Source organism: Hyperolius riggenbachi, chromosome 3 (genome assembly GCF_040937935.1).
Source record: "Hyperolius riggenbachi isolate aHypRig1 chromosome 3, aHypRig1.pri, whole genome shotgun sequence".
NCBI classification, from domain to species: Eukaryota; Metazoa; Chordata; class Amphibia; order Anura; family Hyperoliidae; genus Hyperolius; species Hyperolius riggenbachi.
This window is the reverse complement of record NC_090648.1, coordinates 33562907-33625159: the sequence shown is the minus strand read 5'-3', so window position 1 is coordinate 33625159 and position 62253 is coordinate 33562907. Positions and strand designations below refer to the sequence as shown.

The 62253-nt window shown below is 47.6% G+C and overlaps 1 protein-coding gene across 2 annotated transcripts; it reads right to left on the bottom strand.

Annotated features, from left to right (window-relative positions):
* Window positions 1-18414: 18414 nt before the first annotated feature.
* On the bottom strand, window positions 18415-54318 carry LOC137560914 (zona pellucida sperm-binding protein 3-like). 2 transcript variants are annotated; one of them, XM_068272083.1, is made up of 8 exons: window positions 53750-54318; window positions 29544-29656; window positions 27601-27704; window positions 27351-27528; window positions 24290-24410; window positions 24118-24209; window positions 19931-20064; window positions 18415-18677 (listed from the first exon to the last, which is right to left on the bottom strand). In XM_068272083.1, the coding sequence occupies exons 2-8, from the start codon at window positions 29654-29656 to the stop codon at window positions 18442-18444; spliced, it is 978 nt and encodes a 325-aa protein (XP_068128184.1). In that variant the 5' UTR covers window positions 53750-54318; the 3' UTR covers window positions 18415-18441. The 2 variants fall into 2 exon arrangements, with proteins under 2 accessions (XP_068128184.1, XP_068128183.1); XM_068272082.1 differs by lacking the exon at window positions 53750-54318 and adding an exon at window positions 33665-33901.
* Between the last annotated feature and the right edge of the window lie 7935 nt (window positions 54319-62253).

Genomic DNA, 62253 nt, shown 5'->3' with positions numbered 1-62253 from the left:
ATGCTGTAACTGTACCTGAGTTTACTGTACAACCTGTCTGTAATGAAAAAATGTCTATACCTGTCAATGTCATTACTGCATGCAATGATGATTTGAGTAATGCCCGTCTGTGCCATTCTGACAGTGTACCTGTGCTAGCAGTACCGCGCAGCTGCACTGCTCAGAACCCGAGCTCAGAACAGGTGGAGGGGGTTCCGGCCTCCTCCCCCTCCTCTGACCGCAGGGATGAGACCTTTCAGCCGCTGGCCTCGTGTGACATGAGCCAGTTGGCTGAAACTGACAGCGCCGTATTCTCAGCCGCACTACAAAGTGACCCAAGCCTGGAGGTGCTCAGGCAGCAAGCCGCTGAGCCCCTCGCAAACGGGGCCGCTTTCAAGGTGTACTGGGAAGGTGGGAGACTGTACAGTGAGTCTGTACAGCCCCCTACAGGTAGATCCCACGCGAATACCAAATGGCTTGTGGTCCCGAGTGCGTTCAGGGGACATGTGCTGAAATCCGCACATGGTAATCCTCTGACAGGGCACTCAGGGGTCCGCAAGACACTTGCCGGTATTCGGAAACAGTTTTATTGGCCCCGGATGAACAGGGATGTAGCAAACTACTGCAGAGCATGTGCCGTCTGTCAGGAGCTGGGAAGGTCCAGGGATTCCAACGGGGTTCCCTTAGGTCCACAGCCACTTAGCAGGGGAACCCTGCGTGGGCTGGCTGTTGACCTAACCAACCCACTGCCCGTTGTCAGCAGTCCCGGAAGACACCACGTCCGACTGCAGTGGCGCAAACGCCCTGTCCAGAACGGTCCATGTCGGGTCAACCCTGAGGGTAGCAGACCGCGACCGGTCCAGGGGAACCGAGCCACAGGCTCCAATAGGTTTTCCTGCCGTGCCGGCAGCTAGAGACCCATCAGCCAGGTTAGCGGCGCCGCCACACATCTTGCGGATATGTGTCTAAGCCGCAGACAAGAGGGGGGGCTGTCACGGACTGTTGCGGGGCCGCAGACGCGTCCTGGAACCGCCCGTGAAGAAAAAGCGATCGCACTCGATTCTCTGCATCGATTGCGCTTCAGATCAATAGAACCAAGATTTGATGTGTAGTATCCCTCTACCTAGGAACAGCTGGGGGATCTGTCTTAGCTGAGTAAAAGCCTGGGGGGAGGCGCTAATTAGCTTGGACATATTCCCTGTAGAAGGCACAATTCCCCTGTTAGCAGCTGGCAGGAAGACTGGCCCTGTGACTGCTGATTAAGCCAGAGGTGTAAACTCAAAGTTTGTCTAAGCTGATCTCACATTCAGATGTTAATTGAAGGAGCCAACAGGGCCTTTCATAGAGGAAGATCCCAAGAAGCCGACACAGCTGGACTCCAGTCAGCCTGGCTCCAGCCTTAGCAGGAAGAAATGAATGTACTATATAATCTTTTGCCCATTTACAGAATACAATAAATAGGGTGGTTATGAGAGCGGTATCATTGGATCCGTAGGGTCATGCTGGATCTCTTGATACCAGTCGAGAGGGGCCCGGGGCCCCTACAACCCAGGTATGAATCTACCCAAGACCCTGATCTGCTGCACTAGCCATGTCGGATATCATATTAATCTGTATTTTCCACCAAGTATGAAGCTGTTACCCCCCTAAATATAACGTGTATGGTTCAGGAGTTACAGCATTTCATAAGTTTAGCCCTAAAATCTCTCAGAGGGAATGGACTGGCATTGGTTGGTGACTCAGAGGGGCAGGCATTGCCACACCCCCAAACCAGCTTCATCAAAAGCACCTGGCCAGCAGGCGGGCTGCGAGTCCTCCCATTCCATCCATCTGAGAACATCCTGCGGCCAGCCAGAGGACATAGGGCTGGTGGCCATTTTGCTGACCCATCTGAAACAAAGGACACATGTGCTAGCGGCCATCTTGATTGGCATCTGCTGTAACCTGGAACAAAGAATTCTGCTGAACTTTGATTGAAACCAAGAGCTTTAAGAACTTGAAACCGTTTTGCTTGAACTTTATGATTTTCCCACAAAAGGACATATTTCCACAAACCATAAGTATTTTCTCCCTTTTTATTTCATACTGGCTATTACTGTCTTAATAATTGTTGATTTTAATAATTGTCTGTATATATTAATTATTTATATTGCGTGAATAAACGACTTTCTCCAAGTCATTCACTGTCCGCTACCCTACTTATCAGCACACACACAGAACTGATCCCGGGTCTCTGAAGATAGGCTACTGTTTGTTTGTTGTTGGCTAGACAGAATATCGTGTGTTTAACCGTTTTATTCGCAGGATTAGTCAGTCAGTAAATCGGGTCCACTGGCCCATACCAGTGGTGGTGGCAGATACCGTGGAATCGTGTGTACGTTGTAATTACCCGTGTCTCACAGGCTCCCTTCTGGTTTCTCTGCGGCTAATTCTTAACGGTTCCTGCGCATTGACTGCGACCAGAGTTCGCACGATCTGTGCGCTGGCCCCGTTTAGAAGGCTAAGTGCGGTCAGCCACCAGGGCTCCTGTGACACTACCTACCTACCTACCCACCCACCCACCCACCAGGCTACCTATCCACCCAACCACCCATGGGAGCTGCGCGCCGGATGGAGGCTGGGACAGGAGGTCTGCTGCTGCAGGTGAGTAAATGTTTTTTTTTTATTTATATTAGCAGGTGTATGTTCTTGGCTGCCACATGATTGCATGTATTTTCTGGGCAAATATGCTACGATTGCACGTATTTTCTGGGCAAATCTGCCGACATGATTGCACGTATTTTCTGGGCATATCTGCCGACATGATTGCACATATTTTCTGGGCATATCTGCCGACATGATTGCACTTATTTTCTGGGCATATCTGCCGACATGATTGCACGTATTTTCTGAGCATATCTGCCGACATGATTGAATGTATTTTCTGAGCATATCTGCCGACATGATTGAATGTATTTTCTGGGCATATCTGCCGACATGATTGAATGTATTTTCTGAGCATATCTGCCGACATGATTGAATGTATTTTCTTGGCATATCTGCCGACATGATTGCACGTATTTTCTGGGTATATCTGCCGACATGATTGAATGTATTTTCTGGGCATATCTGCCGACATGATTGCATGTATTTTCTGGGCATATCTGCCGACATGATTGCACGTATTTTCTGGACATATCTGCCGACATGATTGCACGTATTTTCTGGGCATATCTGCCGACATGATTGCACGTATTTTCTGGGCATATCTGCCGACATGATTGCACGTATTTTCTGAGCATATCTGCCGACATGATTGAATGTATTTTCTGGGCATATCTGCCGACATGATTGAATGTATTTTCTTGGCATATCTGCCGACATGATTGCACGTATTTTCTGGGCATATCTGCCGAAATGATTGCACGTATTTTCTGGGCATATCTGCTCACATGATGTGTATTTTCTTGAGAAAACCTGCACAATTATGTGAATTTTCTGGGGAAAGGGTCACCAAAACTTGGGCCCACTGTCTTTGTGTTGCACTTTTCAAGGGAACCTGAGGTGAGAATAATATTGAGGCTGCCATATTTCTCTCCTTTTAAGCAATACCAGTTGCCTGGCTGCCGTGCTGGTCCTCTGCCTCTTATTCTTTCAACCACAGACCCTGAACAAGCATGCAGCAGGTCAGGGGTTTCTGACAATATTGTCAGAACTGAGAAGATTAGCTGCATGCTTGTTGCTGGTGTAATTTAGTTTATTACTGCAGCCAAGTAGATCAGCAGGACCGCCAGGCAACTAGTATTGCGTAAAAGGAAATAAACCCTCACCCCGGGTTCGCTTTAAATTACAGTTAGCTCCGCCCTCATCCGGCCATTGCCACGTCCATTATCCACACCCATTTTTTGTAATAGCCACACCCATTTTTTGCCGTAGGGGCCTGCAATTGCAATTTTGCTCAGGGGCCCACTGCTGGCTGTGTCCGCCACTGAACTCCCCATCATACAGAAATCTTTGCAAGATGCTGCACACACAGATGCTGTAGACATTCAAGAGATCAGTATCTGCAAAAGATCTGTTCCTGCAAAATGCATTCATAGTCTATGAGATCTGCAGATCATCATACACACCTTGTTTAACTGACATTCATTTGCAGATCAGATCCACCAGGATGGATTTTCAGATCTGCAGATGATTGTCTGATCTACAGATGAATGTCAGTTAAACAAGGTGTGTATGAGGATCTGCAGATCTCAGACTGTGAATGCATTTTGCAGGAACGGATCTTTGGCAGGAACAGATCTTTTGCAGGTTCTGATCTTTTGTGTCTGTACAGCATCTGTGTGTGCAGCATCTTGCAAAGATTTCTGTCTGATGGGGAGTTCAGCTCCATAGAATAGACTGTGTAGAGTGTGTCTCTCATACTACATGGAAGGGGGTAAGATTGGTCTGTGATCTTTCATTTTCCAAAGACTGTAGTCTGATGTGTGTATGAGCCTTAACCTCCTTAGCGGTAACCCCGTGCTGGACACGGGGTAACCCGCCGCGGAGGATTCTTTAGGACCTGCTGGGCCGATTTGCATAATTTTTTTTTCAAACACGCAGCTAGCACTTTGCTAGCTGCGTGTTTGGTCTGATCGCCGCCGATGCGCCGCTACCTGCCGCGATACAAGCGCCCCCCCCTGCATACCCCATGCGCAGCCTGGCCAATCGCCGCCAGGCTGCGCTATGGGGTGGATCGGGACTCCCTGTGACGTCACAACATTGATGACGTCACTCCGTTCGTCGCCATGGCGACGGGGGAAGCCCTCAAGAAAATCCCATTCAGAACGGGATCTCCTTATGGGCAAGCGGTGCTGGCGGTGATCGGAAGCTACGGGGGACGCCGCAGGTAGGGTGGGAGCATGTAGCTAGCGCTAGGCTAGCTACATGCTAAAAAAAAAGAAAAATAAAAAGGAAAAAAAAACCCCTCCCGCGACCGCACAGCCGCGGGAATTATACCGCCAAGGAGGTTAAGAGACACAGGATCAGCAGGAGAGTCAGGCAACTGGTATTATTTTAAAAGGAAAAATCCACATCCTTCTCAGTTTAGGTTCCCTTTAAAGGGACCATGAACACAACTAAAAACAGCAATACTGGACTTACCTGGGGCTTCCTCCGGCCCTCATAGTCTGTGAGGTCCCTCAGCGTCCTCTGGGCTCCCCCCATTCTCCTGCTGGTGGCTCTGTTAGCTGCGTAGCCTTGAAGATGTGTAATGCGCAACTGCATGCGCCCCAAAGCCCCAGGTAAGAATAAATACAGCACTATTTACCATCTCAGGTGTCCTTTAAAGGACAACTAAAGCTAATGTTATATGGAGGCTGCCATATTTATTTCTTTTAAGCAATACTAGTTTCCTGGCTGCCCTGTTGATCCTCTGCCTCAAATACTTTCAGGCATAGGCCCTGAACAAGCATGCAGCAGATCAGGTGTTTCGGACATTGTCAGATCTGACAAGATTAGCTGCAGGCTTGTTTCTGGTGTGATGCAGACACTACTGCAGCTGAATAGATCAGAAGTGCTGCAACTGGTACTGTTTAACAGGAAATCAATATGGCAGCCTCCATATACTTCTCACTTCAGTTGTCCTTTAAATACAAAATGTAGATGTCTCCCAGAATAAAATGCACTATGAATGACTTTTATCCTATACTGCTCATTAAGTATCAAAGATCTGACAAGTTTTGGACTAGTCCACCTGGTCATGGGGGTGGGGGGAGAGATTCTCAAGTGTTTATTTACAAAAGTTACTAAAAAGCAGTTGCTCAGTCCAATAGCAAGAATAGTGTGCAAACTATTAGGGAAGCTGGATAGCATCTTTTTCTAGACTCTTGACCGGGGCAAGACCCAATTGGGAGGGGCTGCCATCCATTTGTACAAAAACACCAACAAAAACTCACACCAGTTGGGTTACAAAAAAGCCACAGCTTTATTTAAATTAGTTAACAGTAGTATAAAAGCATGTGCACTGCAAGTCCCTTGACAAATGCCTCTCCTTTCCTTGATTTTAAAACACTGTACCAGCCACTAGCCTACCAAATTCCTTATTACCGTAATCCATCATTTATTCCATTGTGCCATTAGCCAACATCTGATGATGTTGGCTGCATCCAATTGGCTCAGTGGATACTTCCCTGAAGGTAAGAAAGCCGGGATAGTTAAAGACTAGAGATGGGCCGAACAGTTTGCCGGTGAACAGTTCCAGGCGAACTTTTGCGGAAGTTCGATTCACCCCATAATGCACTATGAGGGTCAACTTTGACCCTCTACATCACAGTCAGCAGGCACATTGTAGCCATTCAGGCTACACTAAGCCCTGGAGCCCCACCCCCCCTTATATAAGGCAGGCTGCGGCGGCCATTAGCCTCACTCGTGTGCCTGCTAGAGACAGACTAGGGATAGCTGCTGCAGACTTGTTCTTCTAGGGACAGATTAGTTAGGTTCTTGGCTGCTTAGCTTGCTCCTACTGATTATTATTGTTTTTATAGCACCCCTCAACAGCTCTTTTCAGAGCTCATCCTGTACTTTTTTTTCTGTGTGTCAAACTGACACTTTTGTTGCATGCACAGCCTTGCTAATTCATAGTGTGTGTGCCACTGCCAGCAGCCCAGCACATTCAGTGACTACCTGTGTGTGTGACAGGGAGCTGCACATTGTACTGCCCAGTACTGCATATACCCCAGTACCTGTTGTGTTTACTTAACCCATCTCATCACTGCATATACCCAGCTTTGTGTTGAGTGAACCCAGCTCACTGCATCTAACTACCTGTTGTGTTGAGTGAACCCACCTCACTGCATCTAAGTACCTTTACTGTTCAGTGAACCCAGCTCACTGCATCTAACTACCTGTTGTGTTGAGTAAACCCACCTCACTGCATCTAAGTACCTTTACTGTTCAGTGAACATCCCCCTCCTCACACGTTACGTCCTTACTATCACCACCTAACTAAGATGTATGAGGTGGTGTACCTGCGCCTTCTTCTTGTTGTTGCAGTAGTGGCTGGGAATCAGTGATTTCACCACCACCTACCTGTTGTGTTGAGTGAACCCACCTCACTGCATCTAAGTACCTTTACTGTTCAGTGAACCCACCTCACTGCATCTAACTACCTGTTATGTTGAGTGAACCCACCTCACTGAACCCACCTCACTGCATCTAAGTACCTTTACTGTTCAGTGAACCCACCTCACTGCATCTAAGTACCTTTACTGTTCAGTGAACCCACCTCACTGCATCTAAGTACCTTTACTGTCCAGTGAACCCACCTCACTGCATTGACCAACTTCAGGTTGTGTTCACTGGACAGTAAAGGTACTTAGATGCAACTTCAGGTTGTGTCCAGGTAGTTACCTGTTGTGTTGAGTGAACCCACCTCAATGCATCTATGTACCTTTACTGTTCAGTGAACCCAGCTCACTGCATCTAACTACCTGTTGTGTTGAGTGAACCCACCTCACTGCATCTAAGTACCTTTACTGTTCAGTGAACCCAGCTCACTGCATCTAAGTACCTTTACTGTCCAGTGAACCCACCTCACTGCATCTAACTACCTGTTGTGTTGAGGGAACCCACCTCACTGCATCTAAGTACCTTTACTGTTCAGTGAACCCAGCTCACTGCATCTAAGTACCTTTACTGTCCAGTGAACACACCTCACTGCATCTAACTACCTGTTGTGTTGAGTGAACCCACCTCACTGCATCTAAGTACCTTTACTGTTCAGTGAACCCACCTCACTGCATCTAAGTACCTTTACTGTTCAGTGAACACACCTCACTGCATCTAAGTACCTTTACTGTCCAGTGAACCCAGCTCATTGCATCTAACCACCTGTTGTGTTGAGTGAACCCACCTCACTGCATCTAAGTACCTTTACTGTTCAGTGAACCCAGCTCACTGCATCTAACTACCTGTTGTGTTGAGTGAACCCACCTCACTGCATCTAAGTACCTTTACTGTTCAGTGAACCCACCTTACTGCATCTAAGTACCTTTACTTTTCAATGAACCCACCTCACTGCATCTAAGTACCTTTACTGTCCAGTGGACCCACCTCACTGCATCTAACTACCTGTTGTGTTGAGTGAACCCACCTCAATGCATCTATGTACCTTTACTGTTCAGTGAACCCAGCTCACTGCATCTAACTACCTGTTGTGTTGAGTGAACCCACCTCACTGCATCTAAGTACCTTTACTGTTCAGTGAACCCAGCTCACTGCATCTAACTACCTGTTGTGTTGAGTGAACCCACCTCACTGCATCGAAGTACCTTTACTGTTCAGTGAACCCAGCTCACTGCATCTAACTACCTGTTGTGTTGAGTGAACCCACCTCACAGCATCTAAGTACTTTTACTGTTCAGTGAACCCACCTCACTGCATCTAAGTACCTTTACTGTTCAGTGAACACACCTCACTGCATCTAAGTACCTTTACTGTCCAGTGAACCAAGCTCATTGCATCTAACCACCTGTTGTGTTGAGTGAACCCACCTCACTGCATCTAAGTACCTTTACTGTTCAGTGAACCCAGCTCACTGCATCTAACTACCTGTTGTGTTGAGTGAACCCACCTCACTGCATCTAAGTACCTTTACTGTTCAGTGAGCCCAGCTCACTGCATCTAACTACCTGTTGTGTTGAGTGAACCCACCTCACTACATATAACTACCTGTTGTGTTGAGTGAACCCACCTCACTGCATCTAAGTACCTTTACTGTTCAGTGAACCCAGCTCACTGCATCTAAGTACCTTTACTGTTCAGTGAACCCACCTCACTGCATCTAAGTACCTTTACTGTTCAGTGAACCCACCTCACTGCATCTAAGTACCTTTACTGTTCAGTGAACCCACCTCACTGCATCTAACTACCTGTTGTGTTGAGTGAACCCACCCTACTGCATCTAAGTACCTTTACTGTTCAGTGAACCCAGCTCACTGCATCTAACTACCTGTTGTGTTGAGTGAACCCACCTCACTGCATCTAACTACCTGTTGTGTTGAGTGAACCCAGCTCACTGCATATACCTAGCATCCCCCCGAGATGGACAAAATGGACAAACCAGGTAGAGGAAGAGGTAGAGGCAGACCCAGAGAAAGGCCACCAGGCACCGGCAGGTCTGTGCGAGGTGGTGTTGCTGTGATTTCGTGCAGACCTGTCCCAAAATACAGTGCTCAGAAGGCACGTGTCATCACTTTCCAAAATTGTGAGAACGTGGTTGAGTATTTAACACAGAACACCTCATCTCCCGAAGTCACCAGCGCTACAACAAGCACCACATCTACTGCATTTGACACTTCGCAGGAGTTATTTGGTGGTGGTGGTGAAATCACTGATTCCCAGCCACTACTGCAACAACAAGAAGAAGGCGCAGGTACACCACCTCATACGTCTGAGTTAGGTGGCGATAGTATGGACGTAACGTGTGAGGAGGGGGATGATGAACCACCTGAAGTTGGTGCAGTTGAGGTGTCTGAGGAAAGCGAAGCTGGGCAGGAGGATTATGACGACGATTATACGGATGCCACGTATGTTCCCAGTAGAGAAGATGACCAGGGGGACAGTTCAGAGGGGGAGTCAGAGAGGAGTAGGTGGAGACGACTCCATGATAGAAGCAGAGGGAGCTCGTCCTCAGAGACAGCTGGGGGCAGTGTCCGGCGCCATGTATCGCCAGCTATGGACAGCCAGCCAACATGCCGTTCAATGTCAGCTGCTGATGCCACCATAGCGCCATCCCCCCAGGGGGGCTCAGCGGTTTGGAAATTTTTTAACATGTGTCTCTCAGATCGGAGCAAAGCCATATGTTCTCTCTGCCAGCAAAAATTGAGCCGTGGAAAGGCCAACTCTCACGTAGGGACAAGTGCCTTACGAAGGCACCTGGAGAGAAGGCACAAACAGCTATGGCAAGAAGGAGGAAAAGAAGCACCCAAAAGACAAGCCACCCTCCTTCTCCTCTTACTCCTTCAGGTGCATCGTCTTTCTCCCTTGCACCTTCACAGCCACCCTCCTCCACACCGCCTCTTCCCTTGAGCGGTTCCTTCTCCTCTGCCCACAGCAGTACCCAGCTGTCCGTAAAGGAAGTATTTGAGCATAAGAAGCAAATGTCTGCCAGTCACCCTCTTGCCCGGCGTCTGACAGCTGGCGTGGCGGAACTATTAGCTCTTCAGCTATTACCATACAAGCTGGTGGAGTCAGAGGCTTTCCGTAAATTTGTGGCCATTGGGACACCGCAGTGGAAGATACCAGGCCGCACTTATTTTTCACGAAAGGCCATACCCAAACTGCACCATGCAGTTGAGAGGCAAGTGGTGTCATCTATTGCGAAGAGCGTTGGGTCAAGGGTCCACCTGACCACGGATGCCTGGTCTGCCAAGCACGGGCAGGGCCGCTACATTACGTACACAGCCCATTGGGTCAACCTGGTGACCGATGGCAGCAAGCAGGGAGTACGTGGCTGCGCAGCGGACCGACTTGTCACACCTCCACGGCTTGCAGGCAGGCCTCCAGCCACCTCCTCTCCACCTGCTACCACCTCTTCACTGTCGTCATCCTCTTCCTCCTCCTTGGCTGGTGCCGTGATCTCCTCTCCAGCTACACAGCCCCCGCACCCCAGGGCCTATGCTGCATGCCAGGTACGACAGTGTCACGCAGTCTTAGACAAGTCTTGCCTAAAAGCGGAGAGTCGCACTGGAGCAGCTCTCCTGGCTGCTCTTAATAAACAGGTGGAGCAATGGCTGACCCCGCACAAGCTTGAGATCGGCAACGTGGTGTGTGACAACGGCAGCAATCTCATTTCCGCGTTGAATTTGGGAAAGCTAACACGTACCCTGCATGGCACATGTGCTGAATCTGGTCATGCAAAGATTTGTGTCCAAGTACCCAGGCTTAGGGGACGTCTTGAAGCAGGCCAGGAAGTTGTGTGGGCATTTCAGGCGCTCCTACAAGGCCATGGCACGCTTTGCGGACATTCAGCGTAGAAACAACTTGCCGGTGAGATGCCTGATTTGCGATAGCCCGACTCGCTGGAATTCCACCCTGCTGATGTTCTCTCACCTGCTAGACCAGGAGAAAGCCGTCACCCAGTACCTGTATCATTACAGTACAAGGACACAATCTGGGAGGATGGGGATGTTGTGGCCCAACAACTGGACACTGATGCGAAATGCATGCAGGGTCATGGAGCCCTTTAAAGAGGTGACCAAACTGGTAAGTCGCGTTGAGGGCACCATCAGCGACTTGATGCCCTACGCCTACTTCCTGGAGCTTGCCGTGCGTAGAGTGGTGGATACAGCTGTGGAGGAGCGTGAACGAGAACAGTTACGGCAGCAGGAGTCGTGGGAGCGATTTACATCTGAACCCGATGTTTCCACAACACCTGCGGCAGCACAGAGGGGGGAGGAGGAAGAAAAGTAGTCGTGTGGGGAAGCAGAGGAGTCAGACTCTGATGGTGATGAGGAAGGTGTTTCTGTGGGAGGAAGAGGCGGCGGAAGAAGAACAACCGCGGCAGCCGTCACAGGGGGCTTCTGCTGCTCCACATTCCCGTGGTATTGTTCGTGGCTGGGGGGAGGAAGAGGAGACGCGTCCCGTCACTGAGGAAGAGCAAGAGGAGATGGAGAGTACGTCTGCATCCAGCTTTGTCGTATGACCTCTTTCATGTTGTCCAGCCTGTTGAGGGACCCCCGTATCAAAAAACTCAAGGCGAATGACCTGTACTGGGTGGCAACGGTACTAGACCCTCGGTACAGGCACAAAGTGGCGGACCTGTTACCAACTCAACAGAAGGCGGAAAGGATGCAGCACTTGCAGAACAAGCTGTCGATGATGCTTTACAATGCATTTAAGGGTGATGTGGCTGCACAACGCAATCAAGGTACCACTGGCAGTAACCCTCCTCCTCTCAAATCCACGCAGGCAAGGACAGGACGCTCCAGCGATCTCAGAGTGATGTCAGACATGCGGACATTCTTTAGTCCAACTCCTCGCTATAGTCCTTCCGGATCCACCCTCCACCAACGCCTGGACCAGCAGGTAGCCAACTACCTGGCCTTGAGTGTGGATGTAGACACTGCGAAAAGCGACGATAAACCCTTGGACTACGGGTTGCGCAGGCTTGACCTGTGGCCAGAGCGGTCCCAATTTGCCATACAACTTCTCTCTTGCCCTGCCGCAAGCGTCCTGTCAGAAAGGACCTTCAGTGCAGCTGGAGGCATTGTCACTGAGAAGAGAAGTCGCCTAAGTCACGACAGTGTTCAGTACCTGACCTTTATCAAAAAGGAATGGATCACGGAGGGCTACTGCACAACCGAAGGCTAAGTCAGTCCCCACACACAGCATCTCTGCCTGCAGGCCACTTGCCTTCTCCGCCACCACCAACAGGGTCCAGGACTCTAGGCGGATTCCTGAATTTTTAAGGCCGCTGCTAGCAGCTTACTAATTTTTCTGGTGCGTGTACATGCCTGCCTAATTTTTCTGGCTGCACTGCGGGTGGCTGCAACAAAAAAAACAAAAGGCATGTACATGTGCCCATCCCCCTTCGTGATCATTACCTTGCCGCGGTGAAGGGGCTTGCGTATCACAATGAAGCAATGACCGCCAGGTATTTGAGTGTCTCGGGTGGGGTTGGGACACAAGATAATAAGGTCGTTGCTTCATTGTGGTCAGACCAAATTTGACCAGCTGGACAGTCACTGTTGTTCTATCATTGAGCTACCACAGCCCGGCGACCATATGGGCTTGAAAACCGCCACGGCTTACACTCTCGCCATGGTGCGCACCAGTCCAGCACGGCCGTCACTACGCAAACAGCTGTTTGCGGTGCGTTACACAGTGAGTGGTGTGTCAGTGTGATGCAGTACTCTAATTACACTCCCTGATTGATGTATACACATGCAAGATGTTTTAAAGCACTTTAGGCCTGCAATTTAGCATTCAATGTGATTTCTGCCCTTAAAACGCTGCTTTGCGTCACATCCAGATTTTTCCCCGGGACTTTGGGCATGTATCCCACTTCGTCATGCCCCCCTCCAGGTGTTAGACCCCTTGAAACATCTTTTCCATCACTTGTGGCCAGCATAATTTTTTCTATTTTTCAAAGTTCGCATCCCCATTGAAGTCTATTGCGGTTCGCGAACTTTTCGGCAAACCGAATCTTCCACGAAGGTTCGCGAACCTAAAATCGAAGGTTCGGCCCATCTCTATCAAAGACCCACCACAGCACTCCAGGTCTGACCCTCGGGGCAAATGCTCACCCACCTACCAAGCATGGCTTCCAACACTTCCCTCAGACCAAATAAAAATAATGTCGTTCCCTACACCATTGGTGCACACCGTCACCTCTGGATTTTCCAGAGGGCCTTTCCAGCAGCCTATGGTGTAGTCTTCCCCCTAGCTTGCAGATCGTGTGACATTCTTGTCTTTATTCTGGTGCGGTTCATTACTCCTGGGGGGACTGGACCTGAGTCTTGGGATTACTTCCCACCAGATGAGGTGTCACCCCCGATCCCCAGTGCACAAATTGGAGTTCTCATTCAAAAAAGGCTGTCTGCACAGTTTCCCCCCCCCCCCCCCCCTTACCTGGGTCACCCTTTTTCAACACCTAGCTAGACCTGCAATCCTTCCCACAAGCAGTGGCAGCCTATTAGCACCCGCCAGCAGGGCCGGATTTGTACTTTCCAGCGCCCTAGGCCGGCTGTCACCAACCACCCCCTCCCCCATTCTGTCCTACTCTGACTAGTGTTCACTGGGTTACATGGGCTCCTTTCTGTTTCGCTGCTTTGCCCCCCCTGTTCAAGGAAGCAGTGCATGCTCTGTCCACTCCATGAAATTTTGCACTCCAGCCTGGATGCACAGCAGCCGATAGTGTTCAGGGCTTGCATACTTCAGAAATGATGCTCATTCATGAGCAGCACTTGCCAAGCAGACATACCCATAACACTCCCAGCCTCGGCTGCTGTGCACATCAGTACAGGAGTGCATAATAACAAGAAGCCCAAGAGGACAGAGCATGCACTGCTTTGTCCTTTGTGAGACTTGCTTCAGTCAGAGTCAAACAGGTGATGGTGCAGCGCAAAGGAGAGAAACCCATCCAAAACAGAAGTAGAAGGATCCAACACTACACACGCTGGCATAGATGTAGTGTAATGCTAGGTACATACGATGCAATTCTGACAGATTTACTGTCAGATCGATTTCCAATGTCTGATTTCCGATCAATTTTTCAATCGATTTTCCATTTCTATGAAAAAAAATAATTCAGAAAATCTATCGGATAGCAGATCGGACATGTTGGAATGGAAATAGTTGATCTGACAGTAAATCTGTCAGAAAATTGCATCATGTGTACCTAGCATAAGCTCAGGTGTACTTTACAGTGACAATTTAGCACTTGGGGCAAGTTAAGACAGATCTTAATCAGTCAGCAGGAAGTTTTTACGTTTTGTAATAGAATGATAATATTTATTGGCTAACCAAAGGAACAACAGTGAGCCTTTGGCTAATGAGCCATCTTCAGACTTTGATCCTGTATACAAGATGTTAGGACAGTTATATATACAGTCAGCAGGAGATGTATACATCATTTTGTAAATATAAATAAAATGTAATACAGTTGTCATTCTGTTTCAAAACATCCTGCTTTCACTGATGGCTAACAGTACAACGCTTTGCTGCTTCTAAAACCTCAGGAAAGAGTTAAACTGTAGCACAAAGAGAATGTTGCTGTCATTCCTTAGGAAATAAAAACAAACCATTAATCTAACAGGTCTCAGGTCTTTAACAGCTCTGACCAAGTAATACACATCAGTCAGGGGGAGAGGAGAGCTGATAATTCCTGTCCGTGAATGTGTGCTGCATAAAGAAACTCATCGGAACTCAAAAGTTCTACTACTTGAGCCCATATATTTTTCTTCTCACAGCAGCTTGTATGTCCTGACTCATTATACTAAGGACAAGATCCTCAGATGACAACAGATGCTGGCTGTCATCACACTCTGCAGTGAGAGAGATGCAGGGATCTCTGGAATTCAGACAGACTAGAGCAAAGCAGAAGTGATTTACTTTGACATGTGACCTCTTATCTCTCCAAGTCCTGCTGAATTTTATCGTCCTAGGCCTTGACCTTTGTGGCTTTTCCAGAAATCTGGCCCTGGCTGTATAAAGTGTCTAATGAAGCCTTTTTACTTTCCCAGCTGCTCTGGCCTGCTCTCCTGGTATGGTTATTGGGAGTACCTATCATAGCACTGCATTAGTTGGGTTGTGTTGTAGGTAGTCTGAAGAAAGATACTGTATATACTCGAGCATAAGCCTAGTTTTTTGGGGCCCAAAAGTGTGTGTCTCAGAGTAGTGACTGGAGTATAACCAGAGTAATCCCATTATATGCACACGGCTGTGCTATCAGTTAGCACTCTTTTGTGAATCAAGCCCTATGTGGCTCTGCACTCCTTGCTTTATCTTTGCATGTCCATCTCCATTTTAGGCCTATAGTCTGGCTTATTGCAATCTGAATTTATGCTGCTTTTCTAATACATAGTTGTGGCTGACCATGGCTGGGAGTGTTGTGGCTTTTACCAACCCCCAGCTTATACTCAGATATACATTTTTCCTTTTTAAAGGTAAAAGTTGGGGGTTGGCTTATACAGGACTTCCCTAAGGGAAGGCTCTGCAGCTAAGCAAGTCTATGCCTCACAGTTCCAGCACTGAATCCACTGGTAGTCTGATGGACTGCTCTCTGCCCAAGGCTTTGGAACTCGTCATGAGCCTGAGTGCTCCCAAAGACTGGCTGCTCTGTACTGTGCATGCATGAGCACACCGTCTTGTGCAGTATGGACCTGCCTGTCTTTGGGAGCACTCTGGCTTCTGAAGCCTCCTGCAGCAGGAGCTGTGAATTGGCGATCCAGTGCTGGACTGTGAGGAGCAGGAAGGCTCATTTTAGGACCTAGAGTTTTTGTAAAGGCCTTCAGCAGGGGCAGAACTAGAACACAATGGGCTCTATTCTCAATGAGTTTCCGCATGCGGTAAAGTACATGCGGGAAGTTTGCACCCAAAATACCGGCAAGTTGGGATTCTCAAAATGTTCCGCATGTTTTTTCCGCATGCGGAAAAAGTGTGATAAAAGTGCGGGATTCATGCGGTAAAATTTCCGCAAAAGTCGGTATTTTCCGCAATAAAAGATCAATTCTCAAAGATGTTCAGGCGCATCATTTCTTCGTTAATTACCGAATTTTTATCACCTACAAGAAGTAGGTGATATATTCCGCATCCCATTGACTGTAATGAAGTGTGGAGGCTTAAGGGCTGTGCTTGGTGGACTTTAACTTTTTTTTTTTTAAACACTTTTTCATGCGACCTTTTTACCGCATGATTCCCGCATGAATAATGGCTGTTTCCGCATCTTTTTTCCCGCATGCGGCAAACATGCGGAAAATGTTAGTGAATGCTAAAAAAATGCGGAGTTTACCGCTGGCGGGAATTTACCGGTAAAATTTTGCGGTACTTTTGGCTCTTTGAGAATAGAGCCCAATAGGTCCCCTATGAAACTGGATAGGGCCTCTGCTTTCTGCCCAGTTAAACTGAGGACCAATGTTAATTGGCTAGTGCACACTTGAATGGGTCCATCTGAAAATGGCACACCGTTCAGCTGATAAATCATAAAACGCTATTTACTGTTTTAATGTAAAATAAAACAGTAAATTTCATTTTATGCTACATTGATTGCAGAGCGGTGCGCCATGATACACATGCAGGGCTAGTATAGGCAGCGGGACACTAGAGGGCATAGGCAGCGGATGTATGCAGGGGCATACGTTACCTTGTCCTGGGCTGGCGATCGCTCCTTCCATTCGTTTGCTGTAGTCCTGCAGCTGGCCAATCACCATGCGGAGACTGAAGCCACATGGTGATTGGCCGGCTGCAGGACTACAGTAAACAAATGAAAGTGAAGGAGCGATCGGCAGCCGGGACAAGGTAACGTATGCTTCTGCACACATCCTCCCCCGATGCCTATTTCCTCCAGTGTCCCGCTGCCTCTCCTCCCGACCCACGCTGTATTTTTTAACACTTATAACGCTATTTAGCATTTAAGTGTAAGGCACACTGGCCGTGCTATTTAATACTTATAACGCTAAATAGCGTTATATAATGCATCTCTATGGGGTGCCCTTTTTATTCCCCTGGTGCTTTGCCCCGTTTTTAACTGTCAAGTGAATGAATATTTTCCCCATTAAAAACACTGCAGGCATTTTCTCTATTACATTAGCTTCTGGATAAAACATGCATAGTGTCAGGCACACAGTGTGCAGAAAATGTATACTGTAAACTGACAGTGTGCTCCCAGCCTCAGCTTATTACATTCACTCTGTCCACCTCTGATAGAGCAGGACTGGCTCTGCAGACTCCAGCATCACTACTTGGGGAGGGGTGGAGAGGCTGGGGCTGTACACAAGAGCCCACTGAACAGGCAGAGATTACTAACCCCCAAAATAAGTTCCCCTGGGAGTACTCACCTTGTGAGGTGGGAAGCCTCAGGCTCCCCTGTAGCTGCAGGCAATCCACCGCTGGCTCCCCTGATGTCTCTAGCAATCAGTGCTGGACAAGCCTTGATACATTTACCTCCCCTGGCTCCAGCGGGGGCACTTTTGCAGCTCAACACGGAGATAGGCAGAAACAGATCTGTCAGGTCCGCTCTACTATGCAGACACAGGAGACCATCTGAGCGGAGAGCAGATACTGCGCTGGAGCCGGGAAGGTAAATATTTTCATCCCTGCTGTTCGAGTTTTGCCACTGCAATAGGATCCAGAGACTTCCCCCACCCGAGGCGAGTACCCACAAGGGGAGCTTCTTTGTTACAGGTTCCCTTTTATCCCTGTTACAAAAGCCTAACACCCCCATTTCTCTGGGTCTAGCCATCCCTGTAAGTGGTAAGCCTTGCTCCTCCACCACTATTGGTAAGTGACCAAAACAAGCCTAGAAATTGGGCTGCCAAACCAACTATCCTTAGCTGATCAGCTACTAGCCAATATCAGACTCTAATGACCACCTAGTCACCCAATTACTGAAAATGAACACAGGTGTCTAATAGAAGCTTGCTGATCATTGTGCCCAATTGTCCTAACAGATTTGCAGCCTTGTGTTTCCATCTGCATCAAATCCTCCCATCTCCAGCCACCCAAGGCCTGGGCTTCTGCTCAAATGTAGCCAGTAGCCCACCTATAACAAGCCTACAGGGTGGTGGAATTGGCACAAACTCCCCAAGACTGACAGGTAGTATTGTGCTGGTCAGTCTCCCCATTCTCACTGGCATGCCTCAAGTTTTCACCCTTGTGTCAGTCGGGGTTATTACCAACATTTCCAATCTGACACTAGTGACAGCAGCGTCAGATACTTCAAGTTCTGAATTAGAAAATCAGCATAAGACAACCCAGTTTACAAAATGTTAATTTATTCTTTTACTTGTTACAGAACTTGTTCATAATACTTTTTGCAGTCATGGCAACACCAGCAATGACAACCACCAAACTGACTGAGGCCACGGCCACCAACACCCACAGCTCCAAAGGCTGGGCTTCAGGAGGAGACATTCTGGAAGACAGATTGCGACGATACAGGTGAGACTCTTCTCCAGCTATAAGGAGGGGGCCAAGAACAGCCTGGCGGACCACTTCAGACTGAAGACCTGCAGGAACTGAAATATAAAGGGTTAGTGTATGGGCCAGCCATTGAGAAATTGTAACAAGGTCACAATTAGCCATTAGAGAATTCAGTGTCCATTTAATTTCTGCAAACTTATGCAACAGCTTGGAAATTCCCTCCCTTTAGAGTGAGCCTCTGGCAGGGTCCTCCCCCACTGCATCTGACTTTGATCATGATCCCCAGGCAGAGGCTAGAGAGGCTCCAGCCTCAGGGTGCAGTGTAGGAGGGGCACACAACTCCCTCAGCTATCATTCCCCTATTGTTTTTGAAGCAGAGATAAAGAAAAGAAAAAATATAGCAGTGACTGCAATGCAGATAGCTAGAGATTAACCCTCCTGGCAGTCTATTAGACACCACCAGGGGCAGCGCGATTTATATATATTTTTTAAATGTAGCGAGCCTAGGGCTCGCTACATGATGGCTGCTGCGATCGCCTCTGGCGATCTTTGATCAGGAAATCCCATTCAAAGAACAGGATCTCCTGAAGGGCTTCCCCGTCACCATGGCGATGGGCTGGGACAACGTCACAGGGAGTCCCAATCTACACCTCAGCGCTGCCTGGCACTGATTGGCTAGGCAGCGCACAGGGTCTGGGGGCGGCGCAGCGGTGATCGGAAGGTACATGCAGCTAGCAAAGTGCTAGTTGCCAAAAAAAATAAAGCAAATCGGCCCAGCAGGGCCTGAGAAATCCTCCTGCATGGCATAGCCCGAGCTCAGCTCAGGCTAACCGCCAGGAAGGTTAAGGCATTGGCACCCCTTAGTCTAATAGCAATCAGTATGTGACAGCTGGTGTGAGAGATGGAGGGGCACACTTTAGGTGTCTCAGCCTTGGGTGCTGGAGGACCTTGTCCCGGCTCTGATAAACCCATCAGGTATCCTTCCTGAAGACTGACTTGAACTAGGTGGTGTAAGACTTTAGCTCCATTGCATGATATTATACAGAGTCTCCCCATTCATCTATTCTGCATAATGAAGGGTTTTTATATAAGACTGTAGTGACTATGAAGCACCAACACAGCATGGGCTGTCAGACTCCAATTCTAACTCATGACACGTCCTTGCCCATCCCTCCACTGGTGGCCAATTGCCCATCCATGCTGCAGGAATTTTGCCATATAATGTCCCAATCTGGAATTATCCCGCTCGCCAGCAGCCATCTCTGGTTGCTGGGAAAGAATTTAGATTTAGGCCCTCAGTTGTATTCAGGTTCTAGTTGGAGACCATTACTGGATGGAGTAGACTCACCAGCTTCTCGCTTGCCAAATCCTCGTGGTCTCCCTTGTACAGAGCCCCATCCTCTGGCCTGACCGGAAGGCATGCTACAGAGCCCGGCAGTGCAGCATTGGCAGATGTTATTAGATCCTTCCACTGGAGACCAGCTGTAGGAAGAAGATTAAAGTAAACCTCCAGACTAAAGGCTTTTTTATTCAGTTTCACAACATCAGAACTTTGTTTCTTACCCAAGTCTCATTTTTAGCTGCAAAAGCTAAGCTCTTCCTATCAAAGTAATCTGCCTGGGCATGTTTCCCCCTGATTCTGTGCAAAGCATGATGGGATTTCTGATGTTCTTGTTGCCTAGTGTATGCAGCTGGGAGGGGCGATCAGGACACTGGACAGGTGGAACTGTGTCTCATGCTCCCGTCACCTCCTTTCAACTAAAAAGATGGCTGCCCCATGAAATCACAAACATTTGCCAGTTTTTTTAAACTGGGTGGGTAAGAGATTATATGACCCATTTTAATTAACAACTAATGTCAGTATATTTAGGCTAAAGTTCCTCTTTTACAGCTCAAAACTGCATACCCAAGTCTACATAATGGGTCACCAGGTGGTCATCACTAGAGTTTGACCTCGAGATGGGAACTGATGTTTTGACGCAAGTTGTTTGCAGCTTGGACAAAAAAGACATGAAGGGCATTAGTCCAGTTGTGAGCTGCATGCAACTTGTATACAAAACTTGCATCTCACTGACCCCCTCTGCATTTACTACTGATTAGTAACCTGCAGAACCACTTAGACAAAACATCTTCAGCTGCCAAAGTGGCACACAAGTCTCCAGTAATGGACTTAGGATGAGTGAAATCACAGCTGGCAAGTGCAAGGTTTTCTCTGCACTTTTGATTGGTCCATGATAGAGATTCAGCTTTATTGCCACACTAGATAAGTGTGGGTGAGAAAACAAAACCCCTACCTGATCCACAGGGCTAAGCAGATCAGGCAGCTGCAAAAACAGCTGGGCTGCAATGGCTCACTTTTGTGACCTCTGGGTCATGATGCTGCACTGAGAGACTGGAGGTGTGGCTAGGTAGAGAGCTGCCCAATGGCAGCTCAGGAAACCCTGCAGAAATGCCCCTGGTGGTATTTTGAACAGGGAATTCCTCTCCTGTGTTTACTTCTGAGTTAACAGCAAATCTTGTCACTAAACTTGGGGGCTATAGTGCAGCGGTGGGGCAGAGTGTGGTGGTGTGGGGGACACAGGCATGTCATAAGGCAGACAACATGCTTCTGTGTCCCATCTGCCCCCTGAAGATCCATTGCAGGTTCTCTTTAAAAAGGAAACCTAAAATTGAAAAAAAATCCACTTACCTGGGGCTTCTGCCAGCCCCCCACATCCACAATGTCATGGAATGATCCCCCACTGTGGCCAAGTTTCATTATCGCCAATTTGCCAGTCGATGGCCCTGGCTGCATGTGTCATTGTTTGCACTCCCATCAATGGTAGTGTGCTGCGCAGGCCCAGTATGAGGTTCTCTTACTGAGCAGGATGCTCCTGGCAACAGAGGCGTTAACTGCACGTGGCCGGGGGAAACCGTAAATTCGGGCGCCTGAGGCAAGTGGACAAAAAGGGCGCTGCCATTCACTCCCATAATGAATATTGTTTAATGGGCGCCCAACAGGAAAAAAGGGTGCCGGAGGAAAACAACATTTAACAAGCGGCGCCCGGAGACTTTTAATGTTTTTTAACTGCTTCTCACACATTTAAATGATTTATAATTTAAACATTTTTAAACGAAAAACAGTACAATTTTTTTAAAACAAGGGTGGGGGGGGTCCTTAGGGTTATGCTTCATACACACTTGAGATAAAAGTCAAGATCAGACCACTTTTACCCCCTTCCATGTAGTATGAGAGCCATACTCTACACAGTCTATTCTATGGAGCTGAACTCCCCATCAGACAGAAATCTTTGCAAGATGCTGCACACAAAGATGCTGTACACACAAAAGATTCTGCAAAAGATCTGTTCCTGCCTAGTGTTGGGCGAACACCTGGATGTTCGGGTTCGGGAAAGTTCGCCGAACATGGCTGCAATGTTCGGCATGTTCGGGCCGAACATCCCGATTTTGGGGGCCCTATGGGGGTCGCAGGCAAAAGGGGGGGGGGAGCATGCCCTGATCGTGGGGGGTGGAAATTCCCCCCACCCCCTCCGCTAGCGCTCCCCCCTCTGCCTGCTTCCCCATACAAAAGTTTCAGGAAGTACTGGTCTGGTGGTAGTGGGTGGCTGGCAGTGGGTGGCACTGTGGAGTGACTGAGGAGGAGGAGTCCGGAGAGTGACGCGTTGAGGGAGGCCGGGCAGCGGGCGGTTCAGCAGTAGTACGGTACTACTGCTGAACCGCCCGCTGCCCGGCCTCCCTCAACGCGTCACTCTCCGGACTCCTCCTCCTCCGTCACTCACTTCAGTGCCGCCCACTGCCAGCCACCCACTACCACCGGACCAGTACTTCCTGAAACTTTTGTATGGGGAAGTGGGCAGAGGGGGGGGGGGGTAGGGGAGAATTTCCGACTCCCCCACGATCGGGGCATGCTCCCCCTTATGCCTGCGACCCCATAGGGGGGCAGTATTCGGCCGAACAGGGGCCCTGTTCGGCGGCCAATTAGTAGTTCGGGGCGAACCCGAACATCACCCAAACAGGGTGATGTTCTGCAGTACCCGAACAGTGGCGAACACTGTTCGCCCAACACTATTCCTGCCAAAGATCCATCCTTGCAAAATGCATTCATAGTCCATGATATCTGCAGATCATACACACCTAGTTTGACAATCTGCAGATCAGATCCACCAGGATAGATTTTCAGATCTGCAGATGACGTCTGTTAAACAAGGTGTGTATGAGAATCTGCAGATCGACTATGAATGCATTTTGCAGGAACAGATCTTTTGCAGATAATGATCTTTTGAGTGTGTACGGGCATTTTTGTGTGCAGCATCTTGCAAAGATTTCTATCTGATGGGGAGTGCAGCTCCATAGAATAGACTGTGTAGGTATGGCTCTCATACTACATGGAAGAGGGTAACACTGGTCTGTGATCTTGCCTTTTATCTCAAGTGTGTATGCAGCATTAGGTACAGGGAGGGTTAGGTATGAGAGTAGGGTTAGGTATGAGAGTAGGGTTAGGTATGAGAGTAGGGTTAGGTATGAGAGTAGGGTTAGGTATGAGAGTAGGGTTAGGTATAGCTTTAGTAAAATTCTTATTTCACTTTTTAAACAGGGAAGATTAATGTTTTTACAATTGCCGATCTCATATACATTTGATTTATAACTTTATAAAAATTTTAAAGAGTAACTGTTAGCCCCCAAATTGAAATTTAAAACACTATTGCAATGTTTTATTTATTACATAAGTGAGCCAAAAAGCCAATGCACAAGTTAAAAATCAAAAGTTAAAAATCAATCTAATTTTGTTACTATCTAACCTTTTCCCCCAGCTCCGGACGCAAGCCGCATATCAGATACTATAGCATGCAGAGCATGCCTATGTCTGGCCGACCCCCCTCTCCCCCCCAGGACCAGGTGCCAATATATTCTCCCCACCGCAGCTGACCGCTCTGACACGGAGAGAGAGCGGCAGCACTTCCAGAGCAGCACCGCAGAGCAGCCGGCGCCGTGCATCTCTCTCACATGTGATTCCGCTGCTCTGCGGTGCTGCTCTGGAAGTGCTGCCGCTCTCTCTCCGTGTCAGAGCTGTCAGCTGCGGTGGGGAGAATATATTGGCACCTGGTCCTGGGGGGGAGAGGGGGGGTCGGCCAGACATAGGCATGCTCTGCATGCTACAGTATCTGATATGCGGCTTGCGTCCGGAGCTGGGGGAAAAGGTTACATAGTAACAAAATTAGATTGATTTTTAACTTGTACATTGGCTTTTTGGCTCACTTATATCATAAATAAGACATTGCAATAGTGTTTTAAATTTCAATTTGGGGGCTGACAGTTAATCTTTAAACAAAATATAGCACTTTTTTTAATTTATGCTTATCGTTTAAAACCCTTGTCTAGCTGGAGTAAGAACAGCACTGCCCTTATACACAAGACCTTACTACCAACTCTTTACAAAGAATTTAGTGTGACATACCAGTGTGTGCCAGAGATATGTTTGTGCCATCCCTGTTCTGACAAGGTTTTCTATTAGACTTGCTTCCACCCACATCTTACCTGTTGGTGGCTTTGTTGAAGGAGCAGGCCTTGTTCATGGAGTCAGGGACCTGAGTTGCTGGTGCAGCTCTCAGATTACAGGTGATGTAGACCTGAAAGGGATTGTAACATTAGAAAAGTCTGATCTTAGACTTTGAGCCAAAACCCAGTACAGGAAACTTCCAGTCCTCACCTCAGACTGAGCAGCAGCTACAAAGAGGAAGGCATCCACAGCAAACTGCAGCTTGTCTGGTTGGATTCTTGGAGACACAAATGATGAAGAGGAGTCATCCAGCATCCCATCCATGAGGCACCTGCAGAAAAGCGCAACATTGTAACCAAATGCAGAACTAGGGGCTCAATTCACTAAAGGCTCTTTTCCTGCATTGTAACGCAAAGTCCAAACTTTGCGTTAACCAAGGTACAACGGAAGTCCAGAGACTTTCATTTTACCTTTCACAACCAACGCTGTGTTTTGGTTCAATGCACCTGGGAGCATTGAGCCACTGGATGCAGCGGTTTCCCATCAGGTGATTAGCTACCAGCGCTGATTGTGTTGCACAGCATGTCTCCTGCACATGTGGTCTAATGTGAAAGAGACCCAATACCAGTTTGGTAAAAAATATAAGTCTAAACAGCTGTGGAGTAGGTCTTAACATCAAGCTGTTCTGGTGGTGATGTTCTCCCTGGCCACAGTTGTGCCGATTCCTCAGGTGAGCTACACACACACGAGCTGTTCCTGCCCAAGAGCTGCTTGTGGTAGCTTATAATAAAAAGCCATACCCAGACTCCCTTTAGATCTGCATGCAACTAGAGGGCTCTCAGCATCAAACAAGAAAACATTTATATTGCAGTTTTCTCATGGTGGACTCAGGTGTCAGAGCTACAGCCACTAGTGTGCGCTATTGGAAGTAGTAGAGTCTTGCCCAAGGTCTCCTCCCTGACTAGAAGAGCCAAGACCTGGTCTCCTGTGCCAGAGCCCTTGAACTGAAATATCTCACTGCATGTTCAGATCTTTGAATGTGACATTTTAAGCATTTACCACACAAGTCAGTATTTTATTTTCCATGGGAACGGCAGATACTGTAGGTTCTCTAATCACCAATGTGAGGCTTTACAAATTGAGCCCCTAAAAAGTAAGACAAACCAAACCCTGACCTTTTTAGCAATGACTAACAGATCGGCTGCAAGATTTTCTGTAACTGCACAAGTCTCACTCCTAGAATGTACAACCAAGTTAAAAAGTTTTCCCACTGATCAGGTTTAAAGAGCAACTCAGACCAAGAAGCCATAGCAGATACCCCTTTTACATGAGAAATCTATTCCTTTTCACAGATCAGGGGGCTCTGTATGACAGATATTGTGGTGAAACTCCTCCCACAAGAAACTGAGGACCCTGATACTCCTGGCAGTTTGTCTGAACCTTGTTACATTGTGGGAAATAACTTTTAACAGCCGTTTCCAACTGCCAAAAAAGCATGCAGCAGCTACATCACCTGCCAACAGTAAAAATGTCACCATGTGATAAATGTCAGAAAGTAAGTCAGGCAGAGGAAAGATTTTACAATGGGCAAACCCTGACTAAATCATTTATACACAATTGTAAAAATGAAGCATTTTATTACATCAATTTTCACTGGAGTTCCTCTTTAAGCATACATCCCAACTTTTTCAAAGAAAGGGACACTTAAGCGGAATATAACCCTGCATTTCAACTTTGCTCTAACAAACATTTACAGCATATTATATGCAACCAGCATGGGAAGGGTTATACAGCTTTAAAGTTCCTGTAGAGAACTGCTGCCGCATCCAAAGCTTACATAGATACATTTAAAGAGAACCCGAGGTGGGATTTAATTATGTTACTGGGGCACAGAGGCTGGTTGCGCACACTAAGACCAGCCTCTGTTGCCCCATGGTGTGCCTCCAGGACCCCCCTGCGTGCTGCTATACCCCACGCAGTGCATCGCCAGCACAATGTTTACCTACGCGCTGTCAGCGCTGCTCCCCCTCATCAGCGCTACCCGCCCGCGTCACTTCCCTCCTATCAGCGGGAGGGGACACGGGTGTGTAGCGCCGATGCGAAGTAGGCGGGGGAGCGGCGCTGACAGCCAGCACTTGGGTAAACATTGTGCTGGCGACATGCTGCATGTTGCCAGCACTGCGGGGGTATAGCGGCGCGCAGGGGGACATTGAGGCACACCATAGGGCAACGGAGGCTGGTCTTAGTGTGCGCAACCAGCCTCTGTAACAATTTTAAATCCCACCTTGGGTTCTCTTTTAACCTAGGCGTGGCCGCGGCGGCAGCCCCAGGAACGCCTAACGCCAATTGGCGTAAAGTCCAGGGGCTCTGTTTTGCATGAGATCTCATGCTCGGAGGGTGGAGCTCCGCCCCGCCTTCAGTCTCCGAGCGGCTATTGCCGCTCGGGAGACTGTTAGACGGCGATCACGCCGTCTATTTACTAGGTGCTGCGCTGCGATGAGCAGCAGCGCTGCACTGGGGACAGCCGTGTGACGTGGTGACAAGAGAGCGATCGGCTCTCATAGGCAGAAGCCTATGACAGCCGATTGCCGTAATTGGCCGGCTGTGGGGTGGGAGGGAGGGAAGGGGTTTAAAGCAACAGTTTGTTTAAAAAAAAAAAAAAGCAGCAACAGAAATATTGATTAAAAAATAAATAAACATGGGGGGAGCGATCAGACCCCACCAACAGAGAGCTCTTCAGCAGCTCTCTCCATGAACTTTACAGCTCTGTGTGTAACCCTTCCAATGCTGGTCTAAAAAACTGGTTGCATACAATATACTGTAAATAATGTTTTAGAGCAGAGTTGAAATGCAGGGTTATATTCCGCTTTAAGCCATGCCCCACCACCCATACCATAAAGCTTTCATATGAAAAATAGGTTTTATAATTCAAATCACACTGGTCCTTTCTATCCTGGTTTTCCTTCATGCTAACATTTTTAAAATTAGTAATCTATCGATTTAAAGGATTGGAATAAAGTTTAGTCAAACTTCTCAGTAGAGAAATATATATTTACATAGAAAGAGGGACAAATTGAGGTAAGGGGCAGAGGGACAGGGCTCTCAAAGAGGGACTGTCCCACCAAAAGAGGGACAGTTGGGAGCTATGGTTTAAGTAGTTACCACCTTTACTCATCTAAGACTTGATGACCCTGTTCAGGTTTGCTGGGACACTTGTCCAATCTTAAACCAGTTTGGGACCAACATAGGCTTTGCCTAGTCTAGAACATACCCATTTGCTGAGATAATGTCATAGCTTGGCTTGGAGGTGGGATCAGGAGACTGGGTGGCCACACAGCTGTCAACAAACAGGATCAGACCAATATGGTTCTGAGTTTGCACAGAGGCTTCTATGTTGAAAGCATCTCCCAGCTGGTAGACAATGGAATTTCTGGGGCCTGACCAGTCATCTGTGGAGGAAACACAAAAATATTAGGAGAGCCCAAGCTTGTCAGAGTTCCCCTTTAGCTAGTTCCACTTACCAGTCATTAGCTGCAAGTTAAAGGACAACTTCTCTTCTGTGGAGATGGTGGTGCTGAATGGAGACCATGTTGGCCTGATTGCTTTGCTGCTCACATTGTCATGTCTTAAAAAAAAATATAAAGTGTTCAGGGTTGGGATTAAACTTTGTGCATTTGTAACATTCAGTGTCACAGTACCCAACCTGAAGCTATGGAAGTTCCCTCTGGCACAGTTTTCAGACCTGGCCATCTGCAGTTAGTAGCTACAGAGTGTTGGCAGCACTTCATGCCCTTGTGCTCCTCCATCTTAAGAGTTGGTAGGATTCAATGTATGCTAAACACTGACATCAAGTCTACCTTCATTTTCCACCAAATTAGTCTTAAGAGTTTAGGGGGGGAAAAAAAAAAAAAAAAAAAAAAAAAAAAAAAAAAAAAAAAGGGGGGGTAATAGTGGACCTGACTGAGATTGGCCATTTCCAAGCGGCGAGCTGCAACAGCGACCCCCCCTGCTGGAATGGGGAAATTTACATATTGCAAAGCCTGACAAGTTGTCGGCTGTGCATTCAGTGGGCTGCAGCGAGACCACTGTGGGATGGAGGACAGGTGAAGCCTTGATGGGATCCAGAGGCTTCCCCCTCCTGAAGAGATTACCCCTAAGGGAACTCTCATTACAGAGTCTCTTTAGAGGAGATCTGAATATGGAGGCTACCATATTTTCTTTTAAACCAGACCAGTTTTCTGGCAGACCTGCTGATCTTTTGCTGCAGTAGTGTATGAATCACACCAGAAACAGGCATGCAGCCAATACGGTCAGATTTCATTATGTCAGAAAACACCCGATCTGCTGCATGCTTGTTCAGGCTCTAAGCCTAAGTATTAAAGGCAGAGGACTTGCTTAAATATGGCAGCCTCCATGCTCCTTGTATCAGTAGTCCTTTAAGTACTCTGAAAACCTGATGTCACCACTGGGCTCCAACCCTGGAAACCTTTGCAAGTTAGGCCCAGTGTGTTATGGTTGTAACGTTAAGACTTTAGACAGGTTAGCAGCTCGTTTACTTAAAATACCTGCAGGTTGCCATCTGAAGCACAAGAGCCACTGGCATTTAGTGCAACAGGAACTAACACAGATTTTAACTTCCCAATCAGTCAATACACCTTCCCATGAGAAATATATACCCTCTCAGATCATTGAGGGTGGGAAACCCTTCACCATGGTCATTACAGTTGCCTCTCTGAACCTCATTGCATTATGGGAAATGATAGTTGTTTCAAAGTGCCAAGCAACCAGTATCTCTCTCTGCATATGTATATCTATAAACTTTAGCCTATTGCATTGTTAGGGGGTGTGGTTATATATGGCAGTTTGTACTGTCTAGCTTCTCTGGTTTGCCAGTAGTTTGGCTAGGGTAGTGAAGATGACCTGTAGGCTCAAACAAAGAAATATTCCCCATGTAATTCATTTAACATCTTTGGCTGTCCTGGTGATTCTGCCTATAATACATTTAGCTATAGACCCTGAACAAGCATGCAGCAGATCAGGCGTTTGACATTGTCAGATCTGAGATTAGCTGCATGCTAGTCTCTGGAATTAGGGCCCGTTTCCACTAGATGCATTGCGGAAACTGCAACCCAATTCATGTCAATGGAGTAGTTTCCATTAACGTGAATTTACCTATGTAATCTAAGGAAATTATGGATAGCATGCTGCAGTTTTCCGCATCATAGCCACTCATGGGAAGCCACATCTGGTGGTCCAGAAGACAACCAATGTCCCTGTGCAGGGATGTGGCAATCGCCTCGCATCCTAATTGCTAGTGGAACTGGAGCCTTATTCTGACATTACTGCAGCCAAATAGACCAGCAGGGCTGCCAGGCAACTGGTATTGTTTAAAATGAAAAATTCTGGCAGCCTCCATATTCTTCTCACCTTATAAAGGACCTTCAACAACTGAGCACAGGCTTACCGGAAGTAGTAGCAGGTAATGGGCACAACAGCTGAGTTGGTCCTAATAATTGGGACATCAGAAGTAGGGTTGTATAGCAGGCTGGTGGAGTAGATCAGGAAATCTGAAGTCATCTGTGGAGCCAAACCAGAATAAGTTTAGATTATGAAAGCCACTGTTCAACCAAAAGCAGAATTCTGTCACCCTCTCAAGAGTCACATGAGGAGGTACAACTACTACAGATGCATTGTGGAGGCTCAGGCCTTTCACTGCTTCAGTATCAGCCCTGGAAGAGTGGTCATGTGTAATGACAGAAGACAAGGTCAACAAGATGACATCTCATGCTGAGAAAGAAGAGTTTGAAATGTGCCTGAGGGACACGCCCAACCTATGGTGCTTATAGATGTAGCGATGTATGGGCAGAGTCAACCAAGAGAGATCGGATAATCAGAGATCTATCAGCTGCTCATAAACTGCGAGCCAATTTACAGATTACATTATGAAATCAGCCTTGTGGCACCACCTCCATCATTGCCCACCTAGTGTAACTTGTGCCCCCCCCCCCATTTGTTTATTTTTACCTTTTTGCTAATGCTCATGCATCAGCATCCTCCCATTCTCCCATTTGTGCCACATGCTACCAGTGTATAGCACATGGCATATGTGAGGTCACATGCTATACATTGGCAGTGTGAGTGCAAATAGAGGAAGCGGAAGACGGATGAGCACTGCAGAGAGGGGACACCAAACGGATGAAGTATAAATTCATATACAGGGCAGGCATATTTACACTAAGGGACCACCAGGGATTCCGCCACATTCGGCCTGAAGTCACACACTGTTACCGCTATGCACATCAGCCCAGCATGTCCAGTCGCTATGTGATCAATTTCAGCTCAGAATTGGTCATGGTCAATAAGCTCTTGGTGGCACCGATTCTCATCTGATACAAAAGAAATTGAATGGGATGTTCGACTGGCCAAGTCAAGTTGACATATGGTCACCTTTACTGTCTACAGTAACACAAAAAAAAAAAAAAAAAAAAACGCTCTAGTGTTAACATAACTCTAAGTTCACAAGGCCAGTTAAAAGCTCATCAGCTCCACACAAGATTACCCAATCTGCAGTTTGCATCAGCAGAAATGGAAACGCAGAGGCGCATCTAGGGTTTTCAGCGACGGGACAAAGACAGGTTTTTGCACCCCCCTCTCCCCAACCCTTTCCTCCCCCCCGATGAAATAGGTGTGGTCATACTCATTGGGGGGGGGGGGGGGGGGGGGAGTCAAATGTGGAAATGCAGTTTAGACACACAAGAGTGCCCCTTTTCCTGTTCAGATAGCCAGATGTGCCACCCTTCAAATAACCAAATTAGATAACAAGGTGTGCCCCCCCCCCCTATAGGTAGCCAGATCTTCCCCCATTTAGATAGTGAGAGGTTACCCAATAGCCAGATGTGCCCCATTTTCTATTGCTGTTAACACTCCTGCACTACTCTGCAGTGGGAGGGAGAGAAGCAGGAGCAGCCAGCGAGCCGCCTCTCTCACTTAGGGTGTGGTGGCCATGCTCTGTGCCCCCTTACAGTTCTGCACCCAGGGACATGCGTTTCCCTTGCCCACCCATAGCTACTCCTCTGCTCAGATGTGTAAAAGATCTCATGAACCCCATCCTCACTATAATTAGGAAAACCTGCATAGATACTTAGGAGTTAATTTCCTGTTTCAATGCAGATTGTGTGTGGTTCAGAATTGGGGGGGGGGACACAATCCACTTCCACTTTTGACTGGCCACATTTCAAACTACATACAAGCATTTAATACGCCATTTATAAATAGTCGTTTGCCTATTGTAGCTCTGCTGCCACTTTTGTTCCCGCCCCCAGAGAGTGACCACACCCAGGTTTCTCTGGACACTGAGTGGAGTCAATTTTCTGCATAAAGTAGTTAGTTGCCTCATGCATCTTTGGCATATTGCACTATTTGGGTTTCAAGGTGTCACATCACACCCTCTTGCCCATTTAGTCTTTCCCTCATGACTCCATGGCAGGATACATAAGGGTATAGAACTGCCCATCTGTAGGCTGCCATAGAGCATCACCAGGAAAGGAGTTACAGTTATAAGTTTCCTGGTCTCACTCCAGTTTACATTCTGAGTAGGGATGGTCAATGAGATGTAAATTGCAAGTTGACACAGCTTGCTTAGGTCTCTTTTCCATGGACTGTTGAGCTGTGTGTTTAGCAAGCAGTTACCAGGCAGCATTCCAGCAGTTGTGAGAGGCATTCCACTGCCTAATAGTCTGGAAAAGAGGCCTTATAGGAAAGCTGCCATATTTCTAGTAGATGCAGATAACTGAGTTTATGCAGCTTGAAAATGAACCAATTGAGTTACCACAGCAGGATTTGATTGGTTCATTTTGAAGCTGCATAAAACAAAAAAAACTACATTTGCATCAACTTGAAGTTATTTGCATCTACTTGGCATCACCATTTCCTTTTAATACCGGTTGCCTGGCTGAACTGCCTCTAATACTTTTAGCCATAGACCCTGAACATGCATTCAGCATATCAGGCATTTGAGCCAGCACACACCAAAAAGTGCTAGCGTAATCGCAAACAGTCCATGAAAAAAATGGCCTAAAGCAACTAATCAAACCCTTGAGGTAAAATTCAATTAGTACTTTTCAAGTTGAATTCATAAATGTGCATACAAAATTCACATAATGCTGCATCAACTAAAAATTTGCAACTAATTGATCACTGAGTGCCGGTGCACATCAAAAGAACTTTTCTGCACACTTTGATTTGTAAAAGCTCTTGCTAATATTATCCTATATGCATGCTCAGGCTGGAGCAATGTGATTTTGTAAAAATACTCCATAGCACTGCATCAGCAAGAGCTTTAAAAATCTCTACCTTTTAAAAAGCTCTTGGTGTAAAAAAAAGCCCTTACTGCCATTTAAGACAGGTGTGGTGACATTTGAGAGGTAAGCCAGATCTACATTGGTAGAGATGTACATAGTTTCCTTTTATCTGTTTTAACAGAATTTTATATATTCTGGGTGCCTCTTCACACTTGTTGTCCCAGTATTGGGTACACCCCCCCCCCCCTCTCACAAGTGGATTTTACAGTCTTCCTGGTCAGAAGAGAATGCCACATAGCTAGTCAGCCTAAGCTAAGTATCACTGGGAGTGCAGGGTTACATTCAATATATAGCTACAGGAAGCATTTCTGATGGGGAAAGCACGAAATTTACCATAAAAAGTGGTCATCCAGAATAGTTTACTATAGGTCACGACTCACTACAGGGCCTTTTTAGACACTACCTCCCATTAGTGTTGGGCGAACAGTGTTCGCCACTGTTCGGGTTCTGCAGAACATCACCCTGTTCGGGTGATGTTCGCGTTCGGCCGAACACCTGGTGGTGTTCGGCCAAACTGTTCGGGTTCGCCCGAACGGCTCATTGCCTGGCCGAACAGGGCCCCTGTTCGGCACGAACAGGGCCCTGTTCGCCCGAATACTGCCCCCCTATGGGGTCGCAGGCATAAGGGGGGGAGCATGCCCCGATCGCGGGGGGGGTCAGAAATTCCCCCCACCCCCTCCGCTAGCGCTCCCCCCTCTGCCCGCTTCCCCATTCAAAAGTTAGGAAGTGAAACTGTACCTGTGCGGTAGTGGGTGGCTGGCAGTGGGCGGCACTATGGAGTGACGGAGGAGGAGGAGTCCGGAGTGTGACGCGTTGAGGGAGGCCGGGCAGCGGGCGGTTCAGCACTGCTGAACCGCCCGCTGCCCGGCCTCCCTCAACGCGTCACTCTCCGGACTCCTCCTCCTCCGTCACTCCATAGTGCCGCCCACTGCCAGCCACCCACTACCGCACAGGTACAGTTTCACTTCCTAACTTTTGAATGGGGAAGCGGGTAGAGGGCAGAATTTCCGACCCCCCCCCGCGATCAGGGCATGCTCCCTTTTATGCCTGCGACCCCATAGGGCCCCCAAAAGCGGGATGTTCGGGGTTCGGCCCGAACATGCCGAACATTGCGGCCATGTTCGGCGAACTTTCCCGAACATCCAGGTGTTTGCCCAACACTACCTCCCATCAGCATTCAGTCTCTTCCCTGACAGGAATAGTAGATAAGTCAGCTGACCATTACCTGGACAGGGTTGCTGCAGGCCTGCAGGGCGCTCTGGAAGACGACAGCATCAGCAGTCTGGGAGGTGGGCTGGCAGGATTGGGGACCCAGAGTCAGATCAGAGGGCTTCACCAGCTTCCCATTGCTATAGAAATTCCTGCTCACACTGACCACCATGACATCCTCTCCACACTGGAGGCTGATGGGAGAAGACTGGGACACTTGCTGCACTGCTTGCCTGGGGAGACCACCAAAGCTAGCCCCCCACCCAGAGGGAGAACCACCTCTTCTGGAGCCAAACCCAACCACTGGGCGAGCAAAGTCCCTAGCAGAAGCTCTAGAAGAGCCCTGAGCAGGTGAGAACCTCTGGTACTCCCTCCACCAATCCTGCTGCCTTCTGTCTCTGGCCAAGCCCCCAACCCTAGCACTGCCATACCCCGGCCCATAGACCAGAGTCAGGACCAGCAGCCAACTGCACCATCTACTTCCACCCAGACCCATCCTGACTGCAGGAAAAACAGCACAATGAGGGAGGAGCAGAGACCTTCTCTTTATACCTCTCCCAGCAGCTGATAGCCCCTCCCCCAGCTCATCACATCCAGCTGAAGGCCTTTCTTGGCATTGCTCTCCTGATTGGGGATGGTAATTGGCATGCAAACAATTCAGTTTAAGGCCTCCTTTCCAAGAACTGTTGATAGGCAGTGAAATGCCTCTCAAACTCTCTCCACTGCTCACTGCTGCCTGGTAACTGCTTGTCGCTGCCTGGTAACTGCTCACTGCTGCCTGCTTGTTGCTGCATGATAAATGCTTACTTCTGCCTGCTAACTGCTTGCTGAGCGCACAGCTCAACAGTTCTTGGAAAGGAGGCCTAAAGTTGGATACATTTGCATACAGTATTTGCATAATCCTGTAGCAATCCTGAATTTATTTGTGTCTCACTGACCATTTGTATTGTTAGGCCTCTTTTCCACGGACTATTGATCAGACTCTCACAACTGCTCACTGCTGCCTGGTAACTGCACTGCTGCCTGGTAACTGTTTACAGCTCCTACCTTCAAGTGAGTTAGGCCTCTTTTCCATGGACTGTTGAGCTGTGTGCTCAGCAAGCAGTTACCAGGCAGCTGTGAGCAGTTACCAGGTAGCAGTGAGCAGTTGTGTGAGTTTGAGCGGCATTTCCCTGCCTATCAACAGTCCGTGGAAAAGAGGCCTTATATGAAGGCTGCCATATTTATTTCTAGTAGATGCAAATAACTTTGAGTTTATGCAAATTTTTATGCAACTTGATGCAGCTTGAAAATGAACCAATCGAGTTTTACCTCAGCAGGATTTGAATGGTTCATTTTACACCTGCATAAATCTGCATTAAAAATGCATACATTTGCATCAACTCGAAGTTATTTGCATCTACTTGACATCACTATTTCCTTTTAAGTAATACCAGTTGCCTGGCTGAACTGCCTCTAAAGGTGCGTACACACATGCGACTATAGTCGTTTGTAACGATCGTTCCCCGATCTTTACCAACGACGATCGTTACAAAAAACGAACCACCGACTATTAAGGCAAACGACGAACGAGCCAAATCGCTACAAAAGAAAGTTCTGTCTCGGCGGATTTTAACCAACGACGATCGTTTGCAAAAGTAGTACATCATTGAAAACGGTCGTTCGTACTAGGCTTGACATGCGCATTTCACTATTTCTCTGTGAAACTTCTCATTTTTATGCGCAGGCGCAATAGTTGCTTTACGTGATGTAACGTTCGTTCTAACGATCAGATCCTTACACACCTTTTAAAACTATCTTTACTTCGGTCGTTCTTTCATCAATTAAAAGTTCGTTCGTCGTTCTCCACGAACGATCGTTGTTGCATGTGTGTACGTAGCATAATACTTTTAGCCATAGACCCTGAACATGCATGCAGCATATCAGGTATTTGAGCCAGCACACACCAAAAAGGGCTAGCGTAATCGCAAATGCTTAGCACTTTTTGAAGTGATTTTTCTAGGCGATTCTAGGCATGTGCCTAGGGATTTTCTAAGCATGCCTAGCGATTTTCTAAGCATGCCTAGTGATTTTTGGAGTGTTTTGGTGTAGTGTTTGTTATTTTTTGTTACAGTAGATCTGTAAAAAAACGCTTGTAAAATCGCTCTGTTCTACCGCTTTTCAGAGCTATTTTCCACTTTCCTATACTTTACATTGAGGCTGAATCACCTCAGAAATCAGCAAAAATGCTGCAGGACTCGTGGTTGCCTTTGGGAAAAAAACTAATTGCTCTGGGGTGCTCCATCCCATTCAAATACATTAGCCAAGCGCTTTTTAAAGGATAATTGAACTGAGAGGGGTATGGAGGCTGCCATATTTATTCCCTTTTAAATAATACCAGTTTCCTGGCAGCCCTGCTGATCCTCTGCCTCTAATACTTTCAGCCATAGCCCCTGAACAAGCATGCAGCAAATCAGGTGTTTCTGACATTATTGTCAGATCTGACAGATTAGCTGCATGCTTGTTTCTGGTGTGATTTCGACACTTCTGCAGCCAAATAGATCAGCAGGGTTGCCAAGCAACTGGCATTGTTTAAAAGGAAATAAACATGGCAGCCTCTGTATTCTTCTCACTTCAGTTGTCCTTTAAGTACTAGACTATTGACGGAAAACTGTAAAATTCACTCAGGAGAGTGCATGGGGGGGGGGGGGGGTACCTATTACTGTAGGCGCATTGGGTGGGGTACCCAATACTGGGACAACAAGGGTGAAGAGGCACCCAGAATAGATACAATTCTCGGTGCTGCTAGGTGCCAGGCTAGGTGAGGTGACAGGTGAGGAGGCAGGGAGGACAGCGGGAGCCGGCAGCTATTTGGGGGGCGGCGGAGATCTTCAATCAACTTAATTGAAGGTCGCAAGATTGGAGGATACTGTAAACGTTGGATCGTTTACCGAGGATAATGTTGTGGGAATTTTTTTTTTACAGGTAAGTATTTCTGGTTAATTAAGAATATTAAAATACTTTTCTCGTGGTTGCGTTTTTATTTCATTTAACCCTTTGTGGAAATGGGTAAGGGGTACTTTGTACCCCTATACCCATTTATCCTGGGAGGGGGTGGGCATCTGGGGTCCCTTCCTTAAAGGGGACTCCCAGATGCCGCCATGAACCCCCCCCCCCCCCGGGAGTCGTTGCCCCCACCTCCTCCTGGAGCACCGGAGGTGGGGAAGAGCCCCTTGCCCATGGATTGGACAAGGGCTCTGGGGGGAGGGTTAGAATTGGCTGCCCCTCCCCCCAGAGCCCTCCCCCCCATACCATGGACCATGCAGGCTGGTTTAGCTCAGGGTGCGAAGCCCCAGTCGGCCAGGGCTCTGCATTCTGGCTATCCCAGCCTGCATGGGGGGCAAGGGGTTACAGAGGCTTGGCAGGGGTGACCCCACGCCAATTTTTTTTCAGATTTCCCACACTCTGAACATAACCCAAAAATAAATTACATTGTTTTTTAAAAAAAATATTGTTTTCCACTATCTTTTTAACATATCCTGCAAATTTGGTGTTGCTAGGATGTAAGGGGCCTTTGCTATTAACTGCTGGGAAATATTTCCCACACGCTGACCAGCGGCATTTAAATGTATCTTTTTTTTTCTTTGAACTTTAAAATCTGTTTTCTCAAAAAGTATAAGGTCTTTTTGAAAAATGTTTTTTTCCTCTTGTTCCCACTGTTCTTTCTAACGTTCCCTGCAAATTTTGTGTTTCTGGCATTTAAGGGGGCTTTGCTATTAACCTCCCTGGCGGTTAATTTTTTTTGCCAAATTGGCAAAAAAACTTTTTTTTTTGATTTTTTTTTTTGTTTCATGTAAAGCTACCAGAGTGGTAGCTACATGAACCACCACTAGAGGGCGCATGTGTCCCTCTAGTGCGATCGTCGCCGGCATCTATAGCAAACAGGGGAACGCGTATATAACGCGTTCCCCTGTTTGGCTTCTCCTGTCGCCATGGCGACGATCGGGATGACGTCAGCCGACGTCCTGACGTCAGACACCTCCGATCCAGCCCATAGCGCTGCCCGGAACTCATTGGTCCGGGCAGCGCAGGGCTCTGGCGGGGGGGCCCTCTTTCGCCGCTGCGTGCGGCGATCAAGCTGTGCGCGCGGCTAGCAAAGTGCTGGCTGCGCGCACAGCAATTTACAGCTTGAAAATCGCCCCAGCAGGGGCTGAGATCTCCCCCTGCGCGGCATAGCTCGAGCTCAGCTCGGGCTTACCGCCAGGGAGGTTAACCGCTAAAGTCGGCTGGAGTTTAATTTTCCCACGGTCAGAAGGAGAATTTTAAAATCAATTTTCTCAAAAACTATAAGGTCTTTTTGAAAAAAAAGTTTCCTCTTGTTCCCACTGTTCTTCTTAACATAACCTGCAAATCTGGTGTTTCTATCTTTTAAGGGGGCTTTGCTATTAAACCTTAAAGTCGGTGGGTAGACATTTTCTAAATGCCAGCAAAGCAGGGCTTAAAACGATAAATATCGTTCAGGCAGGACAAAAAAAGCAGGTTTTAAAACGATAAATTACATTCACAAAGTCCGCGACATTAAAACGATAAATATCGTTTTAAACAAATATCGGGCAGAAGGGGGCGCCATTATTTAACCAGCGTCATTTTTCACTGGACGCCCCCACACTGCTAAAAATATCCAATTAATAGTTACTACACTTGCGACTCTCAATATGTAGTTTATGCCCTCAAATGTCCATGTGGACTTATTTATGTGGGACAGACCACAACTAAACTAAAAGTACGGCTCTCTTCACATAAGACTGTGATCCGTAATAAATATTTGGAACAATCTGTTCGATATCATTTCAATCAATGTGACCACAATGTAAGCCAGCTGAAATGTCAAATTCTGGAGGGTGTATCCACACCTAGAAGGGGTGGGGATAGATATTGAGAGAAGCTTATTGGATTAAAACATTAGACTGTATGGAACCTCGTGGTTTAAACAGAGAATATGACCTTTTACCTTTTCTGTGATTCTAGATAGTCAGTAATATATTTTTATTAATGATATCTTATGTGATGGTTTTATAACTATAACATTGGTATTTTCCAGGTTTCAGAAATAGGTCCTTTGACCTTGCTGCCACCGTGGACATCTAGACGGCTGGACTACTCCTCCGCCTGTTAAGTATGCCATCCTTTAAGCTGCCGCTGCTGGCGCCTTTGGTGGCGGATCGCCGTGACTGCTCTGGGGCACAGAGTCTGCGATGGGACCCTTTGGTCCTAAAGTATGGCTGGATGCCTCCGGGTGGTGCCTCCCCTGCGCCGGCTGTGGGCGATCCCTTTAGTTCCGCTGCTAGAGGTTGCATTGTGATGTTTACATCGAATATTGCTGTCCTCTGGTTGCTGTGGGAACGGGGGTGACGTCACGGCAGGGCGGTTTGGGGTGGCCTATGGCGGCTTTGCTTCGCCTGACGTCAGCGTTGGCTGCTATCCAGCTGGCTCTCTGAGAGCTGTGACGTATGCCGGTGCAGTTCCCCATCAGGTCCGGAGACCTGGGGAAGGCAACTGTTCCGATGACGGGCGGAGGTAGGGTGTACCCTCCTTAGGGAGGCTGTGCCTATGTTCGCCAGCCTGCTGATGTCACACGGTCACGGGGTTAGTATTCAGTAGGGATGGGACGACGAATCCGGCGAATCCACGAATCCCTCGATTATTGGGAAATATTCGAGATTCGTGGATTCGAATCCCGACGCCATTTTCCACTATACGAATCCGCCGAATCCCGACGCTGCATCGCCGCGCATCCGCTGCTCGCACTCCTCCTCCTCCGACCCCCCCCCCCCCCCCGCGCCTCCTCCGCCCGCATACTGTATCAACTCACCTATCCATAGCGGAGCGCAGAGCAGCAGACCTCTCGCTGACTTCCTGGTTCCCTCTAGTGACGGCTTTTACAATGACGTCATCAGTAAAAGCCGGTCCAGCCACTAGAGGGAACAGGGAAGTAACGAAGAGGTCTGCCGCTCTGCGCTCCACGGGAAAGGTGAGTAGATTCTTATGCAGGGGTGAGCGGAGGAGGCACGGGGGACGGAGGAGGCCGTGGGGGGTTGGGGGTGAGCAGAGGAGGCTGTGGGGGGTTGGGGGTGAGCAGAGGAGACACGGGGGGGAGGGGGGGGGGGTTCTACCTACCTATCGGACACTATACCTACCTACCTACATGCCACTATACCTACCTACCGGCCACTATACCTACCTACCTACCGGCCACTATCCTTACCTACCTACCTACAGGCCGCTATACCTACCTACCTACCTACAGGCCGCTATACCTACCTACCTACCTACCTACAGGCCCCTATACCTACCTACAGGCCCCCTATACCTACCTACCTACCTAAAGGCCCCTATACCTACCTACTTACCTACATACCTACCTATAATTAAGGCCCTATACCCTGCTACCTATACTGAAGGTCTCTTTACCTACCTACCTACCTAAAGGCCCCTATACCTACCTACCTACCTACCACCTGCCTATACTTAAGGCCCTATACCCTGCTACCTATACTGAAGGTCCCTTTACCTACCTACCTACCTATACTGAAGGCACATGTACCTTACTACCTATACTGAAGGCCCCTATACCTAGCTACCTACCTATACTGAAGGCACATATACCCTGCTACCTATACTGAAGGCCCCTATACCTAGTTACCTACCAATACTGAAAGCACATGTACTGTGCTACCTATACTGAAGGCCCCTATACCTTGCTACCGATACTGGAGGCACATGTACCTTGCTACCGATACTGAAGGCCTCTATACCCTGCTATCTACCTATACTGAAGGCACATATACCCTGCTACCTATACTGAAGGCCCATATACCCTGCTACCTATACTAAAGGCCCATATACCCTGCTACCTATACTGAAGGCCCATATACCCTGCTACCTATACTGAAGGCCCATATACCCCGCTACCTATACTGAAGGCCCATATACCCCGCTACCTATACTGAAGGCCCATATACCCCGCTACCTATACTGAAGGCCCATATACCCCGCTACCTATACTGAAGGCACATATACCCCGCTACCTATACTGAAGGCCCATATACCCCGCTACCTATACTGAAGGCCCATATACCCCGCTACCTATACTGAAGGCCCATATACCCCGCTACCTATACTGAAGGCCCATATACCCCGCTACCTATACTGAAGGCCCATATACCCTGCTACCTATACTGAAGGCCCATATACCCTGCTACCTATACTGAAGGCCCATATACCCCGCTACCTATACTGAAGGCCCATATACCCTGCTACCTATACTTAAGGCCCTATACCTTGCTACCTATACTGAAGGCCCCTGTACCTTGCTACCTATACTGAAAGCTACCAATATTGAAGGCACCCATACCTAGCTAGCTATACTGAAGGCACCTTTACCTCGCTACCTATGCCTGGGTACCTATACTGCGGGCAACTATACCACGGATCGCACAATTCTTATGTGCAGGATTCGTTAGATTCGGGATTCAAAAGGTTCGAGATATTCGAGAACCTTTTTAGATTCGGATCCGGATTCGGATTCGAAGAAATTGTGGATTAGTCCCATCCCTAGTATTCAGTATGCTGATAGGCTCCTATGTTCCTCAGTAAGTTCCCAATAAGGTCCGCTCTCTGAGAAGAGCGTGTGATTGGGTGATATTGTTTGCAGCATGTGATTAGCTGCATTTAGGAGATGCTATATAAATAGAAGTGTTTCTTGTTTATATCAGTATGTCATTGAACTTGATAAAGGAGCTGCACTCCGAAACGTCGACAATACTACAATAAATATAAAGAGCAAAGATTGATGGTGCCGACTACGTGTCTTCATGTAATCCAGACCACATTAGAAAAGGTATAGAAACTTACAGGATAGAAGAAATAAGGCTGAAAATGTTGTTACAGAGTCTCTTTAATCTCTACTGGGGGTTGCAATTGTGGTTCTCCCATTTGCAGTGCATCAGTCCCATTGCTCTACTGACTACTCCCAGACACTTTGGGCAGTTGGTGAAGATTGGGGAACCAAACTGTGTAATTCAACTAATCCCTGCTGCACCTCAACTTCTTCTAGCTACACAGAGCACCACTCAATAGGAGGGGAAAAAAACACAGCTGTGGGGGACATTAAAGAGAAACTCCAACCAAGAATTGAACTTTATTCCAATCAGTAGCTGATACCCCCTTTTACATGAGAAATATATTGCTTTTCACAAACAGACCATCAGGGGGTGCTGTATGACTGATTTTGTGCTGAAACCCCTCCCACAAGAAACTCTGGGACCGCGGTACTTTTGGCAGTTTGTTACAATGTAACAAGGTTCACAGACAGGAAATAGCTGTTTACAGCTGTCTCTAACAGCCAAAACAGCTAGGAGCAGCTACATAACCTGCCCACAGTAAAAATGTCACCATGTAATAAATGTCAGAATGTAAATCAGGGAGAGGAAAGATTTTACAATGAGCAAACACTGACTAAATCATTTATACATAATTATTGTAAAAATGAAGCACTTTTTTTATTACATTATTTTCATTGGAGTTCCTCTTTAAGCTGGAAAATTTTGATAGTCAATGCAATCTCATACTAATGCTACGTACACACAGGCGACAACGATCGTTCGTTGAGAATGACGAACGAACTTTTAATTGATGAAAGAACGACCTAAGTAAAGTTAGTTTTAAAATGTGTGTAACGATCTGATCGTTAGAACGATTGTTACATCACCTAAAAGCAACGATTGCGCTTGCGCATAAAAATGAGAAGTTCCCTAGAGAAATAGCGAAATGCGCATGCCAAGCCTAGTACGAACGACCGTTTCCAACGATGTACTACTTTTGCAAACGATCGTGGTTGGTAAAAATCTGCCAAGCTAGATCGTTCGTTTTTAACGATCTAGCTCGTCCGTCGTTAGACTTAATGATCGTTGGTTGCTTTTTTTAAACGATCGTCGTTTCCACGATCGTTTCAAACGACTATAGTCGCATGTGTGTACGCACCTTTATGCAGGATTTTGAAAGTGGACCATTTTTAAGCTGCATAACCCTACATCAATTAAGGGCTCTTATCCACTATGGAATGCAATCGCGATTGCGATCGAGATTCCGATCGCGTTTCAATTTCCACCATGCGATTGCGATTGATATACTCATTATAGTCCAGCTCAATCGCATACAAAACGCGGCAGGACGACAATTGCGCTTTGACCAAAATCGCATCGCAATCGGATCGCACGAATGGAAATTGCTGCTGCAGTTTCCATTAGTTTAATGTACCTTGCGATTTGCGATCAGAAGCAAATCGCAAATCGCATGCTAGTGGAAAAAGGCCCTTAGGGTTGCCTGCATCCAGTGGTGCTCAAATACCCCTTTTCAAAATTCGAGTTAGGTCGAATTCGAATAGTAAATTATTAGAGGTCAGTCGAATATTCGAGTCGAATAATTTTTACTATTCGATTCGACCTCGGAATTCGAGCTCACTATTCGAGTCGGTATTCGAGCTCATTATTCGAGCTGACTATTCGAAATGGCCTTAAATAGCTTCCAACACTTGTTTTGAGGGTGAATGATGCAAGAAACCTCTTTTTTTCCAAGTAACAACAGCAAGTGATTATGTGGGGATGTTCCTTTAAAAAAAAAAGTTGAAAAGAGAAGTTGTGTCCAGAAATTTGTTCAGTACTGTATATACTTCTTCTTCTTCTTCTTTATCTTCTATATCTTCTTCTTCTTCTTCTATATCTTCTTCTTCTATATCTTCTTCTATATCTTCTTCTTCTTTTATATTGTCTTCTTCTTCTTCTTCATCTTCTTCATCTTCTTCATCATCATCGTCTTCTTCTTCATCTTCTTTTTCTTCATCTTCTTCATCTTCTTCATCTTCTTCTTCATCTTCTTCATCTTCTTCATCTTCTTCTTCTTCATCTTCTTCATCTTCATCTTCTTCATCTTCTTCATCTTCTTCTTCTTCATCTTCGTCATCTTCTTCTTCATCTTCTTCATCTTCTTCATCTTCTTCTTCATCTTCTTCATCTTCTTCATCTTCTTCTTCTTCTTCATCTTCATCTTCTTCTTCTTCATCTTCTTCTTCATCATCTTCTTCTTCTTCTTCATCATCTTCTTCTTCTTCATCTTCTTCATCTTCTTCATCTTCATCTTCTTCATCTTCTTCTTCTTCATCATCTTCTTCTTCTTCTTCATCATCTTCTTCATCTTCTTCATCTTCTTCATCTTCATCTTCTTCATCTTCTTCTTCTTCATCATCTTCATCTTCTTCTTCTTCATCTTCTTCTTCTTCATCTTCTTCTTCTTCATCTTCTTCATCTTCTTCATCTTCATCTTCTTCATCTTCTTCATCTTCTTCTTCTTCATCATCTTCATCTTCTTCTCCTTCTTCTTCTTCTTCTTCTTCTTCTTCTTCTTCTTCTTCTTCTTCATCTTCTTCATCTTCTTCTATATCGTCTTCTTCTTCACTTATTTCTCTTTTCAAATTTTTTTTTTTAAAGAAATGCAGCTATTTTTGAGCGTAACAAATAGCTGGTGGCGCACGCATGTTGGAAGCGCCATTGTATGTGCTCCCTGGCAGTGGAAACACACAGACAGCAGGAGGTAAATTCAGCAGCAGGAGGAGGAGGATGAGTGTGTGGCAGCAGGCAGTCAATGAGGCAGGCAGCGTGACATAATAGCCCTGGTACCTAGCGGTGATACCAGGGCTGTAAATAAACACAGCAGGCAGGAGGTCCCAGACAGCGGTCGTGCAGCCCACATCGTGTCCAATACACAACTGGGACAACACAGTTTTCAACCCGGGCACCTCAGAAAAATTAAACCTTTTTTTTTTTTGGCTTTTTTTGTTTTGTTTTTACAACCAATTACACAGATATAGCTATTTTTTGACGTAATAGCTGGTGGCAGAGTGGCAGCAGAAGGTAAATCTGTGTACCCTGGCGGTGGGAAAGTCAGACAAACAAGCAGCAGCAGCAGGAGGAATGGAGGAGTAATTATGTGTGCAGCTATTGTTTGACGTAATAGCTAGTGGCAGACTGGCAGCAGAAGGTAATTCTGTGTACCCTGGCAGTGGGAAACACAGACAGACAGCAGCAGCAGGAGGAATGGAGGAGTAGTGTGAGTGTGGCAGCAGGTAGGCAGCGTGACATAATAGCCCTGGTACCTAGCGGTGATACCAGGTCGTAAATGAACACAACAGGAGGTCCCAGACAGCGGTCGTGCAGCCCACATCGTGTCCAATACACAACTGGGACAACACAGTTTTCAACCCGGGCACCTCAGAAAAATTAAACCTTTTTTTTTTTGGGGGTTTTTTTTGTTTTGTTTTTACAACCAATTACACAGATATAGCTATTTTTTGACGTAATAGCTGGTGGCAGAGTGGCAGCAGAAGGTAAATCTGTGTACCCTGGCGGTGGGAAACACAGACAGACAGCAGCAGCAGCAGGAGGAATGGAGGAGTAATTATGTGTGCAGCTATTGTTTGACGTAATAGCTGGTGGCAGACTGGCAGCAGAAGGTAATTCTGTGTACCCTGGCAGTGGGAAACACAGACAGACAGCAGCAGCAGGAGGAATGGAGGAGTAGTGTGAGTGTGGCAGCAGGTAGGCAGCGTGACATAATAGCCCTGGTACCTAGCGGTGATACCAGGCCGTAAATGAACACAACAGGAGGTCCCAGACAGCGGTCGTGCAGCCCACATCGTGTCCAATACACAACTGGGACAACACAGTTTTCAACCCGGGCACCTCAGAAAAATTAAACCTTTTTTTTTTTTTTTGTTTTTTTTTGTTTTGTTTTTACAACCAATTACACAGATATAGCTATTTTTTGATGTAATAGCTGGTGGCAGAGTGGCAGCAGAAGGTAAATCTGTGTACCCTGGCGGTGGGAAACACAGACAGACAGCAGCAGCAGCAGGAGGAATGGAGGAGTAATTATGTGTGCAGCTATTGTTTGACGTAATAGCTGGTGGCAGACTGGCAGCAGAAGGTAATTCTGTGTACCCTGGCAGTGGGAAACACAGACAGACAGCAGCAGCAGGAGGAATGGAGGAGTAGTGTGAGTGTGGCAGCAGGTAGGCAGCGTGACATAATAGCCCTGGTACCTAGCGGTGATACCAGGCCGTAAATGAACACAACAGGAGGTCCCAGACAGCGGTCGTGCAGCCCACATCGTGTCCAATACACAACTGGGACAACACAGTTTTCAACCCGGGCACCTCAGAAAAATTAAACCTTTTTTTTTTTGTTTTTTTTTGTTTTGTTTTTACAACCAATTACACAGATATAGCTATTTTTTGACGTAATAGCTGGTGGCAGAGTGGCAGCAGAAGGTAAATCTGTGTACCCTGGCGGTGGGAAACACAGACAGACAGCAGCAGCAGCAGGAGGAATGGAGGAGTAATTATGTGTGCAGCTATTGTTTGACGTAATAGCTGGTGGCAGACTGGCAGCAGAAGGTAATTCTGTGTACCCTGGCAGTGGGAAACACAGACAGACAGCAGCAGCAGGAGGAATGGAGGAGTAGTGTGAGTGTGGCAGCAGGCAGGCAGCGTGACATAATAGCCCTGGTACCTAGCGGTGATACCAGGCCGTAAATGAACACAACAGGAGGTCCCAGACAGCGGTCGTGCAGCCCACATCGTGTCCAATACACAACTGGGACAACACAGTTTTCAACCCGGGCACCTCAGAAAAATTAAACCTTTTTTTTTTTTAATGGTTTTTTGGTTTTGTTTGTAAAACAAATTACACAGATATATAGCTATTGTTTGACGTAATAGCTGGTGGCAGAGTGGCAGCAGAAGGTAAATCTGTGTACCCTGGCAGTGGGAAACACAGACAGACAGCAGAAGGGCAGTACACAGCAGCCCACTGTAGGTGTAAAATGTGTGGCTGCAGGCGACGTAATAGTCAAAGTGAACCAGGCTGGCTTAGTGAGCAGGAGCCAGGAGGTGGTAAAGGGTGGTAAGGCACATTAACGATGGTTCTTAGCCAGTTCATGTCCCCCTCTCGCCGACAACAGGGGCCAGGAACTCGCCTTCCACCCACGCCTGGTTCATCTTGAGAAACGTCAGTCTGTCCACAGACTTGTGAGACAGACGTGAGCGTTTCTCGGTGACCACACCACCAGCTGCACTGAAGCAGCGCTCGGACAGCACGCTGGAAGGGGGGCAGGACAGCACTTCCAGGGCGTACTGCGCCAGCTCGCTCCAGATCTCCAGGCGCTTGACCCAATACTCCATGGGATCAACAGGGGCATCGCTGTCAAGCCCGCTGTAGGACCCCATGTAGTCAGCCACCATGCGGGTCAGGCGCTGGCTGTGACCGGTGGAGGATGCTGCTGCATGCACCTCCTCTCTAGTCACTGCTGCCGGAGCCTCTACAGTCCTGTAGAGCTCGTGGCTGAGAGACAGCAGGTCTGTGGGGCGCTTGCTGCTGGATGCAGGCACCTGCTGCTGCCTCTGTGCTGGCTGCTGGACAGTGGGGGTGGAAGGCTGGGGGAAGGCTTCCTCCAAGCGCTCAACAAGGGCCTGCTGCAAGCTCCTTATTTGTTGCGCTGGGTCTCCTCCTGCAGGCGGCAGGAACTGGCTCAACTTCCCCTTGAGGCGTGGGTCCAACATCATGCTGATCCAGATGTCCTCCCTCTGCTTCATCTGGATCACCCTGGGGTCTCTGCGCAGGCACGTCAGCATGTGCGCTGCCATTGGGAAGAGGCGGGCCACGTCTGCTGGCACATCGACGGCAGTGCTGCTGTCCTCATCCTCCTCCTCTGCCTCGTCAGCCTCATCCTCTCTCCACCCCCGCACCAACTCAGCTGCACTGTGCTGCTCCCCCTCATCACCAGCAAGGTCAGGGACCTCCACCAAGTCCTCCTCCTCCTCCCCCTCAGAGGTGGACTGTGCAGCTGCTTGCCGCTCCTGCTGGTCCAAGGCTGCCGCTCCCTGTTCCAGCAAAGCATCGAGGGCCCTGTTCAGCAGACAAACCAGGGGCACCCACTCGCAGACCATAGCATGGTCCCTGCTCACCATGTTAGTGGCCTGCAGAAAGGGAGCCAGCACTAAGCACACCTGCTGCATGTGCCTCCAGTCATCATCGGGGACGATGGACGGGATGTTGCTGGTCTTGTCCCTTCTCTGAGCGGCGGAAACAGTGGCCAGGGCAAGGTACTGGTTGACAGCGTGCTTCTGTTCAACCAGACGCTCCAACATCGCCAGGGTGGAGTTCCAGCGAGTCGGAACAACAAGGATCAGCCGATGGCGTGGCAGATCCAGCTCCTTTTGCACGTCTTCCAGGCTCGCACAGGCTGCAGCCGAGCGCCGGAAGTGACGCACAACGTTCCTTGCCGTTTCCAGCAGTTCGCCCATCCCCTGGTAGGTGCGCAAGAACTTCTGCACCACCAGGTTCAGCACGTGGGCAAGACAGGGGATGTGGGTCAGGTTTCCCCTGTCTATTGCGGCAACCAGATTGGCCCCATTGTCGGCCACCACCTCTCCGACTCTGAGGCCTCTGGGGGTCAGCCAAATCCTCTCCTGCTCCTGGAGTTTGGCCAACACATGGGTTGCCGTCAGCTTGGTCTTCCCAAGGCTGACCAAGTGCAGCAGCGCTTGGCAGTGGCGGGCCTTCACGCTGCTGCTGAGGCGGGGGGTTTGGCCAGGTGTGCCGGAGGATGGCAGAGGATCGGAGGAACCTGCTGCAGTTCCCCTGACCCTGCGGGGTGGCACCACCCACTGTGTTGCTGCTGCTGCTGTGCCCGCTGCTGCTCTCTAGTGTTGGGCGAACAGTGTTCGCCACTGTTCGGGTTCTGCAGAACATCACCCTGTTCGGGTGATGTTCGGGTTCGGCCGAACACCTGATGGTGTTCGGCCAAACTGTTCGGCCATATGGCCGAACTAAGAGCGCATGGCCGAACGTTACCCGAACGTTCGGCTAGCGCTGTGATTGGCCGAACGGGTCACGTGTAGTGTTGGGCGAACATCTAGATGTTCGGGTTCGGGCCGAACATGGCCGAACTCCGAACATAATGGAAGTCAATGGGGACCCGAACTTTCGTGCTTTGTAAAGCCTCCTTACATGCTACATACCCCAAATTTACAGGGTATGTGCACCTTGGGAGTGGGTACAAGAGGGAAAAAATTTTTAGCAAAAAGAGCTTATAGTTTTTGAGAAAATCGATTTTAAAGTTTCAAAGGGAAAACTGTCTTTTAAATGCGGGAAATGTCTGTTTTCTTTGCACAGGTAACATGCTTTTTGTCGGCATGCAGTCATAAATGTAATACATATAAGAGGTTCCAGGAAAAGGGACCGGTAACGCTAACATAGCAGCAGCACACGTGATGGAACAAGAGGAGGGTGGCGCAGGAGGAGAAGGCCACGCTTTGAGACACAACAACCCAGGCCTTGCATGAGGACAAGAAGCGTGCGGATAGCAATTTGCATTTTGTCGCCATGCAGTCATAAATGTAATACAGATGAGAGGTTCAATAAACAGGGACCGGAAACGCTAACCCATCACAGATGTTCATTGTTCATGTTACTTGGTTGGGGTCCGGGAGTGTTGCGTAGTCATTTCCAATCCAGGATGATTCATTTTAATTTGAGTCAGACGGTCTGCATTTTCTGTGGAGAGGCGGATACGCCGCCGATCTGTGACGATGCCTCCGGCAGCACTGAAACAGCGTTCCGACATAACGCTGGCTGCCGGGCAAGCCAGCACCTCTATTGCGTACATTGCCAGTTTGTGCCAGGTGTCTAGCTTCGATACCCAATAGTTGAAGGGTGCAGATGGATTGTTCAACACAGCTACGCCATCTGACATGTAGTCCTTGACCATCTTCTCCAGGCGATCGGTGTTGGAGGTGGATCTGCACGCTTGCTGTTCTGTGTGCTGCTGCATGGGTGTCAGAAAATTTTCCCACTCCAAGGACACTGCCGATACCATTCCCTTTTGGGCACTAGCTGCGGCTTGTGTTGTTTGCTGCCCTCCTGGTCGTCCTGGGTTTGCGGAAGTCAGTCTGTCGGCGTACAACTGGCTAGAGGAGGGGGAGGATGTCAATCTCCTCTCTAAAGTCTCCACAAGGGCCTGCTGGTATTCTTCCATTTTGACCTGTCTGGCTCTTTCTTCAAGCAGTTTTGGAACATTGTGTTTGTACCGTGGATCCAGAAGGGTATAAACCCAGTAATTGGTGTTGTCCAGAATGCGCACAATGCGTGGGTCGCGTTCAATGCAGTCCTAGGCCGAAGAGGTCATAGCCTAGGGTCACAAAACCTGTTTATTGGGCAATTTCAATGGTGGCGAGTCTGACGTACATAAATCGCAGCAATGGCCGTTAGCAACGTCTAAATCTCACGAAATGTCTCATGCAGGTAGAAGACATATTGTTAGACTTGGGCTCCAAAGATGGGTTCCCTACATCTCTGCAAACCAGAGTTACAGGGCTCCAAATTTGGTAAATCCCCCATAGGCTTTCATTGGGCCTCCTATTTACAGTTCCAAAATCTCACATCTTTTCAAAGGGCAATGGCTCAGCAGTACCAAATTTTCTAGCATTGTAGGGACCCTTAGGGGGAACATGACTGGTGAGTTTCGGGCCCCTAGGCCGAAGAAGTCATAGCCTAGGGTCACAAAAACCTGTTTATTGGGGCTATTTCAATGGTAGTGATGGTGACGTACATAAATCGCAGCAATGGCCGTTAGCAAAGTCTGAATCTCACGAAATGTCTCATGCAGGTAGAAGACATATTGTTAGACTTGGATTCCAAAGATGGGGTCCCTACATCTCTGCAAACCAGAGTTACAGGGGTCCAAAATTGGTAAAATCCCCCATAGGATTTCATTGGCTCCCTATTTCACTTTCCAAAATCTCACATCTTTTCAAAGGGCAATGGCTCAGCAGTACCAAATTTTCTAGCATTGTAGGGACCCTTAGGGGGAACATGACTGGTGAGTTTCGGGCCCCTAGGCCGAAGAGGTCATAGCCTAGGGTCACAAAAACCTGTTTATTGGGGCTATTTCAATGGTAGTGATGGTGACGTACATAAATCGCAGCAATGGCCGTTAGCAAAGTCTGAATCTCACGAAATGTCTCATGCAGGTAGAAGACATATTGTTAGACTTGGATTCCAAAGATGGGGTCCCTACATCTCTGCAAACCAGAGTTACAGGGGTCCAAAATTGGTAAAATCCCCCATAGGATTTCATTGGCTCCCTATTTCACTTTCCAAAATCTCACATCTTTTCAAAGGGCAATGGCTCAGCAGTACCACATTTTCTAGCATTGTAGGGACCCTTAGGGGGAACATGACTGGTGAGTTTCGGGCCCCTAGGCCGAAGAGGTCATAGCCTAGGGTCACAAAAACCTGTTTATTGGGGCTATTTCAATGGTAGTGATGGTGACGTACATAAATCGCAGCAATGGCCGTTAGCAAAGTCTGAATCTCACGAAATGTCTCATGCAGGTAGAAGACATATTGTTAGACTTGGATTCCAAAGATGGGGTCCCTACATCTCTGCAAACCAGAGTTACAGGGGTCCAAAATTGGTAAAATCCCCCATAGGATTTCATTGGCTCCCTATTTCACTTTCCAAAATCTCACATCTTTTCAAAGGGCAATGGCTCAGCAGTACCAAATTTTCTAGCATTGTAGGGACCCTTAGGGGGAACATGACTGGTGAGTTTTGCCACTGCTGAGCCATTGCCCTTTGAAATTGTAATGATCGCTGCTGCAGCAGCTATTGCTGGAAGTAGTGCTGCAGCTCAGGCAGTTCTGATCTATTTCCATGCAAGCTGTATAGCTTTGTCTGTTTTTCCCTGCTGTCAGCTTGTGACTGATTATCATTCACCTGTGTGGGAATCTGCATGTCTGCTCCCATTGGATGACCTCAGTATAAAGATCTGCTTCCTGCAGGGTTTCCTTGGGTTTTCATAGCTTCAGCTTAAGCCTGCCTTGCTGTCGCTTTAGCCCCCGATCGTGTTTCTTGTTAAAGATACTTTGCTGGTCTTTGCATCATATATTGGTTCATTGCCAATATATATGCATACCAGCACGTTTATTATTTTCCTTGTATTTGTGTTACGTTAATACATCAGTGTCGCCAGGGCCGGATTTACAGCTCAGGAGCCTATAGGCACAGAAGTTTTGGCGCCTTAAGCCCCGCCCAACAGCACATGCCACACCCCAAGCCACACCCCTTTTAACGCAAGGTAACATAGATACAGTATTACTAAAGACAAATAGAGAATAGAAATAGCTGCATCCGCACTCAGATCTGCTACCATGGGGGGCGGCCTGTCTAGCCCCAGTACCGAGTACTAGCAAGCGCCTGGCCGGTGCAGAAGAGCAGCTGACAGGCAGCAATCAGCTGCCGGTCTGAAAGAAGCCTTATTGGACGAGAGTTGATTCTTGTGGTGGTATGATACTGCTTAGTTGATTATATAGGCAAGATGGCAGTGTTTAGTTGATTGTTGTGGCAGGCTAGTAGTAATCGATGATCGATCAATCCTAGTGACAGGCTGGCAGTGATTAGTCGATTCTTGTGGCAGACAGGCAATGATCGGTCAATTCTAGTGGCAGACAGGCAGTGATCAGTGAATCCTATTGCCAAGCTGGTAGTGATCAGTCAATCCTAGTGCCAGGCTGGTAGTGATCAGTTGATTCTAGAGGCAGACAGGTAGCGATCAGTCAATCCTAGTGCCAGGCTGGTAGTTGATCGGTCAGTCCTAGTGCCAGGCTAGTAGTGATCGGTTGATTCTAGTGGCACACAGGCAGTGATCGGTCAGTCCTAGTGCCAGGCTAGTAGTGGTTGGTCGAATCAAGTGGCAAACAGGGAGTGATTGGTCATTCCTAGTGCTGGGTACACACCATGCGTTTTCCCGCTTGATCCGCAGGTCGATCGGGATCGATTCAATTGTTTCGACGTGCTCAATTCGGATTTCGATTGTTCCTGCCGTCGATTTGCATGTTAAGTATGCAAAATCTACGGCAGGAACGATCAAAACCCAAATCGAGCACGTCGGAAATAATCAAATCGATCCCGTTCGACCCGCGGATTGAGCGGGAAAACGCACGGTGTGTATCCAGCATTAGGCCAGGCTGGTAGTGATCGCTTCTAGTGACAGGCAGACACTAATTAGTCAATTCTAGTGGCAGCCAGTACATTGGTGCATTGTTTCCCTCCTTCCAGCCAGTGGGAAGCTGCTCTGTCGTGCCTCCTCCCCACTCCATAGAAACAGCACACTGTGCTGGTATACCCAACTGATGTCACACGAAGGAATAAGCTTGATCCTTACAGGTGACACATATTATAATAGGAGCCTCATCAGTCCTTAAAGTGAACCTTAACTGAATAAAAAGCCCTCTGCAGCCGTCCTGTGCCCGCTCCATCTCAAAGCGACCCTTCGGTTCCCCACAGCGACCCTCTGTCACTTGGCTATGCGGCCCTGGTCCGCACGCCTCCTAATCCACTCTGCACATGCGTAATATGAAAAATCCCTACTGAGCATGTGCATTGCATTACCGGCAAAGAGAGTGATCAAGGACGAGCGCAAATGCGCAAGGACGCGTGCAAACGGCCGACTGGAAGAGGGTCGCTGCGGGGGACTGGAGGGACACTTAGTGACAGCGCAGACATAGGACGGCTGCAGGGGGCTGGTAGAAGTTAAAGTTCCCTTTAACCCTAACCTATCTGCCCACTTCTACAGCTGAAAAACTACAATACACCGCCCTGAACTATGTCCCTTGCTGATGCAATCCTATTTTGCTTCCTCTTACTCTTTCAAGTGGTCCCCCTGCCCATCTGACACATACAACATGGCTTCCAGCAGTGTCACTGACCAGCTATCACCTGACCTGATCAAGACAGCAATATCATGACATCTGATCAGGTCAGGTGACAGCTGGACAGAGCTGCCTGTCACCCTATGGAAACATTGGGAGGCATCACAGGATTGCCTGAGCAGGCGACACTGTTCAGAAGGAGGGGAGAGGGGGGAGCATTGTCTCTGCTAGGAAAAGTAGAAGGGAGGATCAATTAGGGTCCCAAGCCTCTGGATTAGTGTTGATCAGTCACTTACTTGTCACTGTAGATGGCCACAGAGCTCCTCTGTGTGACTGCAAGACAAGCTGGCCGTGCAAAGTAGATCATGGTAGCCAGGCTCTCCAGTCTCCACTGTCATCTTCAAAAGATCCGGGCACAGGCCGCACCAACAGACACACAGGAGGGGGGGGGGGGGAGCAGAGCTGTAGCCCACCACATGCTGTGCAGCTAACCTTCTGAGACCCGAGGACAGTCACAGCGTTCTATGCCGCCCCTCCTCCCCTGTACTAAATCTCCAGCCCTGCACATGTGAAAAGGGAGAGGAAGGAAGGAACGTATTCAGCCTAGCTCCTGCTCTATCTCCCCTCTTCAACAGTCTTCGTGGTAGCTCCCCCGGCAGCCAGAGTTGGAATAATAGAGCTGGGACACAGTGAGTGCACGCCCGCCCCACTGCCTACCACGCCGTAGCAGCCTGCACGAAAGTGAGGTGCAAAGCTGCGTCCTGACTCCCTACGTGCATCAGCAGCCGGGAACACTCTGTGCGGCTGTGAGTTGCAGGGAACTCCTGGTATAGCGCTGCAGGCGGGATCGGATAGGCGCTGTTAGTCCTATCGCTCTCTGAAGATTTTTTTTTTTTACTGTGATCCTTCATGGGGGACATTTAGGGGCCGCCTTTGCCCATATATGGCGCCTGTAGGCACGTGCCTAGAGTGCCTTATGGGAAATCCGGCCCTGAGTGTCGCTGATGTATACGTACACGAACTGTTTATATCCTGTGTGCAGTTAGTCAGCTTTCCAGCACGTTTTGGTAGGTTGCGCGTACCGTGACCACCCGTGCTGAGGTAGTTACCCTGCTCCTGGTTCTGTTTGTGGATTGCGTTCACCTCTGCGAAGAGATAACGAATCCTTCTGAATCCTGTTCTGTTACCGTTTGTGGATTGCGTTCATCTCTGCGAAGAGATAACGAATCCTTCTGAATCCTGTTCTCTTACCGTTTGTGGATTGCGTTCATCTCTGCGAAGAGATAGCGAATCCTTCTGAGTCCTGTTCCCTGTGTTACTCCATTCCTAGTCAGCGTTCCTGCTTATGTCATATATCGGTTCATTGCCGATATATACATATGTTAGTCAGACGTTACAAATAGTTTCATTGATAGCTGTAATTGTAATACGCTAGGAAAACATACTTATTGTATATTTATCTGTGTTACGTTCATCTATCTTAATCCTGCTGTTTTCTGACTGTCCTGTCCTGTCTTTGTGAGGCACGCCATCGCCGCATCGCATTGGCTGCCTCATTCCAGTCTGTCTGGTTTTGGACGCTTGCTGTCGCTAAGTAGCCGCTAGCTAGCAAGCGTTCATTCTGTCTACCTGTCCTGATCTCCTCAGTTCTGGTTTGTGCGCTCAGCGCTACTTTGCGCTGAGACGTTATACGAAAGCATTGTTTGTGGCTGTCAGATCTGCACCGGCTCTGTGCGCCACAATCTCCTATTGCAGTCAGTCCTCCCCTCCACTATACTAGGGATAGCCTGTTCCCTGGTGCTAGTGTGTGTACCTCCTCCACGTCAGCTCATGCGTTGCATGCTGACTGTGGAGAATACACCACCAAGCCTTACATTATGAAAACCCCATTACCAATCCCCATTGTGGGGGGGATTCCCAGAAAGTATGACACTGTTAATTATGGTTCCTGTTCCTTTAGGAAATTTGAAGAACTTAGCTCTGAAACAGAAAATGAGTTTTTCTCTGAATGTGCCAGGTTCCTGACCAATCCTGATCTCCAAGCGACTCCTGTTTCAACCTGGGCACTCCAACTAAGTTATATTTTGTTTAAAGGGGAATTATTCCAGTGGGCATTTGATGTTCTCAATCATTCCGATTTGAAAGATAGACCGCTGGAATTTCTAGCGTTTGTGATCCATAACTGGTTGCGCATAGATCCATTGCCTTTTCCTCTTAATGAACTCCTGGCAGCAGGCCAATCAGCTGCTCCGTCAATTGCTTGCAAGAATGAGCAGCAAGCAGAAAGTGTTACTGATAATTTTCCTGCAGCTTTGAATAAATCACCAAAAACCGCAAGGTCAAAGGCAAAACGCAAACGTTCTAAGAAACGTGTCCAATCTGCAGAATCGTTATCCTTAGCGACTGAGACCTATAATGAGATTCTGCCATTAACAGATAATGAAATGCAATTGTCTTTCAGGGGAGTTAAATGGACTTATGAAACTACTAATGAACTTTCCTCCCTGGCTAGGGAAAATAAAGATTTTTGTTTAAAAGAATTATCTGAGTATGATTATGAGGAGATATTACAGAGTATTGAACAAATCAACTTATTTGTAAAGCAAGGAAAGTTTGCATACACTACAGTTCAGCACTTGCTACAGGTATTGGAGATTCTTAGGAATAAGGAATCTGCCAATCACCTGCTAATTAACCCAATATATGTCCCTGCTACAATCATATCTGCAAACCATGATCTGCCTGTTAAGTATGCTTGGAATCCTCCATTTGAGAAAGGAGAGATGGAAGCTCTGGTCAATGAATGGAAGAATGATTCAAGTTCATTTTGTCAATTTTACAGTGCAAAAAGTGAATTGGTATTGAATGCATGCATTAAGTCTGCCTATAACCTAATAAAAACTGGTGTGTGTGAGTATGACTTTGTGGCTCCATTGATTGATGTGTGGGAACTGATTTTGGATGATTTTTTTTGTGACTCCGAATTCGCAAATTTGGCGTTCTGACTCGCCTGCTTCAGCACCTTTGGCTGATTCAGCAGGTGATTCGGAGCTCTTTTTGTGTGAAGTTGAAGTTCCTGCAATTCCACCCTGTACCATGGATAACTCAGTGTTACTTCCCAGTAAAACAGAAGCCACTGATACTTTCTTAACTTTGCCCTGCACAAATTTCTCAGCAGAGAATCCAGAGGTCCTGCTGACTTCCGAGTCCAGCCTAGCCAGTACTCATGACTCTTTGTTCAGTGAAACAGACACCAGAAAAATCTTGCCTGTCTCTGCAAACACTTCTGCAGAAATTACCTGTGTTAATAAAGTTCAACTCCTGTCTGATCCAGCAGATGCCAATAGATGCACTACATCAGTTTCCGAGTCCCAGCAATCCTGTCTAGAATCCTCAGAACCCCAGCATCTGAATTTTCCAATTTTACAAATGAATGGTGATTCAGATGCGCAAACATTGTGTCTTGATCTTCCTGTTTCTACACCTCGCTCTAGTTTCGTGAATAGCTCAGAGCATCTGCTATGTGAACCTGAAATCGCAGAATTATTACCTTGTTCAGAAAATTTTCCAATAAATTTGCCCTGTACCATGAATTGTGCAGTAGATCTCTCCAATGAAACTCAGGTCACAGAATCATTATGCTGTCCAGCAGGTGCTTCCATGGTTTTGCCCTGCAATATGGACTGTTCAGTTATCCTGTCCAGTGAAGCTGTGGTCGCAGAGTCTTATGCTTCACCCAGTACTTTGGATACTTTAAACCCTCTAGCAGAGGAGGCTGAAGCACTGCTTACCTCAGTTGGTGTTGCAGTAATATTCACTTGTCTAGCAGCTGTTTTGGAATTACAGTCTGCTCTAATAAAACTTGATGAATTTCTGCCCAGCAAAGCAGAAGCCATTGAAATATTGTCCTCGTCAGCAAGTGTGTCAGATACCTTGCCCTGTACACAGTCTGATTTAACCAATGTTGAGTCCCTCTCCAGTGTTGTAACAGCCGAGGAACTCCAGCCCTGTCCTCTGAATGTTTCAGAAGTCTTGCCCTGTAACATGGATAATTCTGATTCTCTGGTCAAAATAATAGAAATCTCAGAATTTCAGTCCGGTCTGATGAGTGTTCCTGAAACCCAGCCCTGTATCCTGAAAGATTCTGGTTCTCTGGCCGCTGTGGCAGAGGTTCCAGAGTTCCCCTCCTGTCCAGGGAATTCCTCAGTTTTGCCTAGTCCAGTCTAGGCTGCTGCAATACTGACTTGTTCTGCAGCGCCTCATGAGCTCCAATCCAGTGTATTAAATGAGTCTCTGTCCAGTCCAGAGGTAGTTGTGGAGTCCCTATCTGGTTCAGTGCATACATCAGAAGATTTGTCCTGTCTTGTTAGTGCCCCTGAATCTGATTTGTTACTGACTTTGCTGGAATCAGCGACATCTAAGTCTGATCCAGCATTCTCGTGTAAAAGTCCAGTAGTTGCGAAGTTTAGTCATGATGATTTTTTTTTGGCCAGTCCTGGTTTTGGTCCTGTCTTGGCTGACCCTGAGGCTCACAGTTCCTTGACATGCCCAGAGGTTTCTCTTGTGCCGGTGTGCCCAGATGTTCTTTGTGTGCCAGAATGCCCAAGTGTGTCTAAGGTGTTAGCGTGCTCTGATGCTTCCTTAGTGGGAACACGTTCTGATATTGCCAGTCTGCCTGCATGCCCAGAGATGGTTCTGGTCCCTGAAAGCCCTGATATTGATGTTTGTCCTTGTGGCCCTGACTCGGGAATTGCCCTAGGTTCCATAGGGGTTCTTGATAGTTCTCCATGTGAGCCTAAGGGGCATTCTGACCTATGGGGATCTCTTTGGAGCTTCAAGGTGTTCTGGGAGGTCTCTGAGAAAACTTGTCCTGGTGCCTTGGACTGGTTCAACAGTGGGTTTTGTGTTGGTAAAGACAGTACCGGTGGGCATTGCAAAGGCTTTGGCGTTTCTGAACTGTTCCTGGAAGGCGGTGGGTATCGCTCAGGGAGTTTCGGAGGGCTTTCTTCTGGAAATCATGGTTCTGATGGGTGTCACACTGGGGCTTGTAGTACTGATGGGCATGGTTCTGTAGGTTCTGGTTCTGATGGGTCCAGTCTTGTGGGGACTGATTCTGGAATTCGGTCTTGCCGGGCTGTCCCGGTCATCATGAATTATCAGTCAGACTGTTTTGTTGGAAATTTCAGTTTTGAAAAGCGTCTGGAATCCACTTTTAAAGGCGGGGGTACTGTAATGATCGCTGCTGCAGCAGCTATTGCTGGAAGTAGTGCTGCAGCTCAGGCAGTTCTGATCTATTTCCATGCAAGCTGTATAGCTTTGTCTGTTTTTCCCTGCTGTCAGCTTGTGACTGATTATCATTCACCTGTGTGGGAATCTGCATGCCTGCTCCCATTGGATGACCTCAGTATAAAGATCTGCTTCCTGCAGGGTTTCCTTGGGTTTTCATAGCTTCAGCTTAAGCCTGCCTTGCTGTCGCTTTAGCCCCCGATCGTGTTTCTTGTTAAAGATACTTTGCTGGTCTTTGCATCATATATTGGTTCATTGCCAATATATATGCATACCAGCACGTTTATTATTTTCCTTGTATTTGTGTTACGTTAATACATCAGTGTCGCTGATGTATACGTACACGAACTGTTTATATCCTGTGTGCAGTTAGTCAGCTTTCCAGCACGTTTTGGTAGGTTGCGCGTACCGTGACCACCCGTGCTGAGGTAGTTACCCTGCTCCTGGTTCTGTTTGTGGATTGCGTTCACCTCTGCGAAGAGATAACGAATCCTTCTGAATCCTGTTCTGTTACCGTTTGTGGATTGCGTTCATCTCTGCGAAGAGATAACGAATCCTTCTGAATCCTGTTCTCTTACCGTTTGTGGATTGCGTTCATCTCTGCGAAGAGATAGCGAATCCTTCTGAGTCCTGTTCCCTGTGTTACTCCATTCCTAGTCAGCGTTCCTGCTTATGTCATATATCGGTTCATTGCCGATATATACATATGTTAGTCAGACGTTACAAATAGTTTCATTGATAGCTGTAATTGTAATACGCTAGGAAAACATACTTATTGTATATTTATCTGTGTTACGTTCATCTATCTTAATCCTGCTGTTTTCTGACTGTCCTGTCCTGTCTTTGTGAGGCACGCCATCGCCGCATCGCATTGGCTGCCTCATTCCAGTCTGTCTGGTTTTGGACGCTTGCTGTCGCTAAGTAGCCGCTAGCTAGCAAGCGTTCATTCTGTCTACCTGTCCTGATCTCCTCAGTTCTGGTTTGTGCGCTCAGCGCTACTTTGCGCTGAGACGTTATACGAAAGCATTGTTTGTGGCTGTCAGATCTGCACCGGCTCTGTGCGCCACAATCTCCTATTGCAGTCAGTCCTCCCCTCCACTATACTAGGGATAGCCTGTTTCCTGGTGCTAGTGTGTGTACCTCCTCCACGTCAGCTCATGCGTTGCATGCTGACTGTGGAGAATACACCACCAAGCCTTACAGAAATGGTGTGAGATTTTGGAACGGTAAATAGGAGGCCCAATGAAAGCCTATGGGGGATTTTACCAATTTTGGACCCCTGTAACTCTGGTTTGCAGAGATGTAGGGACCCCATCTTTGGAATCTAAGTCTAACAATATGTCTTCTACCTGCATGAGACATTTCGTGAGATTCAGACGTTGCTAACGGCCATGGCTGAGATTTATGTACGCCACCATCACTACCATTGAAATAGCCCAAATAAACAGGTTTTTGTGACCCTAGGCTATGACCTCTTCGGCCTAGGGGCCCGAAACTCACCAGTCATGTTCCCCCTAAGGGTCCCTACAATGCTAGAAAATTTGGTACTGCTGAGCCATTGCCCTTTGAAAAGATGTGAGATTTTGGAAAGTGAAATAGGGAGCCAATGAAATCCTATGGGGGATTTTACCAATTTTGGACCCCTGTAACTCTGGTTTGCAGAGATGTAGGGACCCCATCTTTGGAATCCAAGTCTAACAATATGTCTTCTACCTGCATGAGACATTTCGTGAGATTCAGACTTTGCTAACGGCCATTGCTGCGATTTATGTACGACACCATCACTACCATTGAAATAGCCCCAATAAACAGGTTTTTGTGACCCTAGGCTATGACCTCTTCGGCCTAGGGGCCCGAAACTCACCAGTCATGTTCCCCCTAAGGGTCCCTACAATGCTAGAAAATTTGGTACTGCTGAGCCATTGCCCTTTGAAAAGATGTGAGATTTTGGAAAGTGAAATAGGGAGCCAATGAAATCCTATGGGGGATTTTACCAATTTTGGACCCCTGTAACTCTGGTTTGCAGAGATGTAGGGACCCCATCTTTGGAATCCAAGTCTAACAATATGTCTTCTACCTGCATGAGACATTTCGTGAGATTCAGACTTTGCTAACGGCCATTGCTGCGATTTATGTACGTCACCATCACTACCATTGAAATAGCCCCAATAAACAGGTTTTTGTGACCCTAGGCTATGACCTCTTCGGCCTAGGGGCCCGAAACTCACCAGTCATGTTCCCCCTAAGGGTCCCTACAATGCTAGAAAATGTGGTACTGCTGAGCCATTGCCCTTTGAAAAGATGTGAGATTTTGGAAAGTGAAATAGGGAGCCAATGAAATCCTATGGGGGATTTTACCAATTTTGGACCCCTGTAACTCTGGTTTGCAGAGATGTAGGGACCCCATCTTTGGAATCCAAGTCTAACAATATGTCTTCTACCTGCATGAGACATTTCGTGAGATTCAGACTTTGCTAACGGCCATTGCTGCGATTTATGTACGTCACCATCACTACCATTGAAATAGCCCCAATAAACAGGTTTTTGTGACCCTAGGCTATGACCTCTTCGGCCTAGGGGCCCGAAACTCACCAGTCATGTTCCCCCTAAGGGTCCCTACAATGCTAGAAAATTTGGTACTGCTGAGCCATTGCCCTTTGAAAAGATGTGAGATTTTGGAAAGTGAAATAGGGAGCCAATGAAATCCTATGGGGGATTTTACCAATTTTGGACCCCTGTAACTCTGGTTTGCAGAGATGTAGGGACCCCATCTTTGGAATCCAAGTCTAACAATATGTCTTCTACCTGCATGAGACATTTCGTGAGATTCAGACTTTGCTAACGGCCATTGCTGCGATTTATGTACGTCACCATCACTACCATTGAAATAGCCCCAATAAACAGGTTTTTGTGACCCTAGGCTATGACCTCTTCGGCCTAGGGGCCCTAAACTCACCAGTCATGTTCCCCCTAAGGGTCCCTACAATGCTAGAAAATTTGGTACTGCTGAGCCATTGCCCTTTGAAAAGATGTGAGATTTTGGAAAGTGAAATAGGGAGCCAATGAAATCCTATGGGGGATTTTACCAATTTTGGACCCCTGTAACTCTGGTTTGCAGAGATGTAGGGAACCCATCTTTAGAGCCCAAGTCTAACAATATGTCTTCTACCTGCATGAGACATTTCGTGAGATTCAGACGTTGCTAACGGCCATTGCTGCGATTTATGTACGTCAGACTCGCCACCATTGAAATTGCCCAATAAACAGGTTTTGTGACCCTAGGCTATGACCTCTTCGGCCTAGGACTGCATTGAACGCGACCCACGCATTGTGCGCATTCTGGACAACACCAATTACTGGGTTTATACCCTTCTGGATCCACGGTACAAACACAATGTTCCAAAACTGCTTGAAGAAAGAGCCAGACAGGTCAAAATGGAAGAATACCAGCAGGCCCTTGTGGAGACTTTAGAGAGGAGATTGACATCCTCCCCCTCCTCTAGCCAGTTGTACG

Excerpts from the sequence above, each read along its gene's own strand:
- LOC137560914 (XM_068272082.1), bottom strand. The coding sequence starts at position 33,820 with ATGGTGGTCAGTGTGAGCAGGAATTTCTATAGCAATGGGAAGCTGGTG. Across the intron at positions 20,065-24,117 it reads TTCAACAAAGCCACCAACAG|CTGGTCTCCAGTGGAAGGAT; the intron begins GTAAGATGTGGG and ends TTCTTCCTACAG. Across the intron at positions 18,678-19,930 it reads ATTTGGCAAGCGAGAAGCTG|TTCCTGCAGGTCTTCAGTCT; the intron begins GTGAGTCTACTC and ends TTTATATTTCAG.